The sequence below is a fragment of the Oncorhynchus nerka genome, linkage group LG22 (genome assembly GCF_034236695.1).
Source record: "Oncorhynchus nerka isolate Pitt River linkage group LG22, Oner_Uvic_2.0, whole genome shotgun sequence".
Classification (NCBI taxonomy): Eukaryota; Metazoa; Chordata; class Actinopteri; order Salmoniformes; family Salmonidae; genus Oncorhynchus; species Oncorhynchus nerka.
The window spans coordinates 78,969,011-79,041,099 of NC_088417.1; the positions used below are offsets into that span (position 1 = coordinate 78,969,011).

General features: G+C 42.6%; 3 protein-coding genes across 3 annotated transcripts; all 3 read left to right on the forward strand.

Moving 5' to 3' along the window:
- The first annotated feature begins 8,888 nt into the window (after nt 1-8,888).
- Nucleotides 8,889-10,522, forward strand: LOC115104716 (trace amine-associated receptor 13c-like). The gene has a single exon (XM_029626070.2). It carries the CDS (start codon nt 8,947-8,949, stop codon nt 9,886-9,888), a length of 942 nt encoding a protein of 313 aa, XP_029481930.2. The 5' UTR covers nt 8,889-8,946; the 3' UTR covers nt 9,889-10,522.
- A 2,558-nt stretch (nt 10,523-13,080) lies between these two features.
- LOC115104717 (trace amine-associated receptor 13c-like) lies at nt 13,081-14,812 on the forward strand. The gene has a single exon (XM_029626071.2). It carries the CDS (start codon nt 13,136-13,138, stop codon nt 14,081-14,083), a length of 948 nt encoding a protein of 315 aa, XP_029481931.1. The 5' UTR covers nt 13,081-13,135; the 3' UTR covers nt 14,084-14,812.
- A 20,216-nt stretch (nt 14,813-35,028) lies between these two features.
- LOC115104718 (trace amine-associated receptor 13c-like) lies at nt 35,029-36,027 on the forward strand. The gene has a single exon (XM_029626072.2). It carries the CDS (start codon nt 35,078-35,080, stop codon nt 35,930-35,932), a length of 855 nt encoding a protein of 284 aa, XP_029481932.2. The 5' UTR covers nt 35,029-35,077; the 3' UTR covers nt 35,933-36,027.
- The last annotated feature ends 36,062 nt before the right edge of the window (nt 36,028-72,089 follow it).

Consider the following 72,089-nt stretch of genomic DNA (forward strand, 5'->3'; position numbering starts at 1 on the left):
AATTGCAACAAGCGGTTCTGTGAAAATCGAATTTAATCAGAAGCCACTGCCAGATTTCTGGATTGGGCTGTGCTCAGAGGATCCTGCCTTGGCAAATTGTGCTGTTAAGACACTGATGCCCTTTACAACCAAGTACCTATGTGAGAGTGGATTCTTGGCCCTCACTAGCATGAAAACTAAATACAGGCACAGACTGTGTGTAGAAAATGATTTAAGACTGAGAGTCTCTCCAATACAACCCAACTTTGCAGAGTTATGAGCATCCTTTCAAGCACACTCTTCTCATTAACATGTGGTGAGTTATTCACAATTTTTGGTGAACAAATCAGGTTTTATATGTAAGACGGTTAAATAAGGAGCAACATTATTGATTATTATTATTTGTGCCCTGGTCGTATAAGAGCTCTTGGTCACTTCCCACGAGCCGGGTTGTGACAAAAAACTCACATGTTTTATTCTTATGTTTTATAAAAGTATTGTATAGTATGTATGTGGCAGGCTTACAATGATGGCAAAAAACAACATTTGGGAGAGCACTAACCCTGGTGCTAAACGGGGTACGCAGATGGAGATTGAATGTTTGAAGGTGTACGGGATTATAGAAAATTTGGGAACCACTGCTCTAGTGTTATGGGGGGCTGTGCTTCGGCAAAGTGGGTAGCGTTATATCCTGCCTGATTGACCCTGTACGCTGGTATCGTCAGAGACGAGTTGAGACTGGCCGGGGGCCCTAAGCAACCGCTTATGTCGCTTATGCCTGTAGCCGGCCGTGGCCCATCCCCCTCACTTGTGCCATGTCAGAGAACACCTGGACAACCTATTGTGCGTTTTTTACAAGTAAACAGGGTGATAAATGATCAGGTTGTAAATCACAGCTCGTACATTGTTTGCTGTCTGATGTTTAAGTTTCAGTCACTCAATATTTTGGACAAATATGTGCGAAAGTAAGGCGAGAATCTCAACACAATCAAACTAGCATGGGCAATGATCATAAGTCATACCGTGGCTAATAGGCTATCTTATCAACAGTTTTAATGTATTTCTTGCGTACACTAAAAACAGAGAAACCTGTTGTAGCTCGCTAGCTAGCTGCTGGGAGGATGTAATGTCATCGCTTGGACGAGTGGCTAAAGCTAAATAAGATGTAATTTGGTCATTTGTTAGCTAGCTAACAAGAAATGTGACATCTCTTGAACTATTGTTATCCACGGTTAGCAAATGTCTTAGTTGTCAATCAAATGTATTTGGCATTGATCAAATTGTCAGGCACAATAGCTGGTTAATCCTATTCAGTTGTCAAAAATGTGGGTTATGGGACATAAGCAGCTATTTGAGGGCAGGCTGCAGCAGGGCTAGCGAGCAGGCTACTATTCACCATCGTATCAATGCAATTACTCGCTGAAAAAGTTTGACAGAGTTTATCCAAAGATACTGGTTTGCCCTTTTGTCTGTGGTTTATCCCTGACTAGATTTCATGCGTGCTGTTGCAGCTCCCTGTGAAAACACAGTTCAAAGTGAATTTCATGTCCTTATATTGCAATGGCTTATTTCCATATACACCAACTGTAGCTCTGATTGGTTATGGTGCACCGGTCTGTTTAAAGTCTGCGCATGGACAAGATTGATGCGTTTTTATTCATTTATAAACGACTGTGGTGTCTATTAATTGTCCAAACACACGGCCGCTTTCCCATTCACATTAATATAGAAATTTTACAAATACCCAATTCAACTTAATTCCCAAACATTCTATGAATGTATGAAAACGTGAAATGACCGTATCCATGTGATTGCTTCTCACAAAATTTAAAATAATTCACCATATTCTTCCTGAGGGTGTAAATAAACATATTTTAATTAGATTTAATGATGCTAACACGCTGTTCGTTCTTATAAGGTTTTTGTACAGACTATTACCACATTGTTTTCATCAAAGGACAAATGTGTGTTGATTAAAGTGGTGTTGATACAAAATGATTTGGCAGGATTGGATTGACTTGTTGATTGCAGAAGGCATAAACTTGTTTTAAAAGAGCAACCTGCAGTTCAAACAATAACACAGTGTCTCATCTTGCCACAATTTCCGCAAACGGCTAAGGGATTGGGCTGGAGAAATGTAATGGAAAAAAGCCATTTGAACCCGTGGCCCTCACCAACCTGCCACCTGATCCACGATGATCTTCTCATTCAAGGACTATGCACTATCGTCCTAAAACGGCACATTGCTCTTTTTTTAATTTACTGAGTCGGACGGGAAGGATATACTCCAAACACCCAAACAGGCACTCATCTCCATCCTTCGCTGGAGAAGAAAAGGGACATTTTACAGAAAGAGATCAGTGACTTGTGTGGACCAGGAGATGAGTGGATAATCTGCCTTTAACGTCTGTACTGCTAGCTAACGTTCATTCGCTGGAAAATAAATAGGACGAACTGAAAGCACGTATATCCTACCAACGGGACATTTAAACTGTAATATCTTATGTTTCACCGAGTCGTGGCTGAACGACGACATTAATAACATATAGCTGGCGGGTTATACACTCTATCGGCAGGATAGAAAAGCAGCCTCTGGTAAGACACGGGGAGGGGGCCTATGCATATTTGTAAACAACAACTTTTGCACGATATCTAAGGAAGACTCAAGGTTTTGCTTGCCTGAGGTAGAGTATCTCATGATAAGCTGTGGACCACACTATCTATTTTTTTATTTTATTTTTACCTTTATTTAACTAGGAAAGTCAGTTAAGAACAAATTCTTATTTTCAATGACAGCCTAGGAACAGTGGGTTAACTGCCTTGTTCAGGGGCAGAATGACAGATGTTTACCTTGTCAGCTCAGGGATTTGAACTTGCAACCTTTCGGTTACTAATCCAACGGTCTAACTAGTAGGATACGCTGTCTAGAGAGTTTTCATCTGTATTCTTCGTAGCCATCTACACACCACCACAGACCGATACTGGCACTAAAACCTCACTCAAAGAGCTGAATACCGCCATAAACAAACAGGAAAATGCTCATCCAGAGGCGGCTCTCCTAGTGGCCGGGGACTTTAATGCAGGGAAACTTAAATCAACATGTTAAATGTGCAAAAAATGGAAAAAACTCTAGACCACCTTTCCCCCACACACAGAGACGAGTACAAAGCTCTCCCTCGCCCTCCATTTGTCAATTCTGACTATAAATCTATCCTCCTGATTCCTGCTTAAAAGCAAAGATTAAAACAAGTGAATCGGTCTATAAAAAAGTGGTCAGCTGAAGGAGATGCTAAGCTACATGACCAATTTCCTAGCACAGACTGGAATATGTTACGGGATTATTTTGATGGCATTGAGGAGTACATCACATCAGTCACTGGTTTCATTAATAAGTGCCTCGATGACGTCGTCCCCACAGTGACCTTACGTACATACCCCCACCAGAAGCAAATGATTACAGGCAACATTTGCACTGAACTAAAGGGTAGAACTGCCGCTTTTAAGGAGTGGGACTCTAACCCGGAAGCTTATAAGAAATCCCGCTATGCCCTCCAACGAACCATCAAACAGGCAAAGCATCAATACAGGACAAAGATTGAATCGTACTGCACTGGCTCCGACGCTCAACGGAAGTGGCAGGGCTTGCAAACGATTGCAGACTACAAAGGAAAGCACAGCCGGGAGCTGCCCAGTGACACAAGTCTACCAGATGAGCTGAATAACTTCTATGCTCGCATTGAGGCAAGTAACACTGAAACATACATGATAGCATCAGCTGTTTCGGACGACTGTGTGATCATGCTCTCCGCAGCCGATGTGAGTAAGACCTTTCAACACATCAACATTCACAAGGCTGCAGGGCCAAACAGATTACCAGGATGTGTACACTGAGCATGCGCTGACCAACTGGCAAGTGTCTTCACTGACATTTTCAAACTCTCCCTGTCTGAGTCTATAATACCAACATGTGTCAAGCAGACCACCATAGTCCCTGTGCCCAAATACACTAAGTTAACCTGCCTAAATGACTACCAACCCGTAGCACTCACGTCTGTAGCCATGAAATGCTTTGAAAGGCTGGTCATGGCTCACATCAACACAAATTAACTCAGAAACCCTAGACCCACTCCAATTTGCATACTGCCCCAACAGATCCACAGATGATGCAATCTCTAGATTATAGAGTTCTGAGGACCCTAGCCAAATCTTTTCAGTCTCCTAAATGGGAATAGGCGTTGCCGTGCCCTCTTCTTGACTGTCTTGGTGTGTTTGGACCATGTTGGTGATGTGGACACCAAGGAACTTAATTAGGGATAGGGACACCAGCCAACAACATCCGGTGAAATTGGAGGGTACACAATTCAAATAAATAATCGTAATATTAAACATTCATGAACATGCAAGTGTCAAGTATCATTAAAACCTTATATTATTGTTAATCCAACTGTGTTGTCTGATTTACAATAGGCTTTACAGCGAAAGCATGCGATTGTCTGAGGACGGCGCCTCACAACAACGTATATTTCAAACAACACAGGCTTCATAAAATCACAAATAGCGATTAAATAAATAATTTACTTTTGAAGATCTTCCTCTGTTTGCAATCCCAAGGGTCCCAGCTACAACATGAATGGTTGTTTTGTTAGATAAAATCTGTCTCTATATCCCCAAAAGTCTTAGTTGGCGCCATCGATTTCAGTAATCCACTCGTTCAACATGTAGACAAAGGAGTCCAAAAAGCTACCACTAAACTTCGTCCAAACAAGTCAAACAACATTTCTATACAATACACAATTTTTGCCTGTCATATCAATTCTGTTATAGTCTCAGACATTATTTAAACAGTTTTAGAAACAACAAAGTGTTTTCTATCCAATGCTACCAATTATATGCATATCCTGGCTTCTGGGCCTGAATAACAGCCAGTTAACTTTGTCAGTCAGGCGGAAATTCAGGAAACTAGACCCTATCCCAGAGAGGTTTTAAAGCTCTCGACCTGTTCCACTACAGCCCCGTCGATAAGAATGGGGGTGAGCTTGGCCCTCATTTTCCTGTAGTCCACTATCATCTAATTTGTCTTGATCATGTTGAGGGAGAGGATGTTGTCCTGGCACCACACTGCCAGGTCTCTGACCTCCTCCCTCCTTGACCTCTCATCATTGTCAATGATCAGGTCTACCACCGTTGTGTCGTCGGCAAACTTAATGATGGTGTTGGAGTCGTGCTTGGCCATGCAGTCATGAGTGAACAGGGAGTACAGGAGGGGACCCTGCTGCTATCTCCTGATTCACTGACACGGTTTAAATCAGAGGGGCCATGGTAGGATCCTTCCTTTGCTCCTCAACAAGAAACTCCCACTTGAACTGTAGGGGGTCCAGCACTTCCCATATCTTAGCAAACCAGGTGTCTGCTAACTGAGTTGATGGGTCCCTTCAATCCTTTGAAATATCTGCCGATACTTGCTTGGCCTGCATCTGAGAGCGAGTCACTACACAGGCTAGGAATATACCAGGATATTTCCTCTCCAATGCCTCTGTTTCCTGTGTGTCTACAGGTACTTGACTCACCACCGGGCCACACACATCTGATCCCCAGCAAGGTCATTACCCAATAACTAGACCCTCTGTGGCTGAGCCCGGTGCCTTCGGTAGTGGTATTGATTTTTAAGGGCTCTGTTCTTTGTGTTGGCCCATCCTTCTCAGTGTAGGGCAGTCCAACTTCATGCGCCCCCTTTGCTTGCAGTAGTGACAGACACTTATGAAATGCTTGTAATTATACTTCAGTGTTCCATAGTAATATCTGACAAAAATATCTAAAGACACTGAAGCAGCAAACTTTGTGAAAATGTATATTTGTGTCATTCTCAAAACCTTTGGCCACGACTGTACACCCATTCAGCGTCATTCACACCCTCTTAAGCTGTAGCCCTACCCATTTCGTTTCGCTCTCCGAGCGTTCAGATCACACACTTGATGCTTTGGCCGATGATTTTTTTAACCTCTGGATAACATGAAAACAGCCTAACCAGCTTTACTGGCAACAATTTCATTACGCTTTTTTTGCCAACGTTTACTGACACCAGCCATATTCAATGGGTGTTGTACACTTAGAGCTTAAGACATGTAGGTAGCTAGCTAGGCAACCAATGAACCTAGCTAGGTAAACAACGTGTAAGATCACACACGTCACGTAACGTTAGCTAACGAGCCAGCCAGCTAACATTAGCTAGTTATACAACAATGAACACAGTGCCAAATCATGCTGTTACTACCCTGCATGAACATGCTGAAAGCTACCAACCAGGTTCAATGTTATCTAGCTAACATTAGGATCTAACTAGCAATGCAAACGGTTCTGGGACACAAGTAATCATACAAGTAACGTTAGCTAGGGAGCCAGCCACCTAACGTTAGCTAGCTAGCTAACAGTACACTTTAACTTAAGACATATACCTAGCTAGCTAGGTAAATAATGAACCTAGCTAAGTAAACAACATGTAAGATCGCACAGGTTACGTAACGTGCCAGCCAGCTAACGTTAGCTAGTTAGGGCGGTAGGTAGCCTAGTGGTTAGAGCATTGGGCCGGTAACCGAAAGGTTACTGGATTAAATCCCTGAGCTGACAATGTAAAAATATGTTGTTCTGCCCCTGAGCAAGACAGTTAACCCACTGTTCCCCAGGCGCTGTGGATGTTGAATAAGGCATCCCCCCCCGCACCTCTCTGATTCAAAGGGGTTGGGTTAAATGTGGAAGACGCATTCAGTTGTACAACTGACCTTTTCCGCTTCCCCTAAACAACAATGAACATAGTCCCTAATCATGTTGTTACTAACCTGCAACACTGTACTCCTGTGTTGCCTTGGCTGTTGTCCTGTTGGAATGTGAATTTATGCCCCAGTCTGAGGTCCTGGGCATGCTGGGGCAGGTTTTCATCAAGGATCTCTCTATACTTGGCTCCGTACATCTTTTCTTTCCCTTGATCCTGACAAGTCTCCCAGTCCCTGCCACTGAAAAACATCCCCACTGCATGATGCTGCCATCACCATGCTTCACCGTAGGGGTTGTGCCAGGTTTCCTCCACACGCGACGCTTGGCTAAAGAGTTCAATCTTGGTTTCATCAGACCAGAGCATCTTGTTTCTCATCGTCTGAATGATCGGCTATGAAAAGCCAACTGACATTTACTCCTGAGGTGCTGACCTGTTGCACCCTCGACAACAACTGTGATTATTATTATTTGACCCTGCTGGTCATCTATGAACATGTGAACATCTTGGCCATGTTCTGTTATAAACTCCACCCGTCACAGCCAGAAGAGGACTGGCCACCCCTCATCGGTTCCTCTCTAGGTTTCTTCATAGGTTCTGTCTGGCCTTTCGATGGGGATTTTTCCTAGCCACTGTGCTTCTACACCTGCATTGCTTGTTGTTTGGGGTTTTAGGCTGTCTTTCTGTACAGCACTTTGAGATATCAGCTGATGTAAGAAGGGCTTTATAAATCTATTTGATTTGATGGTCTGAGAGTCCTTTAGGTGCCTTTTGGCAATCTCCAAGCAGGCTGTCATGTGCCTTTTACTGATGAGTGGTTCCGTCTGGTCAATATACCATAAAGGCCTGATTGATGGAGTTCTGCAGAGATGGTTGTCCATTTGGAAGGTTCTCCCATCTCCACGGAGGAACTCTGGAACTCTGTCAGTGACAATTGGGTCACCAAGGCTCTCCCTGACCAAGGCCCTTCTCACCCGATTGCTCAGTTTGGCCAGGCGACCAGCTCTAGGAAGAGTCTTGGTGGTTCCAAACTTCTTCCATCTAAGAATGATGGCGGCCACTGTGTTCTTGGGGACCTTCAATGCTGCATAAATGTTTTGGTACCCTTCCCCAGATCTGTGCCTTGACACAATCCTGTCTCGGAGCTCTACGGACAATTCCTTCAAACTCATGACTTGGTTTTTGCCTTTCCAAATCATGTCCAATCATTTGAATTTACCACAGGTGGACTCCCAAGTTGTAGACACATCTGAAGGGTAATCAATGGAAACGGGATGCACCTAAGCCCAGTTTCCAGTCTCATAGCAAAATTTCTGAATACTTACATGAATAATGTATTTAAGTTTTGTATTTGTAGTAAATTTGCAGAAATTAATAACAACCTGTTTTCGCTTTGTCATTATGGGGTATTGTGTGTAAAATGTGTTTTATAAATTTTAGAATAAGTCGGTAACGTAACAAATGTGGAAAATGGGAAGCGGTCTGAATACTTTCCGAATGCACTGTATATTGCATTTTCCTATAATGGCACTATTAATTTAGATTTACGTGCTCATTAGTGCATATACCATGAGGTTATGCCATCTTATTAACATCCCTACTGTCAACATTCCTTTACACTGGCTAACTGACATGCCGTCCCGTCATGTCTTTTGAGGTTGTGAAGTAGTGTGAAGTCCAAGCTGAGCACTGACATCACCCAAAACAGTCATCCTATTTACATTTAACATTTACATTTAAGTCATTTAGCAGACGCTCTTATCCAGAGCGACTTACAAATTGGTGCGTTCACCTTAAGACATCCAGTGGAACAGCCACTTTACATTATTACATTTATACATATATTTCCCATGTCAAATAGCCTTTGAGTCACCAAAACATAGACCATACTATTTTCTTCCAGATTAAAATCGTTAGACTTGTCATACATCTATTCACCACTATATTGCTGTGTTTGATCTCAATATGGTTCCACAAATGATTTGTTTTTCTGACCGTTTGTAATTCTTTTGTGCTCACTTACAGTATGTATGTTTTAGTGGTGTGTGTGTCGAGAGACTCTGAGGAGGTGGAGTTTCCCTCAGTCACACAGGGATAAATAGAGAGGCAGAGCTCATAGTCTGTCAGAAGGGTGACCTGACAGGGTCATAACAAAGGATCAAACAGGAGCAGGACCTCAGAATTTTTACCCTTTCTTACAAATGGAGGAACACAAAGATGCTCAACACTGTTTTCATAACTCTTCTTGCAGGAAGGCTTCGCTATCGACATCTATATACATAACACTGTACATTTTGTTCTCATTAATTTCAGCGGTTACAGTATTTTTGAACATACTGGTGATCATCTCGATCTATCACTTCAAGCAGCTCCACACTCCAACCAACCTGCTCATCCTCTCTCTGGCTGTGACAGATTTCTTGGTGGGACTGATTGCGATACCAGTAGTGACTGTGGCAGTAATGGAATCATGCTGGGTTTTTGGGAAATATTTCTGTGTGTTTTTTCTCTTCATCGGTTACTTCATTATTTCTTTATCTCTGGGCAATTTGGTTTTGATATCTATTGAGCGTTATGTAGCTGTGTGTTATCCCTTGTTGTACCACACAAAAATAACAATACCAAGAATTATCTGTTGGATATTGATTACCTGGTGTTGGTGTAGCATATACAATGCTGTTATTTCAAATAACTCTGTAACTCTACAGGTACCCAAAATGTGTTTTGAAGAATGTTTTATTTTTGAAGGATTTAACTGGAGTAAAACCATTGATTTTGTAATTATAATGGTTGTCCCATGCTATATTATTATAACACTTTATTTCAAAATATTTGTCGTCGCCAGATCACAGGCCAGAAAGATATTTTCAAAAGAGGCTGCCACCAAGTTTGGTGTTAAAACTGTACTGGTGAATAAGACTGAGAGAAAAGCAGCAAAAACTCTATCTATTGTAGTTTTCACCTATCTCACTTGTTGGATTTCAATTTTTTTTCTACATTTTTTTCTTCCACAATCATTAACTTACTTACTCTTGCTGCCATTTCTTAATTCCTTAATTAATCCAATAATTTATGCTTTCTTTTATCCATGGTTCAAAGCGATAGCTAAACATATTTTAACTCTAAAGTTAAGGCATTTATAGTTCCTACATTTCTTTCAAAAGTTTGACAAACACAGATTTGATAATGTTATTTTCAAACTATACTGTTGTTGTAATTGTTTCTTTCATAATACACTTACATTACTTATCTCAGTTAGCTGTTGTTATTATAGATACATTTGGTGTTGATTCAGAATGTGGTGTTGATACAGCATGATTTGGCTGTATTGGATTGTAATGACATGTTAATTGCCAAAGGCATAAGCTTGTTATAAAGACATTTTAGTCATTTTGGGATGTACATTCCAAAGACCAAAGTCTGTGTTTGTTCCATGTTATTTAATGGTAAATAGTATGTAAGTATTCTAAAAGTAAAGTACATTTTGAGGACGTCATGAATCAATCCAGATGTTATTTAACACCACCCTCTAGTGGCTCAATGGCGACACAATGTCTTTAACAAGTGTAGTAATGTACAATACTGCTTGATAACATATACTGTCCAGGTCTATATCAATGGTGTATTTTGTAAGAATTTGATGTTAAAATGTAACAATGTGAAAAAATGACAAATAATAATGGCCCAAAAGAAAGATTCGCACAATCACAGGACTTTTTGCAAGTCATTAGACTTACAACATATATGTTTGTTGTGGTAAGGGTCTGGGTGCATGTACATTGAGTAATTGATTGATTAAATTGTATGTTACACAAAGATTTAAAAAAATATATATAAACTAATCTAATCATTGAATTTGTGCACCCGTTACTGAAATGGTTGTTCCAGTTTAAATGGCTTAGGTAGTTTCCTCTCACTGTTATTAACCCTGGCAGTCATTATAAATGCAGGTTGTGAGTGAATAAAACATTTCAACTGTTGGATAGCCTAAGGCTGGCTAGATTCCAATACGAATTACACATCACTTACAGTTAGTCTTGCAAAAATCCTGGTAAATTTCAAAGAAATCCTGGTTGGAAGATTTTTTCGGGAAAGTTGGTCATTTTTCAACCCTACTTGCAGGCCTGATGTGGCCTGTAAACTATGAAGTCCAGGCCATTTGTATAAAGCCTTATGATACAGTGGGCTCCAAAATTACTGGCACCCCTGACTGGCAATGCACAAACAATACTTAAAAAAATATAAACAATATAATTATAGAGAAACTCAAAATACCAACATGTGAGAAATACTGTACTTTATTAATGTTTCAATGGAAACAACCAAAATCTTACAATTATTTAATACAAAATACATTTAAATCAAAATCAAGGTTTCATCATTATTGGCACTCCTCAATGTGTGCAGACTACGGTAACAGTGAGCTATATTATTATTATGTTTTTTTGATTGGTAGTTGGTCAGGTAACTAAGTAGTTGATGTTGCAATTGCAACATGTAGCTCTCCAGGAACAGGGTTGGAGAGCCCTGCTTCATACAGTCCAAACAATGTGTTTTGATGACAGTATACTTGACAATACTGCCACTAGCTAGCTAGCCATTCACACCTTTAGTGACGTAACATGGAGGATATGAACCCGGTCTGAGGACAGACACTGGTTTTGAAGTTTGCAGGCAGGGCTATCTCATCACGTGATAATGACCGACTCATGTCCGCTATATTTACCCCCCCTTTGACCTCCTCCCCCATGAGAGAGTGCCCAACATGGGGTGCCATTGTAATAGGCAGGATATGAACCCGGGTCTCCCATGTGAGCAACCAACATCTTTAGGAAATTCAGGAAATTCCCCCTTGGACTGAGGGCAGACACTGGTTTTGAAGTTCGCAGGCGAGGCTACCTCCTCATGTGATCATGAACGGCTCATGTCTGCTACATAGGCATGACATGAGCTCACTGTGCCCCCATCGATGCATAGCCAGCTATCTACAGGAGGAATTCAGAATGATAAAACTTACTTTGCAGCACATCTTTCACTGGCTGGTGTGTACATACCACAGCAAGCCTGTGCGCAGATGACACGACAGCTTCTGGATGTCAAAGTTACAGAGGAGGAAAGGAAATACCTGAATTCTGCATTCATCATTCTAGGGATTTCCAACCACAAAAGTCTGAGCTACGATCTGCCCAGATTTTTAAAAAACGGGCAAAATGCCCCACAAGAGAATGGGAAAATCTGGACCATTGTTACAGCATCATTAAAGGGGCATACCACGCCACTCTCGGAAAGTATGCAGGGAATTACAGGGAATTTGAAAATATTTATACTTTTACTTCAGTATATTTGTGCAATTCCATTTACTTTTGATACTTAAGTATATTTAAAACCAAATACATATTTTTTATTTTACTCAAGTAGTATTTTACCGGTGGACTTTCAATTTTAGGTGAGTCATTTTTATCAAGGTATCTTCACTTTTACCCAAGTATGGCAATTGAGTACTTTTTCCAACACTGTTTATTTATTTAACCTTTATTTAACAAGACAAGTCAGTTAAGAACGAATTCTTCTTTACAATGACGGCCTACCAAGGCTAAAAACTAACAAGTAAGATGCTGGGCCAAATGTGTGCCGCCCTATGTGACACTCAATCACAGCCGGTTGTGATACAGCCTGGAATCTAAGGTCTGTAGTGACGCCTCTAGCACTGAGACGCAGTGCCTTAGACCGCTGCACCACTCGAGAGCCCAAATATACAGTACAGTTCAAAAGTTTGGGGGCACTTAGAAATGTACTTGTTTTTGAAAGAAAATCACATTTTTTGTCCATTAAAATAACATCAAATTGATCAGAAATACAGTGTAGACATTGTTAATGTTGTAAATTACTATTGTAGCTGGAAATGGCAGATTTTTTATGAAATATCTACATAGGCGTACAGAGGCCCATTATCAGCAACCATCTCTCCTGTGTTCCAAAGGCACGTTGAACTAGCTAATCCAAGTTTATCATTTTAAAAGGCTAGTTGATCATTAGAAAACCCTTTTGCAATTATGTTAGCACAGCTTAAAGCTGTTGTTCTGATTAAAGAAGCAATACAACTGGCCTTCTTTAGACTAGTTGAGTATCTGGAGCATCAGCATTTGTAATTACAAATTACAAACTTCAGAAGCTTTTTCAAAACTCCAATACAAGTTTTACATTTCCTAACACTAAATGCTTTGGTGGTGTTTTTGTGTGCCGAGATACTCTGAGGAGGGGGAGTGTATGTTTGTCACTCAGGGATAAATAGAGAGGCAGAGCTCAGAGTTTGTCAGAAGGCTGACCTGACAGAGTCACACACAGGACTACGCAAGAGCAGGACCTCAGTATTTTTATCCTTTATTACAAATGGAGGAACACGAAGATGCTCAGAACTGTTTTCCAGAACATAACTCTTCTTGCAGAAAGGTTTTGCTATCAACATCGATGTACATAACACTGTACATATTCTTCTTATCGATTGGAGCGGTTACAGTCTTTTTGAACATATTGGTGGTCATCTCTATCTTTCACTTCAAGCGGCTCCACACTCCAACCAATCTGCTCATCCTTTCTCTGGCTGTGGCAGATCTCCTGGTGGGACTGATTGTGATACCAGTAGGGACCGTAGCAATAATGGAATCATGTTGGTTTTTGGGGAAATATTTCTGTGTGTTTTATGTCTACATCAGTTATTTCATTCTATCCCTATCTCTCGGGAATTTGGTATTGATTTCTATTGACCGCTATGTTGCTGTGTGTGATCCCTTATTTTACCACTCTAAAATAACAATAACAAGAATTACATGTTGTATATCCATTATATGGTTTTGTTGTATCATATACAATGCTGCTTTTATAAAAATAACTGTAAATGTAGAAGTACCTAGAAGGTGTTTTGAAGAATGTTTTATTGTTGAAGTATATGACTCGAGTAGCATCATTGACCTTGTAATTACAATGGTTGTCCCGTGCTCTATTATTATAACACTTTATTTGAAAATATTTGTGGTCGCCAGATCACAGGCCAGAAAGGTATTTTCAGTAGAAATTGCCATCCAGTCTGGTGTTAAAACTGTACAGGTGAATAAGACTGAGAGAAAAGCAGCAAAAACTCTATCTATTGTAGTTTTCACCTATCTATCTTGTTGGACTCCAATTTTTTTTATGCAGTTTTTCTCTCACCAATCATCAAATTACTTAAGCTTTCTGCCATTTGTTAATTCCTTAATTAATCCAATAATTTATGCTTTCTTTTATCCATGGTTCAAAGTGACAGCTAAACATATTTTAACTCTCAAGTTAAGGCGTTTATAATTCTGTTTTTATTCCTAAATCTGACAAATTTGAAACTATATTGTTGTTGTAATTGCTTATTTCCAAAATGAATATGTCTCTATAGAAACAGGACATGTTTGTCCTCTACAAATTGTGCAAGCTACTTTTATGTCTGTTATAGATTATGGGGATATTATTTACATGCATGCTATGGCATCAACACTTAAATCGCTGGATGCTACTTATCATTGCACACTTAGGTTTATTACGGGTGCTAGCTACAGAACTCACCACTGTGTTTAATATCAAAATGTGGATTGGACTTCGCTGTCCGTGAGATGAGAACAACATGCTCTCGTGTTTGTCTATAAAGCACTTCTGAAAAAGTTACCTTCTTATTTATCATCACTCATCAATATTAGAATTAGAATTCCTAAAACCAGGTCTCAAGCATGGATTACACTTGAGGCCCATGCGGTTTCCACAAAGTTGGGTATGGCTGCCTTTTCCTGTTATGCTCCTTGCTTATGGAATAGCCTGCAGACTAAACTTAAACTTGAGACTCTTGTCCCCCTTGCTCATTTTAAATATTTATTGGAGCATTTTTATTTTTTATATTGCTTGTAACGGTTTTGGGTAATGCAAGTTCTTGTGCTGTTAGTAAATGTAATCTGTTTGTTTTGTGTTGTCTGTGATCGTTTTGTTTGTCTTGTTTAGTTTTTTAATCATTGTACCTAAACTGTATGTGTAAACATGTATACGCAGGGCCCAGCTGTAAAAGAGACCTTGATCTCAGTCTGTGTTCCTTGTTGAAATGAAGATATAATAAAGTGTTTCCATTATTTTGTCAGTTACCTGTACAATACTGCATGATACAATACAACGTCCAGGTCTAACTCAATGGTGTAAGAATTTGATGGTAAAATGTAACTACATGCAATTAAGACATAAATAATAATGCCCTAAAATAGAAATTTACACAATGACAGGAGTTTGTGCAAGGCATGTTAATTGTCACAGTGCAGTAGTTAGACTTGCATTATAAATGTTCCTAGTGCCAAGGGTTTGGGAGCTACCGTTGAAGCTGTTGAGGAGGGCACATTTGATGAAATGGGTTATAGTGAATTATTCAAAATATCTATATTTTTTGGGGTGAAATGTTATTTTACAAGGTAATCACGAGATTTGATTGATATAACTGAACTGAAAATCACATTTCTAAGTCACTTTTTTTGTAATAGGGTGATTGGTTCAGAGTACAGTGTGGTTGTTCTGATGTCTGACAAATAGTATTTGTCCCCATGATATACCTGAATCAAAGTCTCCCTTAACTCGAAGAAGAAACTGGCCAACTGACATGCTGAGTGACAGGCTAGATGAGCTCAGAAACATTCAATCCTGTCATACATCTATTGACCTCTATGTTTCTGTTGTTGATCCGTTATTGTACTACTCTAAAATAACAATAATAAGAATAATTTGTTGTATATCCATTACCTGGTGTTGTTGTATCATATACAATGCTGTTATGGTAAATGGCTCCCTAAATAAGCAAAAGTTACACCGTAGGTGTTATGAAGAACATTTTATGGTTATAGGATTGTGCATTGTTTCATTTGTAAATTAGGAGGTGCCGGAGGAAAAAATGAGCCTGACAGGGGTTGTCCTGCATTGTATGCATAACCATCGATTTTGAGTACTGGCATATAGCAGTAGAGTCTAAGGCTTGGAGAAGTTGAACACATGGGGATCCTTTTGTAGCCTAGGGGTCTGTGGAAAATGTGACATTTTATAAACACATTTCAAATTCTACATAATTTTAGAATACTTTTTAACACCTCTCAAATCTAAATCTAAATCTAAATGACAGGCTACTTTGACACTGACAAACTGAGAATCTGAGATCAATAAAAACGACCTTGTCTTGAATTCATCAATGGCCTAGGCCTAGGTGTGTGGAGACACACATAATGTGTCCGGGGTATGGCTATGGGCTATGGCTGGGCCACTCAAGGACATTCAGAGACTAGTCCCGAAGACACTCCTTTGTTGTTTTGTCTTTGTGCTTAGGGTCGTTCTCCTGTTGGAAGTTGAACCTTCGCCCCCGTCTGAGTGCTCTGTAGCAGGTTTCCATCAAGGATCTCTCTGTGCTTTTCTCTCTGTACTTTTCTCTTTCCCTCGATCCTGACTAGTCTCCCAGTCCCTGCTACTGAAAAACATCCCCACAGCATGATGCTACCACCACCATGCTTCACCATAGGGATGGTGCCAGGTTTCCTCCAGACGTGACACTAGGCATTTTGGCCAATGGGTTCAATCTTGGTTTCATCAGATCAGATACTTTTGTTTTTCATGGTCTGAGAGTCCTTTAGGTGCCTTTTGGCAATCTCCAAGCGGGCTGTCATGTGTCGTTTACTGAGCAGCGGCTTCCGTCTGGCCACTCTACCATAAAGGCTTGATTGGTGGAGTGCTGCAGAGATGGTTGTCCTTCTGGAAGTTTCTCCCATCTCCACAGGGGAACTCTAGAGCTCTGTCAGAGTGACCATCGGGTTCTCAAACCACTAGGCTAGAGCGTTGGGCCGATAACCACTAGCCTATTAAGGTACTTAATTGTTATCTAGAAATGATTTGATATTGCGATAAAACTGCTGCAATTTACCTTTAAGTAAAGTGACATGAATTTGAGGTGTTAGAAAAAAGTGTATAGCACAGGATGAGTTGAGTATCACAACATTTTACAATTCATAGGCTCTCAAAGAAACATGGGCAAACGAGAGTTGTACAAAGTGTACCACATCCAGATAAAAAGACACATTATAATAACAACAACTTGCATGAAATGGAAGCAAATAGAAGTTAAGTCAAGGTTGCTGTGGCATAACAGGATTTGTGACAGCCGTGAAAAAAAGGAAGATTTGCAAGCTACAGTAAAAATTACAGCAAGTTATATTATTACATGTTTTTTAATGGGTTGTAGTTCAGGTACTTTAACTAAGTAGTTGATGTTGCAAATTGCAACATGTAGCTCTCCAGGAACAGGGTTGGATAGCCTTGCTCTACACAGTCCAAACAATGTGTTTTTTGACAGTATACTTAACAGTATTTCCAATTGCTACCTAGCCATTCACACCTGTAGTGGCACGACATAAGCCCCACATTTTTTATTTTATTATTCTTTTTTCTCACCTTTATTTAACCAGGTAAGCTAGTTGAGAACAAGTTCTCATTTACAACTGCGACCTGGCCAAGATAAAGCAAAGCAGTGCGACATAAACAACAACGCAGAGTTACACATGGAATAAACAAGCGTACAGTCAAAAACACAATCGAAAAAAAAGTATGTCTATAATCTGTACAGTGTGTGCAAATGGCGTGAGGAGGTAAGGGCCACAGTAGCGAAGTTATTACAATTTAGCAAATGAACACTGGAGTAATAGATGAGCAGATGGTGATGTGCAAGTAGAAATACTGGTGTGTAAAAGCAAATAAAAACAACAATGGCGGCGTGAGTGAAGGAGTCTTTGTTGCGAAATAGGAAGCTGATTCTAGATTTAATTTTGGATTGGAGATGTTTAATGTGAGTCTGGAAGGAGAGATTACAGTCTAGCCAGACACCTAGGTATTTGAAGTTGTCCACATATTCGAAGTCAGAAACGTCCAGTGTAGTGATGCTAGCCGTGCGGGCAGTAAAAGGTTGAAAAGCATACATTTGGTTTTACTTGCGTTTAAGAGCAGTTGGAGGCCACGGAAAGAGTGTTGTATGGCATTGAAGCTCGTTTGGAGGTTTATTTATTTATTTATTTATTTATTTAACCAGGCAAGTCAGTTAAGAACAAATTCTTATTTTCAATGACGGCCTAGGAACAGTGGGTTAACTGCCTGTTCAGGGGCAGAACGACAGATGTTGAACTTGCAACCTTCCAGTTACTAGTCCAACACTCTAACCACTAGGCTACCCTGCCACCCCAGGGGTTAATTAACACAGTGTCCAAAGAAGGGCAAGATGTATACAGAATGGTGTTGTCTGCGTAGAGGTGGATCAGGGAATCACCCTCAGCAAGAGCGACATCGTTGACATATACAGAGAAAATAGTTTGCCCGAGAATTGAACACTGGCACACCCATAGAGACTGCCAAAGGTCCGGACAACAGGCCCTCTGATTTGACAGACTGAACTCTGTCTGAGAAGTAGTTGGTGAACCAGGCGAGGCAGTCATTTGAGAAACCAAGGCTGTTGAGTCTGTCAATAAGATTGACAGAGTCGAAAGCCTTGGCCAGGTCGATGAAGACAGCTGCACAGTACTGTCTTTAATCCATGGCGGTTATTATATAGTTTAGTACCTTGAGCTTTGCTGAGGTGTACCCGTGACCAGCTCAAAAAGTGGACTGCACAGCGGAGAAGGTACGGTGGGTATTCGAAATGGTCAGTGATCTGTTTATTAACTTGGCATTGGAAGACTTTAGAAAGGCAGGGCAGGATGGATATAGGTCTATAACAGTTTGGGTCTAGAGTGTCACCCCCTTTGAAGATGGGGATGACCACGGCAGCATTCCAATCTTTAGGGATCTCGGGCAATGCGAAAGAGAGGTTGAACAGACTGGTAATAGGGTTTGCAACAATGGCGGCGGATAATTTTAGGAACAGAGGGTCCAGATTGTCTAGCCCAGCTGATTTGTACTGGTCCAGGGTTTGCAACTCTTTCAGAACATCTACTATCTGGATTTGGGTGAAGGAGAAGCTGGGGAGGCTTGGGCAAGTAGCTGCAGGGGGTGTGGAGCTATTGACCGGGGTTGGGGTAGCCAGGAGGAAATCATGGCAAGCCGTAGGTTTTGACAGTGTTAGCTAGCCTCAGTGCAGTGGGCAGCTGGGAGGAGGTGCTATTATTCTCCATGGACTTTACAGTGTCCCAAAACTTTTGGAGTTAGAGCTACAGGATGCAAATATCTGTTTGAAAAAGCTAGCCTTTGCTTTCCTGACTGACTGCGTGTATTGGTTGCTGACTGAATGTTGCATATCGTGGGAATTATTCGATGCTAGTGCAGTCCGCCACAGGTTTTTTTTCCCTCCCAAGGATGAACCAGACTTGTGGAGGTCTACAATTTATTTTCGGAGGTCTTGGCTGATATCTTTTGATTTTCCCATGATGTCAAGCAAAGAGGCACTGAGTTTGACAGTAGGCCTTGAAATACATCCATAGGTACACCTCCAATTGACTCAAATTATGTCAATTAGCCTATCAGAAGCTTCTAAAGCCATGACATAATTTTGGGTAATTTTCCAAGCTGTTTAAAGGCACAGTCAACTTAATGTATGTAAACTTCTGACCCACTGGAATTGTGATACAGTAAATTATAAGTTAAATAATCTATTGGAAAAATGACTTGTGTCATGCCCAAAGTAGATGTCCTAACCGACTTGCCAAAACTTGTTTGTTAACAAGAAATTTGTGGAGTGGTTGAAAAGCGAGTTTTAATGACTCCATCCTAAGTGTATGTAAACTTTCGACTTCAACTGTATATCGATAACAGTCACTTATTAATGAATTACCTCATATCAGTCTCATTCTGAACGTCACATACTTTTTGAATCTGCACAAACCTGAGTCTTACTGATCGTTCCATACCACACAAATTGATTTAGATTATTTATTTACGAACAAACTAAATGATAACACAGGATACACACACACGGTATAGGTTATTGGTTAGAAACTTAATACGATGACAGATCCCTAGCGGACTAACACAATATGACACTCGTTACACAAGATGGAGAGTTCAAGAGCGAGAGAGAAGTAACAATTGGATACTTTTGGGAACTACTTTCACAGTAACCCTAATACCTTGCCCCAAACTGCCGCTCTTTTGGGTAAGAAGTAATACATGTATTTACATGTTGAAGGTCTTCTTCTGGTATCTCTGTTGGACCCACAACCGAGTATTAAGGTGTCAAAACCGGCCCTTCCCCCCTTCCCCTAATGTCTTACTGACATCGGCCACGGAGAAGGAGATTCCACAGTCCTTGGAAGCGGGCCGCATCGGTGGCATTATGTTATCATTTCCAAGATGGCGTAGCAGTCGGACGTGTGTTTTGTCTTGTCCCGTCCTGTATAGTGTAAATATAGTTTTTCCTCGTTTTTTTTCTGTATATATTTCGTACATATTTTAATCTCACTTTCCAACTACAGGCTGAATATACTCTCCTGCAACCCGCATCACCCAATGTGGTACGGATCTGCTTTTTCTATACTTTAGAATCGGAACCCTCATCAGAAGCTAGCCGCTAACTAGCTACTAGCTAGCCACTGCTAGCGGTCTTCAACGCTAACTAGGACACCAGCGCGACATCTACCCAAAGCATATCAGACTGCTTTTTCTCTACCACATCTCCGGATTCCTACCGCAAGCTCTGAACCTTTATACCGGATCATCGTAAATAGCTAGCTGCAATCCGAGTGGCCACTCCTGGCTAACGTCTCTGTCCCAGAGCAAGCACCAGTTAGCCTGGAGCTAGCCTCGAGCTAAGCCCATCTCCCGACTAGCCGAAGAGGTCCAAAGATACCTAATTTGCCAATTGGCCTGGACCCTCTACTGACCCTCTGCTGCCGACACGGAGCCCCGCCGATCCATCACGACTGGTCCGCCAACATAATCGTCCGAGGGGGTTTCAACAGGCTTTTCCGCTGCGACATCGCCAAAGATCCATCTGCTGGCCAAGGCCCGCGAGCTTTCTGAATCGCTGTATCTCCAGCTCACCGCATGAAGAGGAATAAACAGACTCCCCCCATCGCGACGTCCCCCAAAGGTTAACTCTCTAGCCCTCGCTATCTCCCTGCTTGCTAATTCGGCCTGCTAACGGCTTGTCAAGCTCCGGTCCGCTAACTGCTACCTTGTCTAGCTCGGGCCTACGAACTGTTAGCTTGTTAGCACAGGCCTGCTAACCGTCTGAACCACCGCGTCCCAATCACTCTCTGACCCCATTTACTTTCTATCTCTTTTTGATTTTTAATTTGTTTATACCTTCCGGAAACCTGCCTCACCCAATGTGATACGGAATCGCTATTACTTTTACTTTTATTTTTATGACACACTCAAGAACCTCCAGACGCTAACCAGCTAACTAGCTACAAGCTAGTTAGTCATTGTTAGTTTAAAAAAAAAAAAAAACCTGGATAACACTCGCCAGCCCAGCCCCCCTGCCCATCCACCGCTGCCCCCTGGACACTGATCTCTTGGCTACATAGCTGACGCACGCTGGACTGTCCATTAATCACGGTACTCCTTTCTGCTTGTTTGTCTTACCTGTCGGCCCCGTTGCCTAGTCAACGCCATTTTACCTGCTGTTTGTTGTGCTAGCGGATTAGCCCCGCCTACTGTTTTTAGCTAGCTTTCCAAATTCAACACCTGTGATTACTGTATGCCTCGCTGTATGTCTCTCTCAGATGTCAATATGCCTTGTATACTGTTGTTCAGGTTAGTTATAATTGTTTTAGTTCACAATGGAGCCCCTAGACCCACTCTGCATACCCCTGTTACCTCCTTTGTCCCACCTCCCACACATGCGGTGACCTCACCCATTACAACCAGCATGTCCAGAGATACAACCTGTCTCATCATCACCCAGTGCCTGGGCTTACCTCCGCTGTACCCGCACCCCACCATACCCCTGTCTGCGCATTATGCCCTGAATATATTCTACCATGCCCAGAAACCTGCTCCTCTTATCCTCTGCCCCCAACGCTCTAGGCGACCAGTTTTGATAGCCTTTAGCCGCACCCTCATACTACTCCTTCTCTGTTCCGCGGGTGATGTGGAGGTAAACCCAGGCCCTGCATGTCCCCAGGTACCCTCATTTGTTGACTTCTGTGATCGAAAAAGCCTTGGTTTTATGCATGTCAACATCAGAAGCCTCCTCCCTAAGTTTGTTTTACTCACTGCTTTAGCACACTCTGCTAACCCTGATGTCCTTGCCGTGTCTGAATCCTGGCTCAGGAAGGCCACCAAAAATTCAGAGATTTCCATACCCAACTATAACATCTTCCGTCAAGATAGAACTACCAAAGGGGGTGGAGTTGCAGTCTACTGCAGAGATAGCCTGCAAAGTAATATCATACTTTCCAGGTCCATACCCAAACAGTTCGAACTACTAATTTTGAAAATTACCCTCTCCAGAAATAAGTCTCTCACTGTTGCCGCCTGCTACCGGCCACCCTCAGCTCCCAGCTGTGCCCTGGACACCATTTGTGAATTGATCGCCCCCCATCTAGCTTCAGAGTTTGTTCTGTTAGGTGACCTAAACTGGGATATGCTTAACACCCCGGCAGTCCTACAATGTAAGCTAGATGCCCTCAATCTCACTCAAATCATCAAGGAACCCACCAGGTACAACCCTAACTCTGTAAACAAGGGCACCCTCATAGACGTCATCCTGACCAACTGGCCCTCCAAATACACCTCCGCTGTCTTCAACCAGGATCTCAGCGATCACTGCCTCATTGCCTGTATCCGTCACAGAGCCGCAGTCAAACGACCACCCCTCATCACTGTCAAACGCTCTCTAAAACACTTCTGTGAGCAGGCCTTTCTAATCGACCTGGCCCGGGTATCCTGGAAGGACATTGACCTCATCCCGTCAGTTGAGGATGCCTGGTCATTCTTTAAAAGTAACTTCCTCACCATTTTAGATAAGCATGCTCCGTTCAAAAAATGCAGAACCAAGAACAGATACAGCCCTTGGTTCACTCCAGACCTGACTGCCCTCGACCAGCACAAAAACATCCTGTGGCGGACTGCAATAGCATCAAATAGCCCCCGTGATATGCAACTGTTCAGGGAAGTCAGGAACCAATACACGCAGTCAGTCAGGAAAGCTAAGGCCAGCTTCTTCAGGCAGAAGTTTGCATCCTGTAGCTCCAACTCCAAAAAGTTCTGGGACACTGTGAAGTCCATGGAGAACAAGAGCACCTCCTCCCAGCTGCCCACTGCACTGAGGCTAGGTAACACGGTCTCCACCGATAAATCCACGATTATCGAAAGCTTCAATAAGCACTTCTCAATGGCTGGCCATGCCTTCCGCCTGGCTACTCCAACCTCGGCCAACAGCTCCGCCCCCGCAGCTCCTCGCCCAAGCCTCTCCAGGTTCTCCTTTACCCAAATCCAGATAGCAGATGTTCTGAAAGAGCTGCAAAACCTAGACCCGTACAAATCAGCTGGGCTTGACAATCTGGACCCTCTATTTCTGAAACTATCTGCCGCCATTGTCGCAACCCCTATTACCAGCCTGTTTAACCTCTCTTTCGTATCGTCTGAGATCCCCAAGGATTGGAAAGCTGCCGCAGTCATCCCCCTCTTCAAAGGGGGAGACACCCTGGACCCAAACTGCTATAGACCTATATCCATCCTGCCCTGCCTATCTAAGGTCTTCGAAAGCCAAGTCAACAAACAGGTCACTGACCATCTCGAATCCCACCGTACCTTCTCCGCTGTGCAATCTGGTTTCCGAGCCGGTCACGGGTGCACCTCAGCCACGCTCAAGGTACTAAACGATATCATAACCGCCATCGATAAAAGACAGTACTGTGCAGCCGTCTTCATCGACCTCGCCAAGGCTTTCGACTCTGTCAATCACCATATTCTTATCGGCAGACTCAATAGCCTCGGTTTCTCGGATGACTGCCTTGCCTGGTTCACCAATTACTTTGCAGACAGAGTTCAGTGTGTCAAATCGGAGGGCATGCTGTCCGGTCCTCTGGCAGTCTCTATGGGGGTGCCACAGGGTTCAATTCTCGGGCCGACTCTTTTCTCTGTATATATCAATGATGTTGCTCTTGCTGCGGGCGATTCCCTGATCCACCTCTACGCAGACGACACCATTCTATATACTTTCGGCCCGTCATTGGACACTGTGCTATCTAACCTCCAAACGAGCTTCAATGCCATACAGCACTCCTTCCGTGGCCTCCAACTGCTCTTAAACGCGAGTAAAACCAAATGCATGCTTTTCAACCGATCGCTGCCTGCACCCGCATGCCCGACTAGCATCACCACCCTGGATGGTTCCGACCTTGAATATGTGGACATCTATAAGTACCTAGGTGTCTGGCTAGACTGCAAACTCTCCTTCCAGACTCACATCAAACATCTCCAATCGAAAATCAAATCAAGAGTCGGCTTTCTATTCCGCAACAAAGCCTCCTTCACTCACGCCGCCAAGCTTACCCTAGTAAAACTGACTATCCTACCGATCCTCGACTTCGGCGATGTCATCTACAAAATGGCTTCCAACACTCTACTCAGCAAACTGGATGCAGTCTATCATAGTGCCATCCGTTTTGTCACCAAAGCACCTTATACCACCCACCACTGCGACTTGTATGCTCTAGTCGGCTGGCCCTCGCTACATATTTGTCGCCAGACCCACTGGCTCCAGGTCATCTACAAGTCCATGCTAGGTAAAGCTCCGCCTTATCTCAGTTCACTGGTCATGATGGCAACACCCATCCGTAGCACACGCTCCAGCAGGTGTATCTCACTGATCATCCCTAAAGCCAACACCTCATTTGGCCGCCTTTCGTTCCAGTACTCTGCTGCCTGTGACTGGAACGAACGGTAAAAATCGCTGAAGTTGAGACTTTTATCTCCCTCACCAACTTCAAACATCAGCTATCCGAGCAGCTAACCGATCGCTGCAGCTGTACATAGTCTATTGGTAAATAGCCCACCCATTTTCACCTACCTCATTCCCATACTGTTTTTATACTGTTTTTTTTATTTATTTATTTACTTTTCTGCTCTTTTGCACACCAATATCTCTACCTGTACATGGCCATCTGATCATTTATCACCCCAGTGTTAATCTGCAAAATTGTATTATTTGCCTACCTCCTCATGCCTTTTGCACACATTGTATATAGACTGCCCATTTTTTTTCTACTGTGTTATTGACTTGTTAATTTTTTATTCCATGTGTAACTCTGTGTTGTCTGTTCACACTGCTATGCTTTATCTTGGCCAGGTCGCAGTTGCAAATGAGAACTTGTTCTCAACTAGCCTACCTGGTTAAATAAAGGTGAAATAAATAAAAATAAATAAAAAAATCCTCAAAGTGGGCGAAGACGGTGTTTAGCTTGTCTGGAAGCAAGATGTCAGCAACGTGGCTAGTTTCCTTTTGTAGACTGTGATTGTATGTAGACCCTGCCACATATGTCTCATGATTGAATCATTGAATTGCGACTCCACTTTGTCTCTGTACTCATGTTTTGCCTGTTTGATTGCCTTGCGGATGGAATATCTACACTGTTTGTATTCTGCCATACACCCAGTCACCTTGCCATGGTTCAATGCGGTGGTTTGCACTTTCAGTTTTGTGCGAATTCTGCCATCTATCCACGGTTTTTGGTTAGGGTAGGTTTTAATAGTCACAGTGGGTACAACGTCTCCTATATCTTCGCCATTCTAAATAAGGCTACACAGCACATGATCCACTAGAGTTTGAGCTGTTCTTGCATACAATGTCATTATTGTTGTAATGTGTATGTTACTGGTATTGTTTTATATGTTGTTTACATTTTACCAAGTAGACAGTTATTTCTCCTGCACAGTCTAGCTGCTTCTGCTGAGGTAATAGAAACAATAACATTTTGTTTTCTAGGAGGGGGTGACTGTAGCTCTTATTTTGCAATAAGATGCCTATGTTTTGTAATCAGAAATGTATGGTTTGTAATCTGTGACTTTTATTATGGCATCGCCGTAGAGATCTTGTTGGGCCATTTTTTGGGAGAATACTGTTCCCAGAATCCCCTGCACGTGAGGAGGGATTCACGTGAAAGATGGAGTTGGAACTTGTTGTGCCACTAAAGTTTGTGCAGCTGCTATTTGGACAGATTAAACTATTGAACACTTACTTGTTGCCCGATTATTTATCATAGAAACAATGGGCCCTTCGGAGAAGGTGATAGATAAATAAGTTGCTGTTACAGTATCAAGGTTGTATAGTGCCATAACACCTCTTCTTTTCAGTTCACATCTTAGGAAGGTCTTATCAGAGGCCTGATTTGAATTTTAAAGTCAATGCAACATTTCTGAAACAAGCAGTTAGCATATAAGATGTGTCTATATTGATAGTGGATTGTAATTTAGCTGTGTTGACCCTGGATAATAATTTAGCTGTGTTGACCCTGGATAATTGTTTAGCTGTGTTGATAAACAATGATCCATGAAATGAAAATAACGTATTATTAAATAAAGTAACTATAGAGAGGCGTGTATGATTGAGATTTGAGTGAGGTAAGGGTAGGGTTGCAAAAATCTGCTAACTTTCACATAATTCCCTGGTTTTCCAGAAAACCTGGTAGGAAAATTACCGGAATCAGGAGGGTATAAGCAGGATCTTCCACAATTATCCAAACTGGAATGCTGGAAAACCTGGAATTTCCGGGAAAGTTACCTGATTTTATAAACCTTTATAAACCTCTATAAGGGGGAGGTTAAGCAGAGTTGAGTCAGACTCACCCTCTGGTGATGGTGATGAGGTATCCCTGCATGTGGTTTCAAAATCAGTGGAAATTTCCTCTATGCCTAATGGCTAAGATGTTCATTTTCCATGCAGGAGACCAAGGTTCAGACCATGGTTCAGATCCCAGCTGTGACAGAGGCATGATTCAGAGGTGGGATGTTTGACCTGTGCAGACTTTTTTTCAGGGGTAAGGGTTGTACTGAGCCAGACTGAGAGTGTCCTAATGAAAGTTGTACTCTTGTGCATGCCCACAAATGAAACTACAAAGGTGCACTGGGGTTAATTGTCAGGTTAACTCTGAATGTTTATGCCTCGGAGTATAGCATTTGAGTTTGTCTCCAACACCTTTAATTGGAATAATTCCTGTGAGTTTTGGACATCATTATGCCAGAGCCTTCCATACTACTTATACCATTATCCTCTGGTGTGAGAAACTTAAAGTCAAGCGAACATCATTAAGGAGTTGTTCACCTACCCATTAGAGATGCTATGGTCATAGTGACATCAGTCACAGAGCAAAGGTTGTTGGTGTAATATGCTCTTTGGGATTCATGAGGTCTACAGGGGTGAAATTGTGTGTGTGTGTGCGTGCGTGTGTGCTTGACACATTTAATTGGTTGAGCGCTATGTGTTATTATTTCAGAGTCTTACAGGACCCTCTGGAATCTGAGAGAACAACAACAAACCAGAAAATTATGATTGGGTCAGAATATCACAGGATGATGTCTGTAAAATCACATTTGTTTCTATGATGTAACTGTCTCCCTCAACTTCAGTAATTATTTCATAATTTAGTTCAAATAGACAATTTTACAAGTCTATGGAATGTTCTTATGGCATGCCATAAGAGCACACACCATAACGTTATTCCATCTTATCAACTACCTGACTTTCAATTTCCCTTTGCACATATTCTATGACAGATTGACATGTTCATGGTGACTCCTGTAGTCTCGCAGGGCCATCTTTCCAAATCTTGTTTGGTTAATTCTATTATGGAAAGTCTGGAGAACTTCAGTGTGGTATTTTATGGGAGGGTTGGCTGTTATCATTCACTGTTAATTTTGTATCCTATGACCGCTAGCTTGTTGCCCCCTCTGTTTTCTGGAACTCAGGTGTCTGAGCTGATTATCAAGGTGGATAGAGGGCCATCTTGGCCCAAAGCATGTTTTAGCATCGGTAGCACCATTCAGGACGTTCACCATTTTTAAGTAGTCAACTGGGTGGGACTTGATAAGGGTTAAAGAAGATTCATAGAAGTCCATTCAGGTCAGTTGGAGGAGTCAGCCAATGAATGATACTCCTGAGCAAACATTTCATAACTGCAGGTGGAACTAAATCACCTACCTTGGCTTTAAGGCGTGGACAGATCTGTAGGATTAAAAATATGCTTCATGCATAACAAAATAACGTTTTTAAATAATGAAATAATAACCATTACATTATTAGTTGATTATTACATTATAAAGTGGTTCAAAAAGTATCAATGGTGTAATAGCTTAAACTAATAATGTACTAACAACCTATAATCACTCTCTTTAATGGCATGAAATGAGGAACATTGCATTTGCAGCCATTGCCACAACATAATTGCACTTCCATTCTGACCTTACAAACATCCAGTGTCATAGAAAATAAAGAAAAACCCACTCCTCAATTTGATGACATATCTTGCAGTCAGTATTAGTCAAAATTTTGGACACACCTACTCATTCCAGGGTTTTCCTAAGACGAGATTGCCTCTACTTCCTATACATATACAGTACCAGTGTTTTCTTTTTTCAATGTAGCCACAGATTAATGAATTCTGCACACAATGTGCTTATTTTAATTGTATTTATTTTACCCCCCTTTTCTCCCCAATTTCAATCTTGTCTCATCGCTGCAACTCCCCAACAGGCTCGGGGGGTGCATGTCAAGTCATGCATCCTCCTAACCCGCGCTTCAGGATGTAGCAGAATACAGTCCCCTGGCCGGAACATCACTCAGCGGAGTTTCAGAGCGCCACCTATAGTTTTTGATAAAACTCAAACTGCCACTAAACTTTCATTAAAATACACATTCAAGGTAGTGAATTAAAGCTACACTCGTTGTGAATCTATCCACCAAGTCAGATTTGTAAAATGCTTTTCGGCGAAAGCATGAGAAGCTATTATCTGATAGCATGTATCCCCAAAAATACTGCAACTTCACCTAACGACAGATTTTGCGATAGCCGAACCTACCCAAAACGCAGAAATAAAATATAAAACATTCATTACCTTTGACGAGCTTCTTTCTTGGCACTCCTAGATGTCCCATAAACATAATTTTGGGTCTTTTTTCGATTAAATCGGTCCATATATAGCCTAGATATCGATCTATGAATAGTGTGTGATCAACAAAAATATGAGCGTTTTTTAACGTATTTTTTTAAATTAAAGAAGTCGACGATAAACTTTCACAAAACACTTCGAAATACTTTTGTAATGCAACTTTAGGTATTAGTAAACGTTAATACTCTATCAAAATGATCACGGGGCGATGTATATTCTTTAGCTTCACGTCTTGAAATCATGACCGGATATTGCTCAACCAAAACATCCTGTCGGAGACCGGAGGAAAGCGGGTCCCTTGTTTCGGTTTGACCAACGAACAAAGTCGAGGCAAATGACAAGACTCTAGACATCGTGTGGAAGCTGTAGGTATTGCAACCTCGGCCTCATTTGATCTGGGTCAGCTTTAACAAATGGTTGAAGGGGCGCATGGATATCTTTTTCCATTTTCAGTGATCAGATTTTCCTGCACTTTTCGATAAAACGCACATTCTGTTATAGTCACAGCCATGATTTAACCAGTTTTAGAAACGTCTGAGTGTTTTCTATCCACACATACTAATCATATGCATATACTATAGTCCTGGCATGAGTAGCAGGGCGCTGAAATGTTGCGCGATTTTTAACAAAAAGCTGCGAAAATTCGCAACAGCCTTAACAGGTTTTAACACCCGCCTGCTTAACCCAGAAGCCAGCCACACCAATGTGTTGGAGGGAACACCAACTGACGACCGAGGTCAGCCTGCAGGTGCCCAGCCCAACACAAGGAGTTGGTAGAGCTCGATGAGCCAAGTAAACTTTGACTTTCCAATTTTTACAGATACCTCTAGCTTAAACAGAAGAAGGAATTACAAGCATAATTGATGACTGAGATGCAAGGTGAGATGAAAGCCTCTAAAATGCATGGAATCTCAAGTAACACTGTTCAGTGTATCTTTCATTCAGAAGTCGACCTAAAACTTTGGGTTACTTGCGCAGCCCCGCTTCTATGTGAATATGAGTGAGATGTTACACTTATCGGAGAATCACAAGCTCTAAGTATCCAATCACATAGCGTCAGTTTTAGACCAACAGGTCATTCTTGAGCATGCCTCTCTTCCTTGTGCTCTTGTGAGCAGGGAAAAGCGGTGACACATCTGTTGTGGAAATTCAGTATTGAGAGAGTCTTGACTGTTGAGATGAGCAGCCTTTACAGACAATGCACATTTTTTATATAGCTGATACCAAGATTGCTTTGTCGGTCATTTCTAACCTCCCATAAGTCACCTTGGTTATCTACACAGGATGGTGTTTTACTTAGTTTCCCAGATGCCGGGGCCTCCACTTGCAGGGAGGTGTCCAAAAACACAGAGTTAGTTTCCACTCTAGCGCAATACTCTCGCTTTCATCAAAGCAAATGGGCCAGACACATGCTGGACATAAACAGTAGACACGTTCTATTTCCGTCAACGGGAGGAGTGGTGGGTGTAACCATAAGCTCCAAGGCGTGACAATATACAGTACCAGGCAAAAGTTTGGACACACCTACTCATTCCAGGGTTTTTCTTTATTTGTACTATTTTCTACATTGTAGAATAATAGTGAAAACATCACAACTATGAAATAACATATATGGAATCATGTAGTAACCAAAAAAAGGGTTAAATCAAAATATATTTAACATTTGAGATTCTTCAAAGTAGCCACCCTTTGCCTTGGTGAAAGCTTTGCACACTCTTGGCATTCTCTCAACCAGCTTCACCTGGAATGCTCTTCCAACAGTATTGAAGGAGTTCCCACATATGCTGAGCACTTGGTGGCTGCTTTTCCTTCACTCTGCGGCCCAACCTATCCTAAACCATCTCAATTGGGTTGAGGTCGGGTGATTGTGGCAAGGTAATCTGATGCAGCACTCCATTAATCTCCTTCTTGGTAAAATAGCCCTTACACAGCCTGGAGGTGTGTTGGGTCATTGTCCTGTTGAAGAGCAAATTATAGTCCCAAGCGCAAACCAGATGGGATGGTGTATTACTGCAGAATGCTGTGCCTTGAACACCACCACACTTCCTCCTCCATGCTTCCCGGTGGGAACTACACATGTGGGGATCATCCGTTCTCCTACTATGCGTCTCACAAAGACATGGTGGTTGGAACCAAATACCTCAAATTTGGCTCATCAGACCATAGAACAGATTTCCACTGGTATAATGTCCATTGCTCGTGTTTCTTGGCCCAAGCAAGTCTCTCCTTATTATTGTTGTCCTTCAGCAGTACTTTCTTTGCAGAAATTCGACCATGAAGGCTTGATTCATGGAGTCTCTTCTGAACAGTTGAATTTGAGATGTGTCTGTTACTTGAACTCTGTGAAGAATTTATTGGGGCTGCAATTTCTGAGGCTGGTAACTTTAACGAACGTATTCTTTGCAGCAGAGGTAAATCTGGGTCTTCCTTTCCTGTGGCGGTCCTCATGAGAGCCAGTTCCATCATAGCACTTGATGGTTTTTGTGACTGCACTTGAAGAAACTTTAAAAGTTCTTGACATTTTATTTGACCTTCATGTCTTAAATTAATGATGGACTGTAATTTCTCTTTGATTATTTGAGCTGTTCTTGCCCCTAATTTGTGCATACAGTATATTCTGAAAATATTCAAACCACATAGACAGCCGTACCAGGCTGTGATTGTAACGGCGTTCTTCATTTGTAGAAAGAGAGTCGGACCGAAATGCAGCGTGTAGGTTACTCATGACTTTAATGAAAGAATATAGTGATACATGAAATAACTGAATGAATACAAAACAACAAACGGAACGTGAATTCTAATTACAGCCTATCTGGTGAACACTACACAGAGACAGGGACAATCACCCACGAAATACAACGCGAACTCAGGCTACCTAAATACGGTTCCCAATCCGAGACAACGAGAAGCACCTGATTCTTAATTGAGAACCGCCTCAGGCAGCCCAGCCTAACAACACCCCTACTCAACCGCAATCCCAATAATACAAAACCCCCAATACGAAATACAACAACATAAACCCATGTCACACCCTGGCCTGCCCAACATATAACAAAACACAAAATATCAATGACCAAGGCGTGACAGAACCCCCCCCCCCCCCTAAGGTGCGGACTCTCAAAAGCATAGGGAGGGTCCGGGTGGGCGTCTGTCCATGGTGGCGGTTCCGGCTTGGGACGTGGACCCCACTCCATTAATGTCCTTGTTCCTCCCCTTCGCGTCCTGGGATAATCCACCTTCTCCGCCGACCATGGCCTAATAGTCCTCCCCCAGATCCCCACATAACTGAGGGGCATCTCGGGACAGAGGGGCATCTCGGGACAGAGGGGCATCTCGGGACAGAGGGGCATCTCGGGACAGAGGGGCAGCTCGGGACAGAGGGGCAGCTCGGGACAGGGGCAGCCCAGTACTGAGAGGAAGTCCAGTACTGAGAGGAAGCTCAGTACTGAGATGAAGCTCAGGCAGGTAGTCGGCTCCGGTAAATCCTGACTGGCTGGCGGAACTGGAAGATTCCGGTTGACAAGCAGATCTGGAAGATTCTGGTTGTCTGGCAGATCTGGAAGAGACTGGTTGTCTGGCAGATCCTGGCAGACTGGCGGCGCTGGGCAGACTGGCGACGCTGGGCAGACTGGCGACGCTGGGCAGACTGGCGACGCTAGGCAGACTGGGAGCACTGGCGGCGCTGGGCAGACTGGGAGCACTGGTGGCGCTGGGCAGACTGGGAGCACTGGCGGCGCTGGGCAGACTGACATCTCTGGCTGCTTCATGCAGACTGACAGCTCTGGCTGCTTCATGCAGACTGACAGCTCTGGCTGCTTCATGCAGACTGACAGCTCTGGCTGCTTCATGCAGACTGACAGCACTTGGCAGACTGACAGCTCTCTGCAGACTGACAGCTCAGGCTGCTCCGAACAGGCAGGAGGCTCCGGCAGCGCAGGAGAAGATACAGGCTCTGGCTGCGCTGAACAGGCGGGAGACTCCAACAGTGTAGGAGGGAAGGAAGGCTCTGGCTGTGTTGAACAGGCGAGGCGCACTGAAGGCCTGGTGCGTGGTGCTGGAACTGGTGGTATTGGATCGAGGACACGCACAGGAAGCCTGGTGCGGGGAGCTGCTACCGGAGGACTGGAGTGTGGAGGTGGCACAGGATGGGCTAGACCGTGAAGGCGTACAGGAGATCTTGAGAGCAGTGTGGGCACAGGACGTGCAAGGCTAGGGATGTGCACAGGAGGCCTGGTGCGTGAGGCTGGCACCAACTTCACCAGCCGACTAACACGCACCTCAGGTTGAGTATAGAGCGCTAACTCAGGTGCTATCAAATCTCCGACACGATCCGTCGGACGAATATTGTATCTATAGCACCAAGCTAGCAACTCCCTCATTACTTCCCACTCCACTTTCCCCATTAACTCCTTCACAGTCTCTGCTTCGCTCACCTCTAACACTGGCTCTGGTCTCCTCCTTGGCTCCTCACGATAAACAAGGAGAGTTGGCTCAGGTCTATCTCCTGACTCAGCCATACTCTCCCTGAGCCCCCCCCAATACATTTTTTGGGGTGACTTTTGGGTTTCGCTCTGCACCGCCGTGTTCTCCTTTTCGACTCCATTCGTCTATAGCCCTCTTCGCATTGCTGCAGCGAATCCCAGGCGGGCTCCTGCACTCTCTCTGGATCGGCCGCCCACCTGTCGATTTCTTCCCACGTCGTATAATCCATGCCTCTGCTATCCATAACGTCCTCCCTTCGCTGTTCAAGCTGTCGCTGCCTGTAACCACGCCACTCGGTCCGTTTGTGGTGGGTGATTCTGTGACGGCGTTCTTCGTTTGTAGAAAGAGAGTCGGACCATGACTTTAATGAAAGAATATAGCGATACATGAAATAACTGAATGAATACAAAACAACAAACGGAACGTGAATTCTAATTACAGCCTATCTGGTGAACACTACACAGAGACAGGGACAATCACCCACGAAATACAACTCGAACTCAGGCTACCTAAATACGGTTCCCAATCCGAGACAACGAGAAGCACCTGACTCTTAATTGAGAACCGCCTCAGGCAGCCCAGCCTAACAACACCCCTACTCAACCGCAATCCCAATAATACAAAACCCCCAATACGAAATACAACAACAAAAACCCATGTCACACCCTGGCCTGCCCAACATATAACAAAACACAAAATACAATGACCAAGGCGTGACAGTGATGCAGTATTCCGTCGTTGGTGCTCCTGTAGAAAACTGTGAGGGCCCTCGGGAACAGGCCAAATTTCTTCAGAATCCTGAGGTTGAAGAATTGCTGTGGTGTCTTCTTCAGCAAGTGCACTACAGGCGATACAGACAATGGTACGCTCAGCCAAATGCGCAATTGGGTGCACACTGCCTTCCACCCAAGACACCTACAACACCAGGTGTCGCAGGAAGCCAAAGAAGATCACCAGGGACTCCAGCCACCCGAGCCATGACCTGTTCTCCCTGTTTCCATCAATCAGACACTGGCAGTATAGGAGTACCATGCAAAAACTGTAAGACTGGCAAAAATCTTCTAAATACAGACCATCAGGCTGCTGAATAGAGGTCACTCATCAGCTACCTTCTCCCTCTGTCTCTCCCCACTGCTCCCCAGTCTTCCTCCCCACCCCCTCTGCTGCTTCTCCATGGACATTTACCATTCCCCCAACCCCAGTCTTCCTCCACACCCTCTGCTATTCCCCCCGCCATCAACATACATTTTACCATGCCCCCATCCCAGGGGACATGTATCATCGCTACAGTTGTTCATAAGTACAGTTAAACCATATCAAATGTAATTTTTTATCATTTACATTGTTTTACTTAACTTTGTCCTGCATTGTTGGAGCTCGGAGCTCAATAATTTCACTGTACACTGTACATGTGGCTATTAAACTATTTAATCTTAACTAATCAGTAAGGCTGAAGGACAGGCTGTGTGGACACAGCAACATCCACTCCTGTCATGCATCACATCACGGATTCACAAATTTGCTAATCAGACCGTTCGAGCATTAGTGTGCTCACGTGTTTATGTTTTCGTGGTGTGTGCGCAGAGAGACTCTGAGGAGGGGAGTGTCTGTCAGTCACTCTGGGATAAATAGAGAGACAGAGCTCAGAGTTTGTCAGAAAGTTGACCTGACAGTGTCACACACAGGACCAAGCAGGAACTCGCCCATTTTTACCCATTACAGATGGAGGAACACGAAGATGCTCAATACTGTTTTCCAGACCAAAACTCTTCTTGCAGAAAGGCTTTGCTATCGACATCTATTTACATAACACTGTACATCTTCATCTCATTGATTTCAGCGGTTACAGTATTTTTGAACGTACTGGTGATCATCTCCGTCTCTCACTTCAAGAAGCTCCACACTCCAACCAACCTGCTCATCCTTTCTCTGGCGGTGGCTGATTTCCTGGTGGGACTGATTGTGATACCAGTAGTGGCTGTAACAGTAATTGAATCATGCTGGTTCTATGGGAAATATTTCTGTGTGATTTCTCTATATATCAATTATTTATGTCTCTCTTTATCTATAGGCAATTTGATCTTGATATCTATTGACCGCTATGTTGCTGTGTGTGATCCCTTGAAGTACCACTCAAAAATAACAATAACAAGAATAATTGGTTGTATATCAATTACCTGGTGTTGTTGTATCATATACAATGCTGTTATTTTAAATAACTATGTTAATATGAAGGTACCCCGACAGTGTTTGGAAGAATGTTTTGTTGTTGTAGGATTTATCTGGAGGAGCATCATTGACATTCTATTTTCAAGTGTTATCCCGTGCTCAATTATTATAACACTTTATTTGAAAATATTTGTTGTCGCCAGATCACAGGCCAGAAAGGTATTTATAAAAGAGCCTGCCACCAAGTCTGGTGTTAAAACTGTACAGTCAAATAAGTCTGAGAGAAAAGCAACAAAAACTCTATCTATTGTAGTTTTCACCTATCTCATCTTGTTGGATTCCAATTATTTTTATCCAGTTTTTTTCTCACCAATCATCAGTTTCCTTAAGCTTTCTGCCATGTGTTAATTCCTTAATTAATCCAATTATTTATGCTTTATTTTATCCATGGTTCAAAGTGACAGCTAAACATATTTTAACTCTGAAGTTAAGGCGGTCATAGTTCCTGCATTTTTATTCCTAAATTTGACAAATATAGATGACTTATTTCATGTAACAATACACTGACATAGAATTTCATTCTGAGATAGGTTCAGTTAACAGCTGTGATTATAGGTACATGTGTTGTTGATACAGTTTGATTTGGAAGGATTGGAATGACTGATTCATTGCAGAATGCATAAGCGTGTTATTAATTGATTGTAGTTCCATGTTATGTAAAAGTAAAGTGCAATGAGAACTTCATGAATCATTTTATATGTTGTTTAGAAAGTGTAGTTAAATTACTCCATAATATCAGATTATGTTCAGGTCTAAGTTAATGGTGTATCGTGTAAGAAGTTGAGGGTTAATGTAAGAATGTGCAATTATGGGTAACACCTCTTAAGGATTAGCCCCTTTTTTCCCAGTTTTCACCTAAAATGACCTAAAATGACAAATCTAACTGCCTGTAGCTCAGGCCCTGAAATATAGATATGTATATTATTGGTACCATTTGAAAGGAAACACTTTGAAGTTTATGGAAATGTGAAAGGAATGTAGTAGAATATAGCGCAATATACCAGGTAAAATATAATAAAGTACCATGATCTTTGAAATGCAAGAGAAAGGCCATGATGGTAAAAGGCCGCGTGTTCTCCCGTGCTCTATTATTATAACACTTTATTTGAAAATATTTGAGATGGCCATATCACAGGCCAGAAAATCATTTTCAAAGGACACTGTCACCAATATTTTTAAAACTGTACAGGCAAATAAGACTGAGAGAAAAGCAACGACTCTAGCTATTGTTTTTTTCACCTATCTAAATTGTTAGATTCCATTTTGTTTTTGTTCTTTAGCAAAATTTTGATTAATCATATTTCTTAAGCTTTCTGCCAGTTGTTATTTCCTTTAGAAAAACAATTATTTCTGCTTTCTTTTTAACTATGATTCAAAGTGACAGCTAAACATATTTTAACTCTGAAGTTGAGGCGTTCACAGTTCCTACATTTGTATTCCTAAATTTGACAAGGGTTTGTCATTGTTATGTTCAACTACAGTATATTGTTGATGTAATTGCTTCTTTCATGTAGCAATAAACTGACATTACATCAGTAAACTGTTGTCATCATAGATACATGTTGTGTTAATTCAGAACAATTTGGCAGGCAAGGTCACCAAAGATATTTTCAAAATGACACATTCAACTTGAGTCACACCGACCACTTTATTTTCAATTATCAAATCCTCTGATAACTCTGTTGTGTAATGAACAGGATTCAAATAGTACATTTTCAGGACAAAGTTGAATCTAACTCATTGATATGTGTTAGTATTTGATGGCTATCTGTAGAGTATGAAATTACAGAAATATTCATGCCCCAAAAGAGATACAGTATATAAACAGTTACAGGATTGATCTGGTTATCGTCACAAAAGTTGTATTATAGATGTTCCTTGTGCCAAAGTTAGATAGAATATCTTGCTGATATCTAGATGATGAAAAAGGCCATCCAATTATTTCCTAAAGAGGTTTGGAGGCTGTAGTTGAAGCTGTTGAGGCGGGCTAACTTGATTGAAATGTTATTTTATAATGGAATCACCTAAAGGGCTTTTTCGATCTAACTAAATTTGGTTAAACAGCACGGAACAGGAATCATATTTCTTGGCCACTTAAGGAGTGGGATATTGATGTTCATTAAAGTCATTGTCAAGGACCAGCTGATAGTTGTGCCAGTTTGCCAGGCAGGACTGGGTTAGATAATCGACAGTACAGCACTCTATTAGGCGCTGACCTGAAACCTGGTCCTCTCTCCAGGCCTGTGCTGATGTCCTGACTCTGTCTCACGCTTGGTTGGAACCCAGGGAGAGTGACATTTCAGTGAGGGCCTCAGGCACCCAGGTCAGCGAGAGGACCCCTCACACCAGGAGTGATGACAGAACAAACAGAGGGGGAAATGTCAGGGAGAATTGCACAGCACCACGAAGAGCCCCACTGCCTTGTGGGATACATACTCTCTGGGACTCTCCTGTAAGTCCACCCAGACAGATTCAATGGATCCACAGATATGCTGTACTGTGCTATGTTGTAGTGTGGTTGAGTACCAATGATGAAACACATGAGTCAAGGCAGTGGTTTCAAAGTATCACTAAAAGTCGTTTTATATTTTAGGATCATGTTGAGAAACTTGTAAAGTAAGTGCTTTCTGTCATTTATGGTTAATGGTGTATCTCCATTTCTGCATGGGAAGTGTCAGTAGCCTCGTTTACACCAGGTGCTAACATATGTCCTTTGTCCTGACTACCTCCAGAGGTGGTCAGGAAGATCTGACCATAATCAGATCTCACTGTGTCTTTTAAACAACTATCAGATCTCAATGCGTCTTTTAAACAACTAGACCTGTAATCATCTAAACCTGTCTAAAAATGTGGGCTCAATCAGAATGTGGACAAGATCAAGACAAAGGACGTATGTCAGAACCAGGTTTAAATGGGGCTATTAACTCACACAGTGGTGTATAGTTGGTCCACCCAGATAGTACATAACTGCTTTCTACTCCAACCCACATGACCTTTTCCCTCATCTCGCTCATCCCCCAAAGCAATTGGATTCTGACATTTTCAGAGCCACCTAGTCAAGAAGCATGTTCACCACTTTATTTAATTGGCAGGCTTTGTGATATTTAAGTAAGACATTTGAAGGCCTGGATCTTCGACATGGAGACACACACACACATACATGAGCGCACACACACACATTTTGAATAATAAGTTGCTTAAACATTTTGTTGAACATCATCTCATTGGCATATCAATAGACTCCTGCATCAGATCATTACTGTGAATGCAGTGCACAATAGATGAGTAGCTAGCTCTCCAATCTTCTTCTTTTAGGGTAAGCGATAGGAGCTGGCAAGGTTATTCTGGCCACTAGATGGCAGTCCAAGATAGGCCAGTGCTCAAGTGTCTGGCTAGCTGCCAGCTTCCCTGCTCTAATTTTATGGGAATGAGGCCATGGACAAGACTTTGCTTATCAAGCTCATTATACAGTACAAAGCACAGTTAAACACATTCAGCTAATGTGAGGTTCTGACAGAGGGGGTGAATTTATCCAGTTGGGCTGACGTCAAAACAAAAGCAATCAGCAAGCAGCCTCCACAAGAAACAGCATGAAAAACAATTATGTTTTTGCATCCAAGTTCCCAACCAAAACATAACACGGTCCTTTATCCACTGACTGTGGAATGGATTGGATTTTTACCAACTGAGGTACTCAAAGTGCTTTACATAGTAAGAGAGAAACTCACCTCATCCACAACCATTGAGATTCTGACGACACGTTGAGGTGTTGAGCTTGAGGTGTTGAGTTCACTCTGACATCATTAGAACACTCAATATATCCATTGATGAGTGTCGAGGAGGCAGTGGAGAAGTCAGAATCAGCTGTAGCCTTCCGGCATCAATGTGAGGTAGAAAGAGCATTGGTAAAGGAGCTCTGATGAATACAGCTCAACAGATATAGTAGTGGTGGAGGGGTTATCTCAGAGTTAACCCTATATACAGTAGTATGCTCTGAATGTACCATTACACTCTATAAAATGAGTGTAATGATACATTGTCAGAGTTTTGTCTTTCCTGGAGGGTCAGAGTAATACCACAGGGAAAAACTCTGACCTGAGTTTAAAATGTATGGGATTCCCACAGGCTCAGCCCTCGGACACTAGGTGACCGATTTACTAAGTGTTTGCACCAGGTACAATATTTGCACTTGTTTCTTAATCTCCTGAGGGATTAAACATAGTAGGTAAAAAAGCGGAGTAAAAAGGAATAATGATACATTATAGCAAATATTTGAGGCTGTTATATATGATATATTTGCCATTGGGATAACTCAAAACATATTTGAAGTACCGCAGTTAAAACTTGTTATGGCTGCAATCCCGATATCGGGATCGATATAACAACTACCAGTGAAAATAGAGGGCGCCAAATTCAAACCACAGAAATCTCATAATTACAATTCCTAAAACATACATGTGTTTTATATCATTTTAAAGCTATTCTCGTTGTTAATCCCAACAAAGAGTCCGATTTCAAATAGGCTTTTCAGCGAAAGCACTACAAACGATTCTGTTAGGTCTCCACCAAACCACAATAAGCACAGGTATTTTCCAGAAAAATATAGCATTCCCAAAAAGCATGAATAAAGATCAAATTAATCCCTAAACTTGAATTATCTTCATCAGATGACACTCATAGGACTTCATGTTACACAATACATGCATGTTTTGTTTGATAAAGTTAATATTTATATCAAAAACCTGAGTTTTACATTGGTTAGATTCACTAGTTCCAAAAACATCAAGTGATTTTGCATAGCCACATCTCCTTAATGCAACCACTGTGTCAGATTTCATTTTTCTGTGTTCAGAACAGCGCTCAGAACAGTAGCCAAATTAGCCTCCATGTTGGAGTCAACAGAAACCAGAAAATACATGATAAATGTTTCCTTACCTTTGATGAACTTCATCAGAATGCAGTCCTAGAAACCCCAGGTCCACAATAAATGCTTGATTTGTTCAAAAATGTCCATTATTTATGTCCAATTAGCTACTTAGATTAGCGAGTTTGGTAAACAATTCCAAAGTCACAAAGCGCATCCACTATAACGTGACGAAATGTTCCGTAACAGTCAGTAGAAGCATGTCAAACGATGTACTGAATCAATCTTTAGAATGTTGTTTACATATATCTTAACGTTCCAACCGAAGATTTAGAATTATTTCATATGAGCGGTGGAACGCAAGTCCTTCCCCTGTGAACGCGCCTGGTGAAAGCATGGTCCACTCATGGCTGTGGTGACTATTTCCTGTGTCAATCGACCCCCCCTTCACATTAGAGTCATCAGACAACGTTCTATTGACTGCTGACATCTAGTGGAAGGCGTAGGAAGTGAAAACTCATCCATATCTCGCTGTAATTTCAATGATGCCTTGGTTGAAAATCTGCCACCTGCAGAAAAAAAGAAACAGGAAGTGGAATTTCTCAGGTTTTTGCCTGCTATATGAGTTTTGTTGTACTCACAGACATAATTCAAACAGTTTTAGAAACGTCAGTGTTTTCTATCCAAAACGAATAATAATATGCAAATATTAGCAACTATGACTGAGGAGCAGGCCGTTTGATATGGGTACCTTTCATCCAAGCTACTCAATACTGCCCCTGCAGCCATAAGAAGTTAAATCACCCTATACCTTGAATTTGTGCCAAAATATCAGAAATTGGTTGTATCATACTAGTGTTGAGGAAACACTTTTTTGAATTGAGGAATGTCCACAAAAAATGAAGAAATAATTTCAAATGACGAGGCAGAGAAGCTGAGATTAATTGGTTATAGTTATTCAAATTAATCATTAGGGTTGAGTTACTAGAATACAGCTAATGTATGTACCCACTGGGCACAGGCTGGTTTAATCAACGTTGTTTCAAATGTAATTTTCAACATATTGTGACGTGGAATCTATGTGGAAAATACATTGGATTTGAAAAAGTAACTGGTTTTTTTTGTGTGTGAAATTTCAACCACAGGATTATGTCATCATGATAGACAAACATTGTATAACATATGTTGAATTTGTACCTTTAAAACAATGTCAGATTTTCAACTTTATATAACGTTGATTGATTGTTGAATGATTGTTGAGAGATTCACTGTTGCTATTGAAGTCAATCCAAAGGGAAGGTTTAACAGAGCAAATTAAATGTGGCCATACTTTATCAGTCATCAATGATGCTATTTACGCCTCAACACAATTCAATATAACTAAATACCATTACAGTTTAAATCAACCAGAGCTTGAAACACTGGGCCTATTCCATCAACAGCAATGGTTTGTATTCAACCCAGATTTCAACTAAAAATAGACTATATAATAGTACTAGGGTTTCAAGCTCTGGTTGATTTCAAATATAATGTTATTTAGTGATATTGAATTGTGTTTAGTTGTCAGATCAACAAATATCAACATTTGAAGGATCTTCTGCTTTGATATTTTCATCTGTGCCACTGACTTAGTCTGGCTTTAATTCCAGTTTGTCTACAAATAAAAAATATTTTATGTTGGATTCACGTCTTCATCTGAAATGAAAATCACTGTTAAAGATTAGGACTAAGTCAAATCAAAATGTATTTAAAGTTTGATTTGATTTAGTAATTTTCTATGACTTAGCTTTTTGGGTGAGATAGAGATGTGAATCCAACATACAGTGTGGCAAAAAAGTATTTAGTCAGCCACCAATTGTGCAAGTTCTCCCACTTAAAAAGATGAGAGGCCTGTAATTTTCATCATAGGTACACTTCAACTATGACAGACAAAATGAGAAAAAAAACAGAAAATCACATTGTAGGATTTTTTATGAATTTATTTGCAAATTATGGTGTAAAATAAGTATTTGGTCAATACTTTGTTATATACCCTTTGTTGGCAATGACAGAGGTCAAACGTTTTCTGTAAGTGTTCACAAGGTTTTCACACACTGTTGCTGGTATTTTGGCCCATTCCTCCATGCAGATCTCCTCTAGAGCAGTGATGTTTTGGGGCTGTTGCTGGGCAACACGGACTTTCAACTCCCTCCAAAGATTGCCTGTGGGGTTGAGATCTGGAGACTGGCTAGGCCACTCCAGGACCTTGAAATGATTCTCTTCCCATTTGAACTTTGCTGGGCTTTGAAATGGTTGAAAGCACATTAATATCACATTTACAGTAGGTGACTAGCTAAACAACAAATAAGACAGATTTCTATTGGAATTTGGTTTTGCTTTTAGATGGTTGAAAGAATAGGGATAACACATATTTTTGAGTGGGTGGATATACTGTAGGTTGTAATCTCATTGAATAACGTCTTAACCAAATATTACCTCATTATCCACGTTGAAATGACGTAGTGGGCTCTGTGTGTAGGTATGTGAATGAATGCCTTGTAGGAGGAAAGATTCTGATATAAATGATACAGTACAGAGTTGGCACCACAGATTCAAAAATGTTGTGGCAAAAGTTGTACACGTCTTTTCTGGGGCCTGGAGTTTTTCCTGATCTCATGACAAAGTTTGGGTCCTATTCGTAGACTATGACAAAATATGATTATAATAGATAGCTTCCCTTTTCATCTGTGCTATGACTATAGGGCTGTAGGGCAGAGATACATGTATGTCAGAGAGGAGAATATAGTGAAATCAGGCTGTAGGGCAGAGAGACAGTTGACAAAACAACTCTGTATGGTGCAGATATCAGGAGGGAAATGCCACCACCATAGGGCCTGGAGAAAGTGTGGGATCCGTTCTAGAGAGCTTGCCAGTTCTGTGTGCGTGCAAGGTTTGATTCCCCATAACACTGTGGTGTTATGTCCCTCCTTCACCCCTCTTTATGCCCACATCAGGCAATTTGCAGCAGTTGCATTTTTTTGTCCATGATACCACTTACCTCTCTCATGGGGAATCCATCAATCTCTCATTCTAGATGAATTCAGAGAAAACAAATAATAAACAAATTACACAGAGTAGCATTAATGCTCACAAAGGCTTCCCTTTCAGCGCTTTCCTTACCCAAGGAGATTTATATAATAAAATGCGTTGGCCCTCTGAGCAAACAGGATAATTATGGCCTATCTGTCGCTTGTCCGGCACGGCCAAGTGGAAAGAAACACGTTATTACCGCTCAAAGGTTTCTGCTGGAGGAATTAGGATAAATAAATGTTTCATGAAGTAACACGATTTTACAGTTGAATCCTTATCCAAAATCAACACATTATGTCCAACCCGTTACACGTTTTCATGTTAATTTTTTTCCCTGTAAGAAATGATCACCCTAACACACACTTAATTTGTTTTAAATACTTTTTTGTTTCCCGTACTTTGCAATGATGAGAAATATCAGTGAATGTGATGAAAAATAAACACATTCAAATGTTTTGCTTCCACTGACCAATCAAGTTCGCACACACATGATATGCCTTCATTCAGCAGAGCTGTAAACAGCCGGGCCTGAGAAGTCTGAACACCCAGTGAGCAGAAGGCCACCAGTGCCTCAGCCTACACAGACAGGTCTATTCTCAACACAGAATCATTCAGTCTGGGCTATCAGATCTCTGAGGTGTACAGTAAGTGGTTGAATCAGGCCTTTAGAGAGCAGAGGGATTGAAACCTTTCTGTCTGATCTTCAGCTCTCCCCCCAACAGATGAACCTGCCAGCAGCATTGTTCAGTGGAGCAGATGGTGTCTTAAAGGACAGGCCCAGTCGCCATCAGACTGCTCTGCCTCTCTGTTACGCCAGTCAGTGACTGCAGCCACTGCAACCATATTGCTACACTTTCCAAGAACAGAGGCAGTGGCAGCACCATATGCCCTTTTCCTAATGGCCTGAGCATCTGCTTTCCCTGCCCTGTGTTTGGATAGCGTCACAAAGACCTTTTACCTGGTGCATCACTTTCCACATATGCCCCATTGTTTTCATATCAGCGTCTTCTTTACATAGGTCAAAGACATGTGTGAAGTGCAACGGTTTAAATTCAAGTCATTTCAGCCCTCTAATCCTTACTGTTTAAACAGAATTTTAACAAAGCAATTTTGTCCAAGTCTGATATTATGTGGCATAAACATACTTGCAGGAAGTAGGGGTGCTGCGGGTGCTTCAGCACCCCATCATAAATAATAAAAAAATACATAAAACATATATTTTCAATTCAAAATTGGTGAACTAGGCCTTTATTACTCCTCTATGATCTTCCCACAGCCATGGATATAATGTGAAGGTGGATGAAGATAGTTTGAACCATCTCGGGGTACACCAACCAGGTGGGAAAAGACAGCTATTTAATTTTAAAAGGTCATTATTATTGTTTGGAGAATGCAGGACTGCCAGATGAGGCAAGAGTAAATACTCTGAGGAGAGAAGTGGCAACCTCGTGATGGGGTTGAAGTGCTAGAAGCATAACAAAAGCAAAAGCACTTCCAAAGGGCATTTGGCCCTTCACATTCTGCTATAGGCTTTGCAGATATATTGTGTTAGGCCCTTACTTTGAAATTAAATTAATATTGCATGCTGTTTCAAATGTCATCTTCTGTGAATGCCAAGTTTACATTTTCTATGCCGTATTTAGCCAGGGGAGTGCATAAGGACCTTTCAATCAAAAAAGGCACCTTCTTCTAGACTTTGTATTAATTATGAAAATGCATTCAGGGCAAGGCCATCCAGATGTCTAGTAGCAATTGGAATTTAAAAGCTTTTTTTGCTTGTTATTTTTAACTTCATACTTGTGGAAATCCCCAATGCATTTCAGGGGATTGCTTCCACAGTCCAATTAGCATTTTGAGCAATTACAGTGAAGAGGAAGGCCACGGTAATTTACCAAGCAAGAAATGTAACTGAAGGAGGGTCAGGGTGTTTGGTTGTGTAACGAAGGGGTTGAATAGAAACTTGGCCAAACAGGGGCTTTCAGGAACACAGGTTAGGGTGAGGACATTTAGCTATGTTTGCAATATCTTTATTGTAGCCCTATCCTGTGCTTTTAAAAATATTTTAGCAGGTGCTGTTAAATGGTGGCTGGTATGGTGAAGTGTGTGTATAATGCGTAGTTTATATTACTTCCAGGAGAATGACTTCCCCCCCTCTCATTGAAGCCATGAAGTTCAAGGCCGACCGTGGAACTACAGGCGGTTGTTTCCAGAAAGCAAGGTCCCCCATTATAGTGACTGGGAAATGCCAATCTTCGTCGTGAATATTAGTGTAAATAAAAACAATTTTTGAAGACAATCATGGTACCAATAATTGCTTCTATTATACCAGATGTACAGGTACAGTATATACTGTAGCAGTTTAATAGGATTATGTAGTTAAATGGCTATTTGGTGACATTATAATCATTGTTGTTCGGCTTTGTTAATTGTATGTTGTCAGAGTGGACCCTGTCTAGATCTGTTGACTGTGGGTTGGGGTAGAGGTCGCCAATCGCTTAGCATCCTTGTAGTCTGCAATTACAGGCAACGCATGCACCACTGAGAAGTGAGAATGTTACGCCACCTCAATCTTTAATGAGTAATTATCTCGACTAATGCCCACACTGTGTCTCAGCTGTCAGCAATCTCTCAGACTTTAAATGTGAGTCTGGTGTAAACTTCATAATTGCCCTCAATGTGGAGCCATTAATAATTGTACATTTACATTACATTTTAGTCATTTAGAATACACTCTTATCCAGTGACGTACAACTACTGCATTCATCTTAAGATAGCTAGGTGAGTCAACAACACATCGCAATCATGTAAAAGTACCTTTTTCCTCAACAAAGTTTTTATCAGAAAAGTCAGTGCTAGTAGGAAAAGACAAGTGCCTTTTGGGGGGGATGTTGTAGAGCGTGAACCTGCAGGAGTTAGTCACTGCTTTGATGTTTGTAGAGAACGACAGGGTGTTGTCCAGGGTCACGCCAAGGTTATTTGCACTCTGGGAGGGGGACACTGTGGAGTTGTTGTCACATCCTGACCATAGAGAGCCTTTTTATTCTCTATTTTGGTTAGGTCGGGTGTGACTAGGGGGGGAGATGTTCCTATCTAGGTTGTTTATTTCTATGTTGGCCTGGTTTGGTTCCCAATCAGAGGCAGCTGTTTATCGTTGTCTCTGATTGGGGATCAGATTTAGGCAGCCATTTTCCCACTGTGTTTTGTGGGAGTTTGTTTTTGTGTTGTTGCTTGTGAGCACTCCAGAACGTCACGTTTCGTTTGTTCTTTATTGTTATTGTGCATTTCATTGAATAAACATGTGGAACCGATATCACGCTGCGCTTTGGTCAGAATGTTCTTACGACGATCGTGATAGAAGATCCCACCAAACCAGGACCAAGCAGCGTGCCCAGGAGGAGAAGTTATCCTGGGGTTAGGAGGAGATCAAGGAGGAGAAGATATCCTGGACTTGGGAGGAAATCATGGGAGGACACAAAAACCTTCCTTGGAAGCAGAAGCAATTAGATAAGGGAGGACAGCGACGACACCGAGGTTCGCGGCCACAAAGAAAGCCCAAAAAATAGCCCAAATTTGATTTTGGAGGGAGGTGGCACAAGGGGTGGTCGGCGGAGCGGAGGAGTGAACCAGAGCTAGTCTGGGAGAAGATGAAGAAATTGGAGGAGAGTGAACGGAGAGAGTCAGAGACAGTCAGTGAGTTGCTGGAGAAAGTGGAGGAGAGAGAAATGAGAGAGTTGTTGTGTTGGTGTATGATGCTCGACATTCGCTTTAAGGAGCGTGTTATCAGTTTGATGCCACCTGAGTCAGCTCTCCGTACTCGTCCTGAGGAGCCTGCTATCAGTCTGGTCAAATCTGTGCCGGCTCCATGCACCAGGTCTTCAGTGCGCCTCCACAGCCCAGTAGGTCCTGTGCCAGCCTCCCGCACTCGCCATGCGGAGAGTGTCATCTTTCCGGTTCCATGTGCGGCCGCTCTACGCACCAGGTCTCCAGTGCGCCTCCACAGCCCAGTAGGTCCTGTACCAGCTCCCTGCACTTGCCGTGCGAAGTGTGTCATTCTTCCGGTACAATTTGTGCCGGCTCTACACACCAGGTCTCCAGTGCGCCTCCACAGCCCAGTACGTCCTGTGCCAGCCCCTCGCACTCGCCCTGAAGGGCATGTCACCAGTCCGGTGCAACTTGTGCCGGCTCCACGCATCAAGCCTCCAGTGCTCCTCCCCAGTCCCGAACCTCCTGCGACGGTCCACGGTCCGGAACCTCCTGCGACGGTCCACGGTCCGGAACCTCCTGCGACGGTCCACGGTCCGGAACCTCCTGCGACGGTCCACGGTCCGGAACCTCCTGCGACGGTCCACGGTCCGGAACCTCCTGCGACGGTCCACGGTCCGGAACCTCCTGCGACGGCCCACGGTCCGGAACCTCCTGCGACGGCCCACGGTCCGGAATCTCCTGCGACGGTCCACGGTCCGGAACCTCATACGACGGTCCACGGTCCAGAACCTCCAGCTCCATGGTCAGAGCATTCCCCTGCGCCGATGCCCAGTCCAAGCACGGCATCCAGTCCTGCTCCAAGGCCGGAGCCTTCATCTGCGCCGGTGCACAGTCCAGGCACGGCGGCCAGGCACGGCACAGCGGCCAGGCAGGGCGGCCAGTCCCGCTCCAAGGCCGGAGCCTTTCTCTGTGTTGGGGCCCAGTCCGGGTACGGCGTCCAGTCCAGCTCCAAGGCCGGAGCCTTCCTCTGCGCCATTGCCCAGTCCAGGCACGGCGGCCAACTCAGCTCCATGGCCGGAGTCTTCCTCGGCGCCGGTGCCCAGTCCAGGCACGGCGTTCTACCCGGCTCCATGGCCGGACCCGTGGTCTGGGCGGGGGGCAAAGACCTGCACCGGAGCCGCCACCGACACTAGACCTCCACGGTTGTTTTCAGGTTTTGCGGCCGGAGTCCGCACCTTTTGGGGGGTTGGGGGGGTGGGGGTACTGTCACGCCCTGACCATAGAGAGCCTTTTTATTCTCTATTTTGGTTAGGTGGAGTGTGACAAGGGGGAGGGGTGTGTTCCTATCTAGGTTGTTTATTTCTATGTTGGCCTGGTATAGTTCCCAATCAGAGGCAGCTGTTTATCATTGTCTCTGATTGGGGATCATATTTAGGCAGCCATTTCCCCACTGTGTTTTGTAGGAGCTTGTTATTGTGTTGTGTTGTTGTTATTTACCACCATAATTTGCTAATAAATTCATTAAAAGTCCTACAATGTGATTTTCTGGATTTTTTTTCTCATTTTGTCTATCATAGTTGAAGTGTACCTATGATGAAAATTACAGGCCTCTCTCATCTTTTTAAGTGGGAGAACTTTTGGCCACAATTGGTGGCTGACTAAATACTTTTTTGCCCCACTGTATATCTATCTATCCTATATCTATCCTACCCTGCCTTTCTAAGGTCTTCGAAAGCCAAGTCAACAAACAGATTACCGACCATTTCGAATCCCACCATACCTTCTCCGCTATGCAATCTGGTTTCAGAGCTGGTCATGGGTGCACCTCAGCCATGCTCAAGGTCCTAAACGATATCTTAACCGCCATCGACAAGAAACAATACTGTGCAGCCGTATTCATTGACCTTGCCAAGCCTTTCGACTCTGTCAATCACCACATCCTCATCAGCAGACTCGACAGCCTTGGTTTCTCAAATGATTGCCTCGCCTGGTTCACCAACTTCTTCTCTGATAGAGTTCAGTGTGTCAAATCGGAGGGTCTGTTGTCTGGACGGCTCTGACTTAGAATATGTGGACAACTACAAATACCTAGGTGTCTGGTTAGACTGTAAACTCTCCTTCCAGACTCACATCAAACATCTCCAATCCAAAATGAAATCTAGAATTGGCTTCCTATATCGCAACAAAGCATCCTTCACTCATGCTGCCAAACATAAAACCGACCATCCTACAAATCCTAGACTTCGGCGATGTCATTTACAAAATAGCCTCCAATACCCTACTCAATAAATTGGATGCAGTCTATCACAGTGCCATCCGTTTTGTCACCAAAGCCCCATATACTACCCACCACTGCGACCTGTACGGACTCGTTGGCTGGCTCTCGCTTCATACTCGTCGCCAAACCCACTGGCTCCAGGTCATCTACAATATCCTCCTCGGTAAAGTCCCCCCTTATCTCAGCTCGCTGGTCACCATAGCATGCGCCCCAGCAGGTACATCTCTCTGGTCACCCCCAAAACCAATTCGTCCTTTGGCCGCCTCTCCTTCCAGTTCTCTGCTGCCAATGACTGGAATGAACTACAACAATCTCTGAAACTGGAAACACTTATCTCCCTCACTAGCTTTAAGCACCAACTGTCAGAGCAGCTCACAGATTACTGCACCTGTACATAGTCCATCTATAATTTAGCCCAAACAACTACCTCTTTCCCTACTGTATTTATTTATTTATTTTGCTCCTTTCCACCCCATTATTTATATCTCTACTTTGCACATTCTTCCACTGCAAATCAACCATTCCAGTGTTTGACTTGCTATATTGTATTTACTTCGCCACTATGGCCTTTTTTTTCCTTTACCTTGCTTTATCTTGGCCAGATCACAATTGTAAATGAGAACTTGTTCTCAACTTGCCTACCTGGTTAAATAAAGGTTAAATAAATAAATAAATAAAAATCCACTCATCAACTGGTCTACGGGGGCTATCATCGGCTGGAGTCTATTCTTCCACGCCCATTGTCTGAAGTCGGCACAACCTGCCCCGGGACGTCTTCCTGGGCCCTCGGAGGTGGCTTCGGACCTCTCTGACATTCCCGCAGAGTACCGGGACCTCCGGGAGGTGTTCAGCAAGGCCCATGCCCCTTCACTTCCGCCGCACAGCCCCATGACTGTGGGATTGACCTTCACCCTAGTACCATACCACCCCGGGGATGTCTGTACTCGCTGTCGGGACCAGAGAACAAGGCTATGGAGAACTACATTGGGGACTACCTATCTACAGGATTTATCCTTCCCGCCTCCTCTCCCGCTGGTTGCAGGGTTCTTCTTTGTGTAGAAGGACAAGACCATGCGCCAGTGTATTGACTACCGGGGACTCAACGACATCATAGTGAGGAACCGTTACCCGCTACCACTCATTTTCTCAGCCTTCGAACTGCTCCAGGGGGCCGCAATCTTTTCCAAGCTGGATCTACAAAACTCCTACCATCTAGTGCGGATAAGGAGAGGGGGAGGAATGGAAAACCACCTTCAATGCCCCTTCCGTGTTACAGGCTCTGGTTAATGACATTCTCAGCAACAGACTGAACTGGTTTGTCTTCATCTTCGTTGATGACTCCCGATCCCCCCAAGAACACGTGCTCCATGTCCGGCAGGTTCTCCAGCACCTTCTGGAGAACCAGTTGTACGTTAAGGTGGAACAGTGCAAGTTCCATCACTCCACTATTCCCTTTCTGGGCTACATCATCTCTGCTGGGAGTGTCCAGATGGATCCCGATAAGGTGAATTGCATTGGCCTCAGCCTATATCCAGGGTGCTGCCGCAACTTTTCCTGGGGTTCGCCAACTTTTATCGCCGCTTTATCCGGGGTTACAGCACCCTGGCCTCCCCCTGTCTACCCTCACCTCTACCAAGGTTCTGTTCATGTTGTCCATGGCCACTGACTGGGAGTTCTGGGACCTTAAACACAGCTTCACCACAGCTCCAATCTTGGGTTTGTGGTGGACAACGATGCTTTGGATGTTGGAGTGGGAGCTGTCCTGTCCCAACATTCTGCCCTTGACCTTAAGCTGCATCCCTGCACCTTTTTCTCTCACAGCCTCAACACCACAGGGAGAGGATTTACAATGTGGGGAATCGGGAGCTTCTCGCGGTGAAGATGGCATTGGAGGAATGGAAGCACTGGCTCGAAGGGGCGGACCACCCATTCATTGTGTGCACCGACCACAAAAACCTGGAGTAACTCTGCACCGCCAAGTGCCTCAACTCCAGGCAGGCGAGATGGGCCCTACTCTTTACCCAATTAAACTGTTCCCTCTCCTACTGGCTGGGGTCCAAGTACATCAAGCCGGATGCCCTGTCTTGCCACTATAACCCCACGGCTACTAGCCCAGAGCCCGAGACTATCCTTCCACCATGTGCTTGGCGACGGCACTCGGCTGGGATATCGGGAAACAGGTCTGGGAGGTGCAGCGGTCCCAGATGGGGGGGGGGCAGATGTTTGTGCCTTATGCTGTCCACTCCACGGTCCTGGAGTGGGCCCATTCCGCCAGGCCTGCCTGCCACCCGGGCGCCCGGCGATTGCTTCTGGTGGCCTACCATGGTTCCAGACGTCACCATCTTTATCGCCGACTGCAATGTCTGTGCGTGGAACAAGAGCCCTCAACAAGCACCGGCTTGCCTCCTCCAACCTCTGCCCATCCCTCATCTCCCTTGGTCTCACATCTCCCTGGACTTTTTCATGGGTCACCCTCCATCTGATGGGAACACTGCCATCCTGACCATGCTAGATCGCTTTTTCAAGGCCATCCACTTCATTCCTTTCCCCAAGTTACTCTCTGCCAAAGAGACGGCCCAGCTCATGGTGCAGCACATCTTCCAGATCCATGGGCTGCACGTGGACATGGTCTCCGACCGCGGCCCTCAGTTCTCGTCCCGGTTCTGGAAGGCGTTCTGCACCTTCATTGGGTTATCAGCCAGCCTGTTGTCCGGGTTCCACCCCCAGTCTAACGGCCAGTCAGAGCGAGCCAACCAGGACCACGAGACCCCTCCGCGATGCCTGGTCTCAGCCAACCCCACCTCCTGGAGCCAACAGCTGGTGTGGGTGGATTATGCCCACAACACCCTTCTCTGCTCAGCCCATAAAACAACTCCTCAAATCAAATGTGTATTTGTCAATTGTGCCGAATACAACAGGTGTTGATCTTACAGTGAAAGGCTCTAACAGTGCAAAAAGGTATTAGGTGAACAATAGGTAAGTAAAGAAATGAAAACAACAGTAAAAAGACAGTGAAAAATAACAGTAGCAAGGCTACATATAGTCACCGGTTAGTTGGGCTGATGGAGGTAGTATGTACATGTAGATATGGTTAACCTCTTAAGTCGACCCGACACGCATGCGTCCCATCTAGCCATCTGGAAATGCAAATGCGCTACGCTAAATGCTAATAGCACTCGTTAAAACTCAAACGTTCATTAAAACACACATGCAGGGTACTGAATTAAAGCTACACTCGTTGTGAATCCAGCCAACAAGTCAGATTTTTAAAATGCTTTTCGGCGAAAGCATGAGAAGCTATTATCTGATAGCATGCAACACCCCGAAATACCTGAAGGGGACGTAAACAAAATAATTAGCATAGCCGGCGCTACACAAAACGCAGAAATAAAATATAAAACATTCATTACCTTTGACGATCTTCTTTGTTGGCACTCCTAGATGTCCCATAAACATCACTATTGGGTCTTTTTTTCGATTAAATCGGTCCATATATACCCTAAATATCGATCTATGAAGAGTGCGTGATCCAGGAAACACCGTTTTAAAACGCAACGTCATTTTTTTTTATTAAAAAAGTTGACGATAAACTTTCACAAAACACTTCGAAATACTTTTGTAATCCAACTTTAGGTATTAGTAAACGTTAATAATCTATCAAATTGATCACGGGGCGATGTGTATTCAATAGCTCCACGTCTTGAAATCATGTTCGGAAATTTCTCATCCAAAACATCCTGTCGGAGACCGGAAGGAATGGGCTCTCTCTCACTCGTTTGACCAAGAAACAAAGCCTAGGCAATTGACAAGACTGGCGACACCGTGTGGAAGCTGTAGGACTTGCAATCTCAGCCCCATGTAATTTGCTTTCCAATAGACAATACATGCAAGTGGCGCATTGATATATTTTCCAGATTTTGGTGATCAGTTTTTCTTGCGCTTTTCGATGAAACACACGTTATGTTATAGTCACAGCCGTGATTTAACCAGTTTTAGAAACATCAGAGTGTTTTCTATCCACACATACTAATCATATGCATATACTATATTCCTGGCATGAGTAGCAGGACGCTGAAATGTTGCGCGATTTTTAACAGAATGTTCGAAAAAGTAGGGGGTAGACTTAACTTCTTGCGTCGAGCCATCCGGTATCGTGACTACAGCCTCAAGCTCATTACCATAACGCAACGTTAACTATTCATTAAAATCGCAAATGAAATGAAATGGATCTATTTGCTCTCAAGCTTAGCCTTTTGTAAACAACACTGTCATCTCAGATTTTCAAAATATGCTTCTCAACCATTGCAAAACAAGCATTTGTGTAACAGTATTGATAGCTAGCGTAGCATTTAGCGTTAGCATTCAGCAGGCAACATTTTCACAAAAACCAGAAAAGCATTCAAATAAAATCATTTACCTTTGAAGAACTTCGGATGTTTTCAATGAGGAGACTCTCAGATAGCGAATGTTCAGTTTTTCCTGAATGATTATTTGTTAAGGACAAATCGCTCCGTTTTCTGCGTCACGTTTAGCTACGAAAAAAACCTGTATCCAGGATTGTGTAAATCTATCCGCAAGCTCATTAGCATAGCACAACGTTAACTATTCATGAAAATCGCAAACGAAATGAAATTAATCTATTTGCTCTCAAGCCTAGCCTTTTGTTAACAACACTGTCATCTCAGATTTTCAAAATATGCTTTTGAACCATAGCCAAACAAGCATTTGTGTAACAGTATTGATAGCCTAGCATAGGATTATGCCCGTCTTTCAGCATGCAACATTTTCACAAAAACCAGAAAAGGATTCAAATAAAATAATTTACCTTTGAAGAACTTCAGATGTTTTCAATGAGGAGACTCTCAGTTAGATAGCAAATGTTCCGTTTTTACAAAAAATATGATTTGTGTCGACTAATCGCTCCGTTTTGTTCATCACGTTTGGGTAAGAAAAAAAAAGAAAAAATTAAGTCATTAAAACGCGAACTTTTTTCCAAATTAACTCCATAATATCGACAGAAAAATGGCAAACCGATGTTTAGAATCAATCCTCAAGGTGTTTTTCACATATCTATCGACGATAAATCCTTCGTGGCAGTTGACTTTCTCTTCTGAAGATATGGAACGCGCATGGACCTACAGATTACGCGATAATTTCGACACAGGACACCGGGCGGGACACCAGGTAAATGTAGTCTCTTATGGTCAATCTTGCAATGATATGCCTACAAACACGTCACAATGCTGCAGACATCTTGGATGAATGGCAGAGCGCATAAGCTCGTTCACAGCATATTCACAGCGTTATAAGGAGACGATAGTAAAACAGAGCGTAAAAAATCCTGCTCATTTCCTGTTTGAAGTTTCATCTTGGTTTCGCCTGTAAGATCAGTTCTGGGGCACTCACAGATAATATCTTTGCAGTTTTGAAAACATCAGAGTGTTTTCTTTCCAAAGCTGGCAATTATATGCATAGTCGAGCATCTTTTTGTGACAAAATATTGCGCTTAAAACGGGCACGTTTTTTTATCCAATAATGACATAGCGCCCCCATAGGTAGAAGAGGTTAACAGGTTAAAGTGACTATGCATATTAGAGGTTGACCGATTAATTAGGGGCGATCTCAAGTTTTCATAACAATCGGAAATCAGTATTTTTTTTTTTTTACACCTTTATTTAACTAGGCAAGTCAGTTAAGAACACATTCTTATTTTCCATGACGGCCTAGGAACGGTGGGTTAACTTGTTATGGCTGCAATCCCACTAACGGGATAAGTGTCATCAACAACCGCTAAATAGCATAGCGCTACATTCAATAAATATTACTACAAATATTTATATTCATGAAATCACAAGTGCAATATAGGAAAACACAGCTTAGCTTTTTGGTAATCCACCTGTCGTGTCAGATTTTGAAATGATGCTTTACGGCGAAAGTAATCCAAGCGTTTGTGTAAGTTTATCGATCGCACGACAAAACATTAAGTACACTTAGCATCATGTAGCTTGGTCATGAAAATCAGAAAAGCAATCAAATTAATCGTTTACCTTTGATGATCTTCGGATATTTTCATTCACGAGGCTCCCAGTTACACAACATATGTTCCTTTTGTTCCATAAAGATTATTTTTATATCCAAAATACATCTGTTTGGAAATCTACAGGAAAGAGCGGTCACGACAACGCAGACGAAAATTCCAAATAGTTTCCATAATGTCCACAGAAACATGTAAAATGTTTTTTATAATCAATCCTCAGGTTGTTTTTAAAATATTTAATCGATAATATATCAATCGCATGTCACGTTCTTTCAAAATCGAACCCAGAAGCAGACCAGGACAAGGAGAGTAGGAAGAAGGTGAGTATTTATTTACAAGTGAATGTGAATGGGTAGATATATCCAGGTGGCGTAGCGGGCAGCGGTGGTGAGTTGATGGGAGTAAATAGGTGGATCCAATGGGGTAGCGGAATCCTCCTCCGACCAGGCGGGAATGGGGTAAATGATCCGGGTGAGTAACTGAAGACAGAACAAACGGAGGTAAGTTTAAGGCAAGCAATACGTAAAAAAACAACAAAACAAATTCTATCCAACTTGAGGCTGATACTATGGCACAACATACTGTTCATGGCTAACGATCCGGCAGGGAATGGATGTCAGGTCAGAGCTTTTGAAGGGGAGAGGTGATGATCAGGACAGGTGTGCAGATTACTGATGGGATACAGGTGCGGGTGAACATCGATCTCCCAACAAGCTAATTCGCCCGGCAACCAGACAGAGTGCGTTCCAGGACACCGGAAACACACTCCAGGACAGAAACACAGGCAAACACAGACTCAGGAAGCGGGATTCGTGACACCGCAAATGTCTTTCACAGTAGGAGAGGGGAAAACAATGGCTGTCCAAACTCTGTTGCGCGAGCAAAACTCATGTGACCACTTGATGTGATGTTATCGTTCTGGCTCATTTTTCAAAATAAAAGCCTGAAACTGTCTGAAGACTGTTGACACCTTGAGGAAGCGATAGGAAAAGGAATCTGGTTCATATCCCTTTCAATTCTGCAAAGGGAGGCTATGGAACATGAGTTTTCAAAATAGAAGCCACTTCCTGTTTTGATTTTCCTCAGGGTTGTGCCTGCAATATCAGTTATGTTATATTCACAGACAATATTTTGACAGTTTTGGAAACTTTAGAGTGTTTTCTATCCAATACTAATAATAATATGCATATATTAGCAACTGAGACTGAGGAGCTGGCCGTTTACAATGGGCACCTTTTCATCCAAGCTACTCAATACTGCCCCTGCAGCCATAAAAAGTTAACTGCCTTGTTCAGGGGCAGAAAGACAGATGTTTACCTTGTCAGCTCTGGAATTCAATCTTGCAACCTTACGGTTAACTAGTCCAACGCTCTAACCACCTGCCTCTCATTGCACTCCACGAGGAGCCTGCCTGTTACGCGAATGCAGTAGAAGCCAAGGTAAGTTGCTAGCTAGCATTAAACTTATCTTATAAAAAACAGTCAATCATAAATAATCACTATTTAACTACACATGGTTGATATTACTAGTTTATCTAGCGTGTCCTGCGTTGCATATAATCAATGCAACGCAGGGGGATGATTTAACAAAAGCACATTTGCGAAAAAAGCACAATCGTTGCACGACTGTACCTAACCATAAACACCAATGCCTTTCTTAAAATCAATACACAGAGGTATATATTTTTAAACCTGCATATTTAGCTAAAAGAAATCCAGGTTAGCAGGCAATATTAACCAGGTGAAATTGTGTCACTTCTCTTGCGTTCATTGCACGTAGAGTCAGGGTATATGCAACTGTTGGGCAGCCTGGCTCATTGCGAACTAATTTGCCAGAATTTTACGTAATTATGACATTGAAGGTTGTACAATGTGACAGGAATATTTAGACTTAGGGATGCCACCCGTTAGATAAAATACCGAATGGTTCTGTATTTCACTGAAATAATAAACGTTTTGTTTTCAAAATGATAGTTTCCAGATTCGACCATATTAATGACCAAAGGCTCGTATTTCTGTGTGTTATTATGTTATAATTAAGTCTATGATTTGATAGAGCAGACTGACTGAGCGATGGTAGGCAGCAACAGGCTTATAAGTATTCATTCAAACAGCACTTTTGTGTGTTTTGCCAGCAGCTCTTTGCAAGCACAGCTCTGTTTATGACTTCAAGCCTGTCAACTCCCGAGATTAGGCTGGTGTAACCGATGTGAAATGGCTAGCTAGTTAGCGTTATGCGCGCTAATAGCGTTTCAAACGTCACTCGCTCTGAGACTTGGAGTGGTTGTTCCCCTTACTCTGCAAGGGCCGCGGCTTTTGTGGAGCGATGGGTAACGCTGCTTCGAGTGTGGCTGTTGTTGATGTGTTCCTGGTTCGAGCCCAGGTAGGGGCGAGGAAGGGACGAAAGCTGGCAATAGGGACTGTTACACTGGCAATAGAATGAGGTGTCTGTTTTATAGTATGAAAGGATAACGTGGACTTTATGCCAGCTCTTAGGTTAAGCAAAAGGTTAAAACCATTTCATCCATGAGGGAAATGTTCTCCCCATGAATGTATTTGTACTCTGGCTGTTTGCCATTTTTAGGAGTCCCCACAGTACAGATCGCTCGGCTGCTGCCCTCCCCCCTCCACTCCCACCCCCTTCGACTTGGATGGAGCTGCCTGGACTGGTGGACTGGTCTCAGAGCACTTTGCCATTCAACTGGGGAGGGACACCCTCAGAAAAACACCTACATGGAAATGCAATTAAAACCGTATTTCCCTGAATACAGAGAGTGGGGTGTTTTGGGACAGTGGCTGAGAGAGAGAGAGAGACATGCTGTTCGATGGCCTGGGGAATGGAACCTAAGGGGGATAGAGAGGGAAGTGGGGTGCACCTCTCACACCTTACTCAACACTTAGCAAAACAACACCGCTCGTCACCACGTTCAACTCACACATAGCATTCAGACCACACATCTGCAGTATATAAAATGCATTTCCCCTGAAATAATCATAGACTGTCAAAATAAAATGGATGGGGCCCTCGGTCATGTCACCCCATCGTTTCGTATGTGAAATCTCAGTGGTGCATTTGAAGATCAGGAAGTGTTGTTTAAGCGTGTCGCCATCTTACTTCATTGAGGAGTTTTTGGAGCTACTCTAGGAAGTGATGTTGTAGGCTAGCTAAGTGCTCCATCTCAGTGAATATCTCAAGTTGAAGGCTGACCGGGTACTGCAGGCTGCCATTAGCAACTAAATTATCCTTATAACTTCTTCTGCGTGCAATTTTCAAATAATCGGTTCAATGACACACAGTATAATGCTTCAATGATGCTAAAAACATTCAAGTGGTCAAAACAATCACCAGCTAGGGGAGATGTTATATAGTTGTTACAAACGTTGAGAAATAATAGATACTGAAAAACTCATAATAGCCTAAAGATTGTGGCAGTAGTGAGATGGCAGTCAATATTTGTTGTTAGCCTCTTACCTGAGCCTTTTCTTTTACTTCTTTGCACATGCCTATGCTAGGCTAGCACTAATTTCAGCCGACCAGTAAAGTCATTACAAGGCAGCATTCCATCCATTTTTGGACATTGGCAAGACTCAACCATCTCCTAGTCATGTGTTCTGTAAATTTCAAGAGTTAAAGGGGAACTGTAATTGCTGAATTTGGCCTTGTTTTTGGCTTGCTCCTCAAGAAATGCTGGCGGAAGCCAAAGGTGAATTGGCTTGGGGGTGTGGTTTGATATGGTTGTTTCCTGGGTGCAGGGTCGGGGAGTAACATGGATTACTTTTAAATTCAGTTAGGATGTTTGTGAAAAAATATGACACTTCTGTTTTCTCAATGACATTCAAATCAGCATTGAAAAAATTTGCAAGTTTAACTTTTTTCCACCTGAGCAAGTCAGAGACCATTATGATGACACACCAACTGTGTTTGATTGATCACGGGAAAAGAGCAGGAATGGGCATTAGTAGGCTACAGCCCAAGTTATGTCTTCCAATGGTGTGACTGCTGTCGGCAATCCAAAGATTATCCAACTTGAAAAAAAAACGCTTGGAGGTAAGGATGACAGCAGTGGTGGAGTATACAATGATACAAATATCACTTATAGTTGATATCTACATAGTGCATTGATTTGAATCAGGTACTATGTTGAGGTTTGAACAGATCACATAAAACCTACCCAATGATGGTCTCCCTATCAAAAGACCTGGCATCTGGCAATAGCATCTAAAGTCCTCTCCATCTGTCGAAATATGCAGAGTTGAGGCAGAGTTCATCAGTGACGCATGGAATGAAAAGGGTGTTGCAAATACTAGACACTTCTTCTGTACTGTATTATTAGTAATCACCTTCAGTCCCACATTGTGGATGTATTGAGTGCCAGGTCACTCTCCATTCAAAGTTGTCAGTATCAAGCCTGTCTGTCGGTCAGGACTAAACCTAAATAATGCTTGTCTCCCCATCAATGACCGTTGGCGAACAGGCAAGAGGTGAGGCTGGAGGTAAGGTCTTTGCCAGCGCCCCATTGATGGGACTGGCAGCGTAGATCAGCTCAAGACCCTTTATCAAAGACACTGGTCGGTCACACACAAACACAGATATGAAGCACTGATTACATTATCAATGGTGGTTATGATTAGCATGGTGGAACCAACCTGATTGCTGCATTCAACATTCTATTTCCCTTCAGATAACATGATATGTGAAGTGAAATAGAATGGTAAAAGCAGCGATCAGGCTGGTTCCACCAGGCTAGGTTATGAAGGTGAATTGGGAAAAAAACTTGAAACTGTTTTGACCTTTGACCAGGTCCATTTATAAGAATGCTCACAGCGAGGGCAGGTCTGGTGATGCTGAGGGTCCCCTTGCTGGTCTTCTCTATTTTGCAGCTCATCCCTTACAGTATGAAAGGTGCTTAAAAGATGATCTGTCGCTGTGTGTTGAAGGGATGGTCCCCACACAGCATGTATTATAGCAGCACCCCCATCTGCCATACAGTAGAGGGAGCAGCACGGTACGACTCTCTCAGAAACCACTCTGGACTGGAGTGCTGGGTCATAGCGACATACAGTAAATTCACACACACAAATATATATACATATATATATATAGTACCAGTCAAAAGTTTTGTAACCTATGAAAGTATGAAATAACACACATGGAATCTTGTAGTAACCAAAAAAAGTATTGAAAAAATCAAAATATATCTTATAATTGAGATTCTTCAAAGTAGCTCCCCTTTGCTTTGATGACAGCTTTGCACACTCTTGGCATTCTCTCAACCAGATTCATGAGGTAGTCACCTGGAATGCATTTCAATTAACAGGTGTGTATTATTAAAAGTTAATTTGTGGAATTTTTTTCCTTCTTAATGCATTTGAGCCAATTAGTTGTGTTGTGACAAGGTAGAGTTGGTATACAGAAGATAGCCCTATCTGGTAAAAGACCAAGTCCATATTATGGCAAGAAAAGCTCAAATGAGCAAAGAGAATTTCTGAGGTGTAGTTAACTAATGAACTTATCCTCTGCAGCAGAGGTAACTCTGGGTCTTCCTTTCCTGTGGCAGTCCATCATTACTTTGACTGACCTTCATGTCTTAATCTGGTGCAGTCGCAAAACCATCAAGCGCTATGATGAAACCGGCTCTAATGAGGACCGCCAAGTTCATTAGTTAACTGCACCTCAGAAGTTGCAGCCCAAATAAATGCTTCACAGAGTTCAACAGACGCATATCAACATCAACTGTTCAGAGGAGACTGTGACCTTCATGGTTGAATTGCTGCAATGAAACCACATCTAAATGACACCAATAAGAAGAAGAGACTTGCTTGGTCCAAGAAACATGAGCAATGGACATTAGACTGGTGGAAATCTGTGCTTTGGTCTGATGAGAACAAAGTTAAGATTTTTGGTTCCAACTGCTGTGTCTGTGAGACAGAGTAGGTGAACAGCTGATCTCCGCATGTGCGGTTCCCACCATAAAGCACGGAGGAGGAGGTGTGATTCTGCCAGGGTGCTTTGCTGGTGTTGTTGTCTGTGATTTATTTAGAATTCAAGGCAGACTTAACTAGTAAGGCTACCACAGCATTCTGCAGCAATATGCCATCCCATCTGGTTTGCGCTTGGGACTATCATTTGTTTTTCAACAGGATAATGACCCAACACACTTCCAGGCTGTGTAAGGGATATTTGACCAAGAAGGAGAGTGATGAGTGCTGCATCAGATTACCTGGCCCAAATCACCCGACCTCAACCCAATTGAGATGGTTTGGGATAGGTTGGACCGCAGAGTGAAGGAAAAGCAGCCACCAAGTGCTCAACATATTTGGGAACTCCTTCAATACTGTTGGAAAAGCATTCCAAGTGAAGCTGTTTGAGCGAATACCAAGAGTGTGCAAAGCTGTCATCAAGGCAAAGGATGGCTACTTTGTAGAAAAATGATGAAGACATCAAAACTATGGAATCACGTAGTAACCAAAAACGTGTTAAACAAATCATGATATATTTAAAATATATATATAAAATAGTAAATAAAAAGAGTGAGTAGTTGTGTCCGATGGAGAACATCTCGGGAGTGGACCTTTCTCATCGCCTCAACTAGCTACCTCAGAATGACCTAGAGAGAGTGGATGGGAGGTGGGATGAGAGAGGAGGGAGGGGAGAGAGAAAGAGATCATGTGAAGTTAAAGAGAATGGTAAATGCAGCAATCATGCTGGTTCTGCCAGGCTAGGTTCTGAAGGTGAATTGCATGTTTGGCTTTAAACTGGAAATCTCTTGAACAACTGCAGCAGGCAATCCTCATAAACAACGTACTTCCTCATCTTATGAGGTGGTGTTGCGTGGAAGGTCCTGTGACAGGGTGATACAATAGACAGCCAAGTGGAAAATTGCATTATGTTATAAAGAAAGGACAAGGTTTTTTGATAATCCACTTCACAACCAAAATGACTCTACAGTCTTAGAAAAAAAGGGTTACAAAAGGGTTGTGCAGCTGTATATGTGGACCCTTTTTGAAAAGGGTTCTACCTGGAACCAAAATGGGTTCTTCAAAGAGTTCTTCTATGGGGACAATCGAAGAACCCTTTTGGTTCTAGATAGCTCCTTTTTTTCTAAGAATGTTATACTTGTATCTGCTTGGCTGGGTAATGTACCTACTAGTTACAACTTTTCACATAACACACATTACCATTGTTGATGAAGCCGTTTGTGTCATCAGGGTACTTACTCTGGTCCCGTGTAGCTCAATTGGTAGAGCATGGTGCTTGCAACGCCAGGGTTGTGGATTCGATTCCCACAGAGGACTTGTATGGCAGAAAAAAAAGTATGCAATTCATTCACTTACAACTGTAAATCGCTCTGGATATGAACATCTACTAAATGACTAAAATGTAAGCTGATTCTAGGTTGTCACTAGTAACCAAAGTCATAAACCCAGTCTAGTTTTTTTCCATTTACCTTCTTAAAATGTGATTTTAAACCTAAGCCTAACCTTTACCACACTGCTAATATTATGCCTAACCCAAACCTTAGTTTTGTTTTCATGAATGTTTACAATAGTTTAACTTTGTGGCTCTGGTAACTAGTTGAAATTCAAATTCTATAATTCTATAAAGATTTACACTTACTGTATCTCCAGATTGGATTAGATTCAGGCCAGTGACATCGTTATGGTTTGTTGCTCCTAGTTCACTATATTAGTCAGACTCAGAAATGAGTTAAAACCTTGTGACTAGGGGGCAGTATTTTCATTTTTGGAAAAATAACGTGCCCGTAGTAAACAGGATATTTTATCAGGACAAGATGCTAGAATATGCATATAATTGACAGTTTAGGATAGAAAACACTCTAAAGTTTCCAAAACTGTAAAAATATTGTCTGTGAGTATAACAGAACTGATGTTGCAGGCGAAAGCCTGAGAAAAATCCAATCCGGAAGTGAGTCATGTTTTGAAAGCGCTGCGTTCCAATGTGACCCTATTGAGCAGTGAATGGGCTATCAACCAGATTACTTTTTCTCAGTATTCCCCAAGGTGTCTACAGCATTGTGACGTAGTTTTACGCATTTATGTTGAAGAATACCCGTAAGCGGCTACATTGCGCAAGTGGTCACCTGATGCTCCCAGAGAGATTCTCTCATAAAATAGGTAGCCATTATTCCAATCAGTCCTACTGAAAAACTAATTGTCCCGGTGGATATATTATCGAATAGATATTTGAAAAACACCTTGAGGATTGATTATAAACAACGCTTGCCATGTTTCTGTCGATATTATGGAGCTAATTTGGAATATTTTTCTGCGTTTTTGTGACTGCAATTTCCGGGCGTTTTCTCAGCCAAACGTGAAGAACAAACGGAGCTATTTCGCCTACAAAAAATAATATTTTAGGAAAAAAGGAACATTGGCTATCTAACTGGGAGTCTCGTGAGTGAAAACATCTGAAGCTCATCAAAGGTAAACGATTTAATTTGATTGCTTTTCTGATTTCCGTGACCAAGTTACCTGCTGCTAGCTGGACAAAATGCTATGCTAGGCTATCCATAAACGTACACAAATGCCTGTCTAGCTTTGGCTGTAAAGCATATTTTGAAAATCTGAGATGACAGGGTGATTAACAAAAGGCTAAGCTGTGTCTCAATATATTTCACTTGTGATTTTCATGAATAGGAATATTTATGTCCGTTGCGTTATGCTAATTCGTGTCAGTCGATGATTACGCTCCCTCATGCGGGATGGGGATTTATTAACAACCACCATAGCTGCATCCATTATTTAGTTTTTCCCGATAATATTCAGAAAACACATGTCTGATCTACGAACTAATGTTAGCTAGCTAACTAGACAGCCTCGCTAGCATTATCAAATGATAACATTAAATACAGTGCCTTCAGAAAGTATTCATACCCTTGACTTATTCCACATTTTGTTGTGTTACAGTGTCACGATCGTCGTAAGAAGCGGACCAAAATGCAGAGTGGTATGTGTTCATGATGATATTTTAATTAAAGAAAGCACTGAACACTGAATACAAAACAATAAACAAAAAATGACCGTGAAGCTATAAGAACTGTGCTCACACAAGCAACTAACAGACAATCACCCACAACCCACAATGACAAAACAGGCTACCTAAATATGGTTCTCAATCAGAGACAACGACTAACACCTGCCTCTGATTGAGAACCATATCAGGCCGAACACAGAAACAGACAAACTAGACATAGAATGCCCACTCAGTTCACACCCTGACCAAACAAAACATACAAAGCAAACTATGGTCAGGGCGTGACATACAGCCTGAAAATTCATTAAACATTTTTCCCACACATATACACACAATATCCCATAATGATAAAGTGAAAACATGTTTTTGGAAATATTTAATTTACCTAAGTATTAACACCTCTGAGTCAATACATGTTTGAATCACCATTAGCAGCGATTACAGCTGTGAGTCCTTCTGGGAAAGTCTCTAAGAGCTTTGCACACCTAGATTGTACAATATTTGCTCAGTATTCTTTTAAAAACTTCTAGCTCTTTCGAGTTGATTGTTGTTCTGTACATTGCTAGACAGCGATTTTCAAGATGATTTAAGTCAAAACTGTAACTAAGCCACAAAGGTACATTCAATGTCATCTTGGTAAGCAACTCCAGTGTATATCTGGCCTTGTGTTTTAGGTTATTGTCCTGATGAAAGATGAATTTGTCTCCCAGTGTTTGTTGGAAAGCATACGGAACCAGATTTTACTTATCTCTATTCTATTTATTTAAGTCGCAAAAACTCGTTAGTTCTTCGCAATGCCAAGCACACCCATAACATGATGGTGCCATCACCATGCTTGAAAATATGAAGTGGGGTACTCAGTGATGTGTTGTGTTGGATATGCCCCAAATATAATGCTTTGTATTCAAGACATAAAGTACATTTCTTTTCCAAATGTTTTGCAGTTTTACTTTAGTTATTGCAAACAGGATGCATGTTTCAGAATGTTTTTTATTTTGTACAGGCTTCCTTCTTTTCACTGTGTCATTTATGTTTGTATTGTGGAGTAACTACAATGGTGTTGATCCATCCTCAGTTTTCTCCCATCACAACTGTTATAAAGTCCCCATTGGCCTCATTGCGAAATCCCTGAGTGGTTTCCTTCCTGTCCGTCAAGTGAGTTAGGATGGACGCCTGTATCTCTGTAGTAACTAGGTGTATTGATACACCATCCAAAGTACAATTAATAACTTCACCATGCTCAAAGGGATATTCAATGTCTGCTTTTTTAAATTTTTACCCATCTACCAATAAGTGCCCTTCTTTGCTAGGCATTGGAAAATCTTCCTGGGGTTGAATCTGTGTTTGAAATTCACTGTTCGACTGAGGGACCTTACAGATAATTGTATGTGTGCGGTACAGAGATGAGGTAGTCATTTAAAAATCATGTTAAAAACTATCATTCCACACAATGAGTCCAATCATCTAATTATATAACTTGATTAGCACATTTTTACTCCGGAACTTATTTGGGCTTGACATGACCTTTTCTTGATTTATTTTACCTGTATTTAACATGGCAAGTCATTTCAGAACAAATTATTATTTTACAATGACAGTCTACCCCAGTCAAATCCTCCCCTAACCCAGAAGACGCTGGGCCAATTGTTGAGATGCAGTACCTTAGACCACTGCCTTACCAATGGTTAAGTACTTGTTTACTCAAAACATTTGAGCTTTTCATTTTTTATTAATTTGCAGACATTTCTAAAAACATGATTCCACTTTGACATTATGGGGTATTGTGTGTAGGCCAGTGACACAAAATCTAAATTTATTCAACTTCAAATTCAGACTATATAGGTCTGTAGCAGTTTGGGTCTAGAGTGTCACCCCCTTTGATGAGGGGGATGACCGCGGAAGCTTTCCAATCTTTGGGAATCTCAGACGATACGAAAGAGAGGTTGAACAGGCTAGTAATAGGGGTTGCAACAATTTCGGCAGATAATTTTAGAAAGAGAGGGTCCAGATTGTCTAGCCCGGCTGATTTGTAGGGGTCCAGATTTTGCAGCTCTTTCAGAGCATCAGCTATCTGGATTTGGGTGAAGGAGAAATGGTGGGGGCTTTGGCGGGTTGCTGTGGAGGGTGCCGGGCAGTTGACCGGGGTAGGGGTAGCCATGTGGAAAGCATGACCAGCCGTAGAGAAATGCTTATTGAAATTATAGTGGATTTGTCGGTGGTGACAGTGTTTCCTAGCCTCAGAGCAGTGGGCAGCTGGGAGGAGGTGCTCTTATTCTCCATGGACTTTACAGTGTCCCAGAACTTCTTTTGAGTTGGTACTACAGGATGCATATTTCTGTTTGAAAAAGCTTGCCTTAGCTTTTTTAACTGCCTGTGTATATTTGTTCCTAACTTCCCTGAAAAGTTGCATGTCACGGGGGCTAATCGATGCTAATGCAGAACGCCACAGGATGTTTTTGTGCTGGTCAAGGGCAGACAGGTCTGGAGTGAACCAAGGACTATAGCTATTCCTAGTTCTACATTTTTTGAGAGGGGCATGCTTATTTAAGATGGTGAGGAAGGCACTTTTAAAGAATAGCCAGGCATCATCTACTGACGGGATGAGGTCAATGTCATTCCAGGATACCCCGGCCAGGTCGATTAGAAAGGCCTGCTCCCTGAAGTGTTTCAGGGAGCGTTTGACAGTGATGAGGGGTGGTCGTTAGGTCGCAGACCCATAACGGATGCAGGCAATGAGGCAGTGATCGCTGAGATCTTGATTGAAAACAGCAGAGGTGTATTTGGAGGGCAAATTAGTTAGGATGAGATCTATGAGGGTGCCCGTGTTTACTGATTTGGGGTTGTCCCTGGTAGGTTCATTGATAATTTGTGTGAGATTGAGGGCATCAAGCTTAGTTTGTAGGATGGCAGGGGTGTTAAGCATGTCCCAGTTTAGGTAACCTAGTAGCATGAGCTCAGAAGATAGATGGGGGGCAACCAATTCACATATGGTATCGAGGGCACAGCTGGGGGCAGAGGAAGGTCTATAGGAAGCGGCAACAGTGAGAGACTTGTTTCTGGAAAGGTGAATGTTTAGAAGTTGAAGCTCAAATTGTTTGGGTACAGACCTGGATAGTAGGACAGAACTCTGCAGGCTATCTTTGCAGTAGATTGCAACACCGCCCTTTGGCAGTTCTAGCAAGCAGTTAGCATGGGCTAGCAGTTACATACCGGGCAGGTAAGCTAGCAGTTAGCAGGCCGGAGCCGGCAGCTAGAAGTTTGTAGATCGGGGCAGGCTAGCAGTTAGCAGGCTGGGTTAGCAAGCAGTTAGCAGACCGGGTTAGCAAGCAAGCAGTTAGCAAGAGTTAGCAGACCGGGTTAGCAAGCAAGCAGATAGCAGGGGCTGGAAAGTTAGCCTTTGGGGGACGTCGCGATGGGGGTGAGTCTGTTTTTGCCTCTTCGTGCGGTGACGTCGATGGAATTAGTAGGGTTCCAAGTAGCTGTAGGTAGCTAGCAGGCCTAGCTGGTTAGCATAATGGCCCTTCAGCAGGCGTCGTGCCTGAGGGACCTGTTGGAGTCCTCAGGCAGATTATGTCGGTATTCCAGTCGTAGGGGATCTGCGGGGTTCCATGCCCCGTACCGGCTGTAGAAGGGGTCCGGATATTGTAGCCCAGGAGTATACTTCGGTGGTAGCACAGGAGCCCTGGCCGGGCTAGCTTCAAGCTAATTGGTGCTTGCTCTGGGATGGAAACGCTAGCCAGGAGTAGTCATCCGGGATTGCGGTTAGCTAGTTGTGAAGATCCAGTTGAAAATGTTCAGTTTGCGGTAGGAATCCGGGGATAAAAATGACAGGTCCGTTACGGTCTGGTTAGAGTCACGTTGTTCGAACTGACGAGAGCTTTCCGAGCTGAAGGTTAGCTGATGACCGCTGGCAATGGTTTGCTGACTGATAGCTGGTAGTTAGCTGGCTAGCATCAGTTGAGGGATTCAGGATCTGAAGTAAATATAAATACTTTAGGAAAAAAAAGCAGATCCACGCCACATTGGGTGAGGCGGGTTGCAGGAGTGTATGTATTTAGATGTTGCGGTTTAGCAAAATATTTTAAAGGATTTGCGACGAAAAATATGTAAAACGATATATACAAGGGACACGACACGGCAGGACAAAGACGTCTGACGCCATCTTGGATATACTGTGACGTTAACGTTATCTAAAGTTAACGTTATATATATATATATATATATATATATATATATATATATAACGTTACCTAAAGTTGTAACTAGCTAAGTTATGTCAGAGATGTCATTATACTCCAGTATCTTTGATTATACTCACCAGGCATGATCAATCCTTATAGGGCTTTTCAGTCTGCCATCCTTTGAACGCGTTCGGGGCGATTAAACAACAGAGCCCCATTCAATGAAGAGAATCTAAGTGGGCCCCATTTAATAAAGAGTAGCGACGTAAGCAGAGGGGCGATTTGCACATGGAGCTTGTCAAAAGGGGGCATAATTTGTTGACATAATTGTAATTCAAACCCAACCTTCATTTTCTTGTTGTGACAAACCGAGGTTCCAAACTTTGTTTTAGATTGGACTTATTTTATGACTAAAATTATCTTACACTTTGTAGCAGGGGTGTAGCCAGAATAGATATTTGGGATAGGCCTAGAAAAATGTGGATAGGCATTTTTTTCTGCTTACTTATTTAATTTATTTTGCGACGTGCACTGTATATTATTTCGTAATACAATTGTTTTATACCGATGCACAGTACTTGGAGCAACCTCGTTACAAATACAAATAATTATATATTAAAATAAGACAGTAACTTTAGACCAGTTGCCAACTTGCAACAACATAAAACTCATCTTCAGACGCGTTTTAATCTCGATGGGCAAACAAGCCTATATTTGATGTTACAATTTATACCACGGCAGGCAGTAGTACTATAAAATGGTACTTTACCTTGAGTAGACGTATCAGAAGGCGTGACCCATATCACAAGGCACAGACAGCGAGCCTTTGAGTTGAATGTGGTGATGATTTCATCATAATCCAATGTATCTGTCAGTTCACGCTCAAAAGACAGCAAACTGAAGTGGTTCAGTCTGGCGCTTGTCATTGATGTGTGAAAACTATTTTTTATCATAGCTATTGTTGAGAAAAGTCTCTCCACATTGCATGATGACATTGGAAGTGTGACAATGATCCTTAACATAGAGTTTATATTAGGGAAAATATAATCAGGGCAACTGTCACGTACATTCATTACGGAGGAAAAGTCACTCTTTCCCATGTTCATTTTACGACTCAACTGCAGAGTAAAAACAGGGAATTCAGCGTCGTCAATTGATATCGCATAATGATCGCATGTGGTCTTCAGCTGCTCTTTAAGGCCGCAGGTTTGGGATTCTATGGAAAAGGAGGCTGCCGGTTGCATGATCCAATATGTGTCTTCTTGAAATCTTGAGTTCAACTCAGTAATTAGTCTGTTTAGAATATTGTTCCAAAGTTGCCTCAGGTCATTGTCACTCATGATGCTGGATGTTTTCCCTAATGAAGTTGTGACTATACTGTCTGCCAATTTTACAGGCAGTTTTCGCTGCCGTGATGCACTCCCATCCCAATTACTAATATCATGCTTAATCATCATCTCTCTAGTTAGCTTGAGAACTTTATCAAAGTCTCCCCCTGAGTTATCTCTGAACGTAGAAAAGCTGCTTTTGAGCATTTCAATTAAACCTGTCATTGATAATGTAGAGCTTTGTAATCCCTTCGTAGCAAAATCACTAGTGTCAAACAATTTACTAAACGTGACTAACAGGAATAAAAAATTATTGTTCTGGATTTGTTGTAAGAGGGCATCGGCTTCTAATTTGGTTTGACCACAAGCCTCTGAAAACTGCAAAAACCTCTAAAATGACAGCAGTAACAGCACTTTACACACAGACCCTGATTTTGAACTTCTTCGTACATCTGTGGATCTTTCTAGCTCGGGAAATTGTCTATCGTGATGCAACACTTTCTGTACTTCTAACCTCAGCAAAAAAAAAAAAGGCCCTTTTTCAGGACCCTCTCTTTTGACAAAAATTTGTAAAAATCCAAATAACTCCACAGATCTTCATTGTAAAGGGTTTAAACACTGTTTTCCATGCTTGTTCAATGAACCATAAACATTTAATGAAGTTAAGATACTAACAGCTTACAGAAGGTAGGCAATTAACTTCACAGTTATGAAAACTTAGGACACTAAAGAGGTATTTCTACTGACTCTGAAAAACACCAAAAGAAAGACGCCCAGGGTCCCTACTCATCTGTGTGCACGTGCCTTAGGCATGCTGCAGGGAGGCATGAAGACCGCAGATGTGGCCATGGCAATAAATTGCAATGTCCGTACTGTGAGACTCATAAGACAGCACTGCAGGGAGACAGGCTAGACAGCTGATCATCCTCGCAGTGGCAGACCACTTGTAACAACACCTGCACAGGATCGGGAGATCCGAACATCACACCTGCATGACAGGTACAGGACTGCCCGAGTTACACCAGGAACGCACAATCCCTCCATCAGTGCTCAGACTGTCCACAATAGGCCGAGAGAGGCTGGACTGAGGGCTTGTAGGCCTGTTGTAAGGCAGGTACTCATCAGACATCACCGGCAACAACGTCCGCTATGGACACCAACCCACCGTTGCTGGACCCGACAGGACTGGCAAAAGTGCTCTTCGCTGACGAGTCACAGTTTTGTCTCACCAGGGGTGATGGTCGGATTCGCATTTATCGTGAAGAAATTAGCTTTACACAAGGCCTGTACTCTGGAGCGGGATCGATTTGGAGGTGGAGGGTCCATCATGGTCTGGGGCGGTGTGTCACAGCATCATCGGACTGAGCTTGTTGTCATTGCAGGCAATCTCAATGCTGTGCGTTACAGGGAAGACATCCTCCTCCCTCATGTGGTACCCTTCCTGCAGGCTCATCCTGACATGTCATACCAGTCATACTGCTCGTTCTGTGTGTGATTTCCTGCAAGACAGGAATGTCAGTGTGTCAGGAATGTCAGTGATCTTTATATTCATCTGCTAGTATGGCAAAATATGTGGAAGGCGCAGAATGAACTTCATCTTTTATCCTCCACAGTGACAATGATGCTGCACACTCCAGCAACTCGTTCTGAATTTCGGGGCTCATAAGTGTGGCATTGTGAGGTAGCTCTTTAAGCCTGTTTTGTATTTCTGAGTCCTACTTTGACATGAAGTTGAAGATGAAGTTGAAAAAGTTGCCTTTGTTGGTTGCCTCTTCGTTTTCTCTATGCCCTCTAAGTGGAATATCTTGCTTTGCACACGTTAGAACAATATCTACGACCACTTTAACATGAGCAGTTTATTTCTATAATCCATGTTTGCATCAGCATGTATCTGGTTCAACACAGTCCCACGACTTCTAGGCCATGGGTCGCCTTGTAGGATTCAAATTTTACCAGGGCACTAGCATGTAATTTGCCATTCTCGTGTTTGCAGCAAGCATTTCTTGTGAGTTTGCTTTACTGTACTCAATCCACACGAACTGGTCATAC

What these genes read in the sequence shown, in the direction of transcription:
- LOC115104717 (XM_029626071.2), top strand. Translation starts at nt 13,136, where the DNA reads ATGGAGGAACACGAAGATGCTCAGAACTGTTTTCCAGAACATAACTCT.
- LOC115104716 (XM_029626070.2), top strand. Translation starts at nt 8,947, where the DNA reads ATGGAGGAACACAAAGATGCTCAACACTGTTTTCATAACTCTTCTTGC.
- LOC115104718 (XM_029626072.2), top strand. Translation starts at nt 35,078, where the DNA reads ATGGAGGAACACGAAGATGCTCAATACTGTTTTCCAGACCAAAACTCT.